The sequence below is a fragment of a genome, unplaced genomic scaffold (genome assembly GCF_019419815.1).
Source record: "Pyrus x bretschneideri cultivar Hongxiangsu unplaced genomic scaffold, Pyrus_bretschneideri_v1 Contig39, whole genome shotgun sequence".
Lineage (NCBI taxonomy): Eukaryota > Viridiplantae > Streptophyta > Magnoliopsida > Rosales > Rosaceae > Pyrus > Pyrus x bretschneideri.
Window position 1 is genome coordinate 631,655 of NW_025999712.1, and position 60,948 is coordinate 692,602.

A 60,948-nucleotide genomic window follows, 5' to 3' on the forward strand; every position below is an offset into this window, starting at 1 on the left:
CTCAGGTTGAATTTGATTGATGAATGTAAAAGGAGGGTTTAGATTTAACCATTTGATATACATGGTATATTGAATTCTCAAGGGATTCAAAGATTTTCAATTTCATTTAATCAAGTTTATTACTTCTAGCGTCTCATCATGTAGTTTATATGAAGAGTCAATTCAAAATTTCATCATCTGAATCCACCAAACCAAATGCAACGCTAGACAATTTGTTGTTCGTAAAATGATTCTGGTTCACTGGGGTGCTTTTATGGATCATAAAATTGAGAAAGCGACGCTATATAGGCAAGAGAGTAATCACAATTTTCTTATCGATGTTGGTCTTGACACCTTGCTTCGGTTTTTTGCATTTGAATTTTGAATTGTCTAGCAAGAAAAGATGCTTTTTACTACCTTCAGGGATAAGCTTTGTATGTTAATAGTGGCATTCTTTTAACTTTGCAGAATTGAAGAGGTCCCTCTATTGCTTATTCTCTCAATATGGAAGGATTTTGGATGTTGTTGCCTTGAAGACACCCAGGCTTCGGGGGCAAGCATGGGTTGCATTTCTAGAAGTGGCTTCTGCTAGTAATGCTGTGCGGCAGATGCAAAACTTTCCGTTTTATGATAAACCCATGGTGAGTCTAAAATTGAATGAGCCCAGTTGTTAGCGTATTTAATACATGTTGGACATGCTTGTTACTAATCCAAATTCTATAACCATATTAAGCTTTCCTGCCTATGCATTATTCTTCCTTTTTTTCTCAATTTTTAGTTCTATATGTATGCGTGTTTATCGTTGAGGATGATTTGGTTTTAATTGTGAGCTTGAAGACCATATCCGGCATTGCATACACTGAAAGATGAAGTTATTGGTACCTCGAAGTTTACTTTGAAAGAAAAGAATCTATTTATGGAACAACGATGCGTTCACCGTAAATGTTAATATGCACTCTGTTTTTTAGTTGCTTTGTTTTTCTCAAATGATGGCATTTGATTTAACTATTGGGATATTCACATCCACTAAATTTTCTTATTAAAAAATGTAAATGTGAGCACAATTTATTTGGTGCAGCGGATTCAATATGCCAAAACAAAGTCAGATTGCATTGCTGAAGCAGAAGGAACCTTAGCTCCAAAAGAAAAGAAAAGGAAGCAGGAAGACAAAGGTGACTGAAACTTTCTTTGAATTATGAATATGCTTAAAATTAGTTATGATATGCATGAACCACCGTTATAGCATAAGAATGTAAAGATTACAATGAATGAAAGGACTGGCTTTATATGTTCCCAAGGATCTTAAGAACACATTGTTCCCAATTGAACCATCAGGGCATAGGAACACATTGCTTCCACTTGAACCACTGGGACCTATTGGGTAAATTAAGATAATATATTATTGACGTGGTTTTAATATAGTAAGGTCTCTTTAGGTTGGATATACATACAAGGTGGCTGATACAGTATCAAAATTTTCAGTTTCTATAGACAAAAATGTTTGCTCAAATTAGATTGTTTAATATCATGTGAGTTACGTTTTGAAACAAATCTGTTGATTCAGCTGAAAGAAAGCGGCGAGGTGATGAAGGGCAACAACCTGCTACTGAAACTGGTGCAGCTGCTGAAAATGGAGGCAGAACGGTAAGTGTTTTCGATATGATCACTGCTAAGCAATGCTATTTGATCTACTTCTTTGTCAACCGCCTCCCACGCTCTGAATGGTGGATTTATTTTAATTCTCTGTGCATTGTCAACAGGCCCCATCCCGCCATGGTAACTCAAATGCACAGGAAGCAGCAGCTCCGAACAATATTCTGTTCATTGAGAATTTGCCCCACGAAACCACTAGCGATATGCTCGAACTGCTCTTCAAACAGTTTGCAGGGTTTAGGGAAGTCAGGATGATTGATGCAAAGCCAGGCATCGCCTTTGTAGAGTATGAAGATGACATTCAGTCATCGATCGCCATGCAGGCCCTTCAAGGCTTCAAAGTCACCCCTCAAAACGCCGTTGCCATCACTTTTGCCAAGAAGTAACCGAAAATTACAGTTCCTATTCTCTGTAGTCGAGTGTTGTTTCGTTGCGGATATGTAATAGTTGAACAGTTGTTAATCTTACTGTGCTCATGCTGATCCTCAAGAAACTAAATGCAGAAGCAATTTATCATATGTTTGGATTCATATGTAATCGGAGTATTGAACCTAAATACATGAGAACTGGGTTTTGTTGATATTCTCCATTGAAAAGCACTACTCTTAAAGCTGCGAAGCATCATATTCCATCAGTTCAACAGCTCAGAACCATCTGATTTTGCTAACGCGCTGGCAAATTTTTACTTGAAAAATGTTAAGGAGATTAAATTTAGTCTTCCTAGTATTAATTTCTTTTTGGTCGTGACCCCAATGTGCTCGTGTATGCACGGGCCGTTTTTGACCCTTGATCGAGCGTGAATCATATACAGATCAACGGTGCCGTGCTACTGATCATAGTTCCGCCTGAGAACCATCAGATTCCACTTTCACGCTTCCTTTTTGGACTGTTGGTTGGTTGCACGTCACTCATAGGATCGTGAAATGAAATGCGTAACCTTGACATCTACGTTACAATCTCTATGATATTCTTTTTTATTTGTAAGTAAAAATTCTTTGTTTAACTCATTAATATGAATTTGTTAATTAATTATGATGGACTTATTCGTTCTACGTGTCGTAGCTCAAATTTTCCTATGAGAATAGAATATTGCCGTACCATGTGCGCCCTTCCCAGGATAGATTTTCCAAAAGAGATTTTTTTAGTGTGGTCGTCACACGAAATGATACATCATGTATTTTTATATAAATAGTGGGATATATGTTTTAAAATGTTAATAATTTAAAAATTAAAATTTTCTATTACTTATATAAAAACACATGATGTATCATCCGTGTTCCGGTCATAACTAAACATTTCTCCTCCCGCAGACGTTTACTTCCCCTAGCAAGAGAGAATAGAGTCGATGGTCAACAAGGATATTATCGTAATTTGACATCCGGATATCCTTCCCCCTCCCCCATATCCACCGTTTTCCGTTAATTTAGTTTGTCGCCTTCAAACTCTTATCGACTCAGGCGTGCACTCACTCCCATGAAAAAGCTCAGCCCCATCGCCGCCATGAACAACCCATTCGATTTCTTCACCGACGAGATCATCCACGCCGTCCTCGACCACCTAGACGACGACCCATTTACTAGAAAGTCCTTCTCTCTCGTCTGCAAGTCCTTCTACCTCCTCGAGCGCCTCCACCGCAAATCCCTCAAGCCCCTCCGCTCCGAGCTCCTCCACAGAGTCCTCCCCCGCTACCCTTCGATTTCCCACCTCGATCTCTCCTGCTGTCCACGCGTCAACGACCCCTTACTCGCCTCACTCTCTGCTTCCTGGAAGTCCACTCTCCGTTCGATCAATCTCTCACGCTCCAGACACTTCACAGCCACTGGGCTGCGTAGGTTGACGGAGAACTGTTCTTTTTTGGTGGAAATTGACTTGTCGAACGGCACTGAGTTGACTGACGCGGCGGCTGAGGCTGTGGCGGAGGCCAAGAACTTGGAGAGGTTGATGCTGGCAAGGTGTAAGTTGATTACGGATATCGGGATTGGTTGTGTGGCTGTTGGGTGTAGAAAGCTGAGATTGCTCTGCTTGAGATGGTGCATACGTGTCACTGATCTGGGCGTTGGATTTATCGCTATGAAATGCAAGGAGCTTCGGAGCTTGGATCTCTCTTGCTTGCCGGTATTCCTTTGCCTCTGGCCCTCTGTTTTTTCACTCTTCAGCTATTTGCATTTGATGGTGTTTTTTTATACAAGCAATATCCTACTTTCAAACTAATGTAAGTGCGGGGAAGGGTATTTGAGCTCGGGTGCATAAGTGTAGCTCGGATACGAAACATTTACCCCGATCTACAAACTACAATATGATTATAATTGTAGGTCTCATGACGTATTTTTCGCGTGCCTAGAGTAAATTTATCTGTTTCTTAAATGATTTATCATTGTGCATATGATACTTCGAAGGGGTAAGTTTTCGGTGGTGGATCATTAGTTGAAAGGATGCTTGCTTGATCTTGATTTGTTCGCCTACGGAGACATATTTGGGCGATGTAATTATGTAATCATGAACAAAACTAGGTACAAGTGAATTAAGATGGAGGAATGCACGCCCCAGTTGATCCAGTTTTATATTGGTAGTTAATGTTTTTCGCTTCTCTTGGTACAAGCCATTTCGGATGTTTTTATGAACACAAGAAAAACATGTATGCTTTTTTACTGCAGATCACAGAAAAATGTCTTCCACCGATCCTGCAACTACAACATCTTGAAGATTTGGTTCTTGAAGGATGCCTTGGAATTGATGACGAAGGCCTTGCAACACTTAACCATAGCTGCAAGTCCCTCAAGGTATTCATTTGCTTGTGATGCTTTACATAAGTTTACATAAGTTTAAGACACCGCTATTTAGTGATATATTATGTATTTATATAACATAAGGGAATCATAAATTTCCGCCATGCCCACTTTTCTAAAACTTGACGGTGAATGTCTACCTCATGAGCTTTTTCCACTTTAACAAAATTCAATTAAAAATCATAAGAGCAGCATTCATTTTTCCCCACTCATTTCAGCTGTATGTGTGTTAATGTTTTCACTAATTTTCTCTTCTGCAGATGCTTAATTTGTCGAAATGTCAGAATATCAGTCACGTGGGTTTGTCTTCTCTGACAAATGGTGCTGAACACCTGAAGCAGCTTGTCTTAGCATATGGTCCTGCGGTGAGTCTGAAACAGTGAAACCCTCTATGGTAATCACCTTAGTCACAATTTCTTTGCTTGAATCTGTTCTGACATTTTTTAAAATTTTGGTTTAGGTCACCACTGACTTGGGAAAATGCCTACTTAATTATTCGAGATTGAAATCAATTAGACTAGATGGCTGTTTGGTCACATGTTCTGCCACAAAAGCCATTGGAAGTTGGTGTGCCTCACTGACTGAGCTGAGCTTAAGTAAGTGCTCGGGAGTGACGGATGAGTGTGTCTCATTCCTTGTGCAATCCCATAGAGAGTTACTGAAATTAGACATCACTTGCTGCCGCAAAATAACTTATGCCTCTATAGAGTGCATAACAAGATCATGCACCTCCCTCACTTCCCTCAGGATGGAATCGTGTAGCCTTGTTTCTGAAGACGCTTTTCTCTTGATAGGACAGCGTTGCCAATTCTTGGAGGAATTGGATGTCACAGACAACGAAATCAACAATGAAGGTTTATTTCAAATCTAACATATCCTTCGAGTGATTTAACTACTTTTCGTGTGTAATTTCTATCTCTTCATAATTGACGACTTTTGATTTGTTTAGGCTTAAAGTATATCTCAAGATGTTCCAAACTTCGTAGTCTAAAGCTGGGGATCTGCTTGAACATTACTGATGATGGACTTTCACATGTTGGAAGTGGATGTCCAAAGCTTAAAGAGCTCGATTTGTACAGGTTAGTGACTTTAGCCATTAGTAGGTATTCCCTTCAGTCCTAAATCTGAAACGACTGACAGCTACATGATGGGGTGTTCTATCATTTGATGAATTGAATGATCAAATAGGTTCGGTTTGAACCTTCTTTTAAGACAGGATCTGTGTATCACCTTATTGGTTAAATTGCATTTGTTTCGTAGTTTCTACTAACTTTTCGATCTGCTGTCAAGTTTCTAAAACAAAAACGTTTGTTGGTGTTATCTCTCAAAATAATGTAGGCTCTGATATCCTGATTTGGCATGTCATGTTAATAGCTCTCAAATACCAATGCCATGTCGAAATTTATGCATTTTTCATAAGCTTTTTCCTCTGCTAGTAATTTTATTGGGATTTTTTCCTCTCTTTTTTCCCTTTAGGTCCACGGGAATAACTGATGCCGGCATTGCAAAAATGGCCTGTGGTTGTCCTGCAATGGAGATGATTAACATTGCATATAACGATAAAATTACAGATTCTTCATTAATATCGTTGTCACAGTGTTTGAGGTTAAGGATACTTGAAATTCGAGGATGTCCTCGTGTCTCGACAGTGGGTCTTTCAACTATTGCAAGGGCATGCAGGGAACTTGAAGTTCTAGACATAAAAAAGTGCGTCGACATCAATGATAACGCAATGTTTGCGCTTGGTCAATTTTGCCAAAACCTCAGACAGGTAGTTTTCCTTTCCACTGTGTCTGGAACATTAAAGTCGATGCAAAATTAAGACCATGGGTTCATTTCTTCATGTTGCAGATAAACTTGTCATATTGTTCAGTCACCGATGCTGGACTCTTATCTCTTGCGAACACCAACCGCCTACAGAACATTACTATTTTACACTTGGCGGGATTGACTCAGAACGGCCTTGCTGCTGCCCTATTGGCTTGTGGAGGCCTAACAAAAGTAAAGCTCCACACGTCCTTCAAACCATTGCTTCCTAAATATATTTTTGAGCACATGGAAGGCCGCGGTTGTGCGTTTCACTGGAGGGACAAGGCATTCCAGGTACTTTTAATTCTTTCGGTTCTGATGCAGCTCCATCATGTTAAGCAAATAAATTGAGTTAATTTCATGAATTTTAGTCGTCAAGAAACAAAACTTGCCCTTCGACATATAGCGTTTTGTGGGTAAGGACGACAACATAAGAACAACTGACGCCAATGATCAGAATTGTAGAAACTTTTGTTCTTTAACAAGTTCTTCCCTTATGTCAAATTCCTGACATCCCTCACTTCTTTGCTACTAATACCATACTGAATCACTGATGAGGGTCAAATGAGTGTTTTTATGTCTTGTTTTCAGGTGGAAATAGATCCAAATGGATGGCAACTGCATGTTGGAAAGACCCCCTGAAGCGACGTAGATTGAAAAACAGACATGCATATGAAGTGCTTGTAACCCTTTAAGATGTTTTTGATACTTCGGCCATAAAGCAAAAGCTTATGTTATCGATACATCGAAGAAAGGAATCAATAAGCGAGGCGATCACTTTTAGACGGTTAAGCAGTATTTTTCTACATCTGCAAAGCGGAAAGTCTTCCGGTCTTTATACCTTATAAGTTTATAACTCTTAACTAACATTTGAATTAGAGTCGGACACAAAAATTATTATTTCATTATCATTGATAACATTTAAATACTTTTATACTTTTGTACCAAACTTCATCAATTCATTTTGGTTTTTTTATTTAAGTTTCCAATAATTTAAATACTAACCTTTCTGCACGCACCTTAAAAAAGGTGCTCAGGTGCGATAAATTTGAGAGAAGGATCCTGGCGAGTTCATCATGCTTTCATCTTTGTGTATCACTGCGACTTCGACTATGTTACGATGTTGATCGTACACATTCCACACAACAAGATACACAAAGAGTAATGCTAGGGAGACCAATGTTTAAACCATTTGTAAACTATATGATGTGATACTAATAAAAAATAAGCACATTAGTCAATAATTAAGTAATAATCTAATTAAGTAATAATCTAATTATCAACAACCGATATATGATTTACAAAATATAATTTAAAGAGGAAATTGTAGCAATGATCCTTTAATTTTAACCCAATTAGATTAATGATCCCTCAACTAAAAATTTGTGACCATTGATCCTTTAACTCGTCAAAACTTGCAGTTATGATATTTTTTATCAACTCCGATAGAACTTTCGTCAACATGAGTCGCATGCCACAGACGTGAGGCTGAATCAAGGAGCAAATATGGAAACCAAATGAGAAAATTGTAATAATGGTCCATAAACTTAAACTCAATTGGAAAATTAGTACCCCTCAATTTTAACCCAAATGGGGCAATGATCCTTCAACTTTAGCTTAATTGTAGCAATGTTTATTTCAACACGAAGTTGACAAAAAAGATCATAGCTGCATGTTAATGAGTTAAGAGATCCTGTAGACATCAAAATTTCGGTGAAATGAATGTTGACCAATAATTAAAATTTCAACGCTCATGTATCACATAAATTTTACATGTAGCGTGTGACTCAACGAAAAATCGAAATAAATTGGAAAAGTCATCAAATAGAACACGTGTCAATACCTGGCAGAAATGATTTATTTCATCTGATTATTTAAATCCAAAAATCAAGTTTTGGAATTCTATAAATAGGAGGCCAAAGGCATTCATTTGAAAAAAAAAAGGAAGAAAGGAGGAAGAGGAGAAAGAAGGAAGGAAGGAAGAAAGGAAGGGAAATTGATATCACACCAAAACCTTCAAGTTTCGGAACTCTAAAGCTCTCAAGCAAATCCCGAAGGATCAAGAAAGCACTCTTCGTTCTTCGTAAAATCCACCTTCAAGATCAAGCCCCGACGACCCTTGAAGAACTTCCACCAACTCAAGATCAAGCCCCGACGGTCCTTGAGGAAAGTGTTCATCGTTCATCATCCATCAACCTTCAAGATCAAGCCCCGACGGCCCTTGAAGAACTTCCACCAACTCAAGATCAAGCCCCGACGGCCCTTGAGGAAAGTGTTCATCGTTCATCATCCATCAACCTTCAAGATCAAGCCCCGACGGCCCTTGAAGAACTTCCACCAACTCAAGATCAAGCCCCGACGGCCCTTGAAGAAAGTGTTCATCGTTCATCATCCGTTCATCCTAAGATCAAGCCCCAACGGCCCTTTGGATCAACAACCTCAACAAATCCACACATCCAATCGTTCTTCAAGATCAAGCCCAAAAGCCCTTGAAGATCCGTTCATCCACCAACCTTCAAGATCAAGCCCCAACGGCCCCTTGAAGAACTTCCACCAACTCAAGATCAAGCCCCGACGGCCCCTTGAGGAAAGTGTTCATCGTTCATCATCCGTTCATCCTAAGATCAAGCCCCAACGGCCCTTTGGATCAACAACCTCAACAAACTCATTCTTCAAGATCAAGCCCAACGCCCCTTGAAGATCCATTCATCAACTGTTCATCCTTAGATCAAGCCCCGACGGCCCCTTGGATCAACAACTCATCCACAAACCCACACCTTACGAAGATAGAATCAGAGGACCAAATTACAAGGAGATTGTAACCCCAAAATCATTAATACAAAAAATATATTTTGTACACGTATTCTTGTCGCTTGTTTCAGGAATTATTCGTGTTTACAAATTTGGCACGCCCAATGGGACTATCTCTACCTCTCATCCCTATCCTCAAATCATCAAAAACGCAAATGGCATCAAGAAAGGATCAAGCTGTTCCTGCAATCAAAGCAAAGAACAAGAACATCGTCGCCGCAAGTGGTGATATTTCGGGCATCATAACCCGAAGTAAGGCAAGAGATCTTTTTGCCACAGCTTCCGCCCCTGCATTAACTCTGTCAAAGGAACAAGAGCACCTGAGGTACGAGCCTGTGATCACCCTAGCCTCGCTAAGGGCATCAAAAGGGGAGAGCCCAAGGAAATACTCAGAGTCCCTACTCTCCGACGCTGATTCGAGCGGCAGTACAACCATGCAAGTCATGACCACGGGAGCAACTTCAATCGAGGAGCAGCTATCTCAGATGAATGAAGCAATCGCAAAGCTCACACGAACTGTGGAAGAGAAAGACTTGCAGATTGCTGCACTTGTCAACCAACTAGATGCGCTGCTCGACGTGAAAGTCGACCCAATTGTTGGCCTATTAAAGAAAGAAGGCGACGAAGAGGAGGAGCCACCAGTGGAGAAAGTCGAAGAGAAGCCGAAGCTAGACCAAGCCACGACATCCATGGGATCTCTCTCTATCCAGCAGCTACAGGAGATGATCGCAAGCACTATCAAGACACAGTACGAAGGAAGCTCGCATGACTCCGTACTGTACTCAAAGCCTTACTCCAAGAAGATTGATGCTTTGAAGATGCCAAGGGGTTATCAGCCCCCAAAATTCATGCAGTTCGATGGAAAAGGCAACCCGAAGCAACATGTCGCCCATTTCATTGAAACTTGCAACAATGCTGGGACAGAGGGAGACTACCTCGTCAAACAGTTCGTGCGTTCGCTGAAAAGTAACGCTTTTGACTGGTACACTGACCTCGAACCTGAGTCTATCAACAGTTGGGACCAGCTAGAAAGGGAATTCCTCAACCGTTTCTACAGCACTCGTCGTACTGTAAGCATGCTAGAGTTGACCAGTACGAAACAGTGGAGAGATGAACCTGTCGTCAACTACATAAATAGATGGCGTTCTTTAAGTCTGGATTGCAAAGATCGGCTTTCTGAAACCTCTGCCATTGAGATGTGCGTTCAAGGCATGCAGTGGGGACTACACTACATCCTTCAAGGCATCAAACCACGAACATTCGAGGAGCTAGCCACCCGCGCCCATGATATGGAGTTAAGCATCACCCGTCATGGGAAGAAAGAACAGATCGCCGACTACAAGAATGACAAAGTTTTGGGGCCAAAGGTGGATAAGGCTACGTGGAAACCCACCAAGGAAGCAATGACGGTCAACACAACTCCAGTTAAAATCCCTACACGAAGCAAGGCGATTCAAACCGAAGCTTTTCGTGATCAAGAGACACGTAGACGCACTTTGAAGGAGCTTGAGGAGAAAACTTATCCATTCCCCGACTCTGACGTGGTTGCCATGTTGAAAGACTTGCTTGACAAAAAGGTGATCGACCTACCTGAGTGCAAACGGCCAGAAGAGATGAACCGTACTGACAGTCCAAGGTACTGTAAATTCCACCGCTTCATTAGTCATCCGACGGAAAAGTGCTTTGTGCTAAAAGATCTCATCATGAAGTTGGCTCAGAAAGGGATCATCGAGCTAGATCTTAATGATGTGGTGAAGTCAAACTATACCACCGTCACTTCTGGCTCTTTGAACTCAAAATCTTCACCTCAACCGCTGGGGGCATGCTCCAAAACCATGCCAGTCAAGTCAAGTGAAGTTGAAGGATGGACTTATGTCACTCCAAAGAAAATACACAAGAAACATAGGTCTCCTCCACAAGTTCGCCAATCGGAAAGGGGGCAAAGCAGCTACTGTCAACCTTCAGAGCTACATGAAAGTATTGAGGATGATGAAGTTATGACACAAAGATCGTCCGTTGCCATCACAATGCGCGATTTCTTCCCCAAAGACTTCTTCAATCACTCAGTCAAGACTCCTTGCTATGAAGATTGCAAGGAATGCCCCTCTAAGATCGCTTGACAAATCCACAACAACAACCAAAAGCTCCTCGTTCGCACGAGCCTAAAAGGCGACAACCAAAGCTCCTTGTCCGCACGAGCATAAAAGGCGACAGCAAACGCTCCTTGCCTGCATGAGCTGAAAGTGCAAACGGCACCAAGACGCTCCTGGCCCGCAAGAGCATAAACTGTGTACGGCAAAATCATCATCAAAATCATCATCAAAACCACCACTCATTTGAACTACGTTATGACTTGATCTCTTCTTTGGAAGAGTACGTAGGCAACTTGAAACTTCAAAACTTCAAGTACAGTCACATCAAAATAAATAAATAAATGTTTCATTAAAGAAAGTCAATTTTATTACAAAAGAAAAGAAAAAAAAATACATATGTTACTATGTATTAGAAAAAAATTACATATTCTATGTATTAAAAAAAATATATATATATATATTCTCTATCAAAAATAAATAAATAAATAAATAAATAAATAAATGAATAAATAAATAATAAAATAATAAAATATAAAAAAAAAAAAAAAAAAAAAAAAGAGGTCGGCTCCAAAACTTTCCACTCCTCTTTCCAAAGCCAGCGAGCCCAGCTACAAATCCGGGCCCAGCTCTCAAAGCCCATCGTTACTCGGCTCCAAGACTCCACCAAATCGATCTCCTCTCTCTCATTCCTCTCTCTCTCTCTTCGCAGTCACCAACTCCTCTACATAGGTCTCCATCTCCGCATGATCGAAGTTCATCTCCTATTCAGCATGATTCCTCTTTGCCAATCAGGGGAACATCAAAGCTTCGAAGATCTCACTCACTGTCTACTCCCGATCTCCCTCCACCGTCGAGAACGTCTCCCGTCTGTGGCCGGGATTGCGCCGGGTCAAGCTCGTCCGCTGGCACTGCTCATCCCACTCGCCGAGTTCGCCAAACGACTCGTCGCACCTCAAGCTGCCGTGACTACACCTCCGATCTTCCCGACGAGTTGTTGGCGAGTATTTTGCACTTCCTCGGTGCCGGAGACCGGAAACGAAGCTAGCTCGTCTGCCGCCGGTGGCTGAGAGTCAACGGCCAGAGCCGGCACCGCCTCTCTTTCAGCGCCCAGGCCGGGCTTCGAATCGGTCACGAAGCTTGCTCTTCGATGCGATCGCAAATCGATCAGCCTTGACGACGACGCTTTGGTCCTGGTCTCGATTCGCTGCAGAAACCCCACGTGCCTCACTCCACCATCACCCGTGCCAGATTCGAGGAGTTGAACATGGATCTCTTCAGGAAGTGTATGGAGCCAGTCGAGAAGTGTTTGAGAGATGCCAAGATGGACAAGAGCAGCGTCCATGATGTTGTGCTTGTCGGAGGATCCTCTCTGCCTTCTTTCTGCCACCTCCGACACTACTACCACCCTCGCTCCTTTCGATCTCAAGAGTTTCATCAGACCTGAAAGTGGCCCCAGAAAACTTAGATCTTCTAACCAGCTTCAGGAGAAGAAAGATTCCCCTAAAAAAAAATAAAAATAAAAATAAAAAATGTCGTCTTCTTCGATATTTGCAGATCTGCAACAGCAGCCACCATGAAGTCCTGGGCTTCAGCAAGGCCTGAATTTTGATGAACGTTGGCCCTCTTCACGACCGGCTTGCAACTCGTGTCCTGACCTGCGACACCCCACCTCTCCGCAGCAGCAGATCGAGACCGAATTCCTGTAGCAACCACAAGCTCACTGATGCCGTTCTTCCTGAATCGAAAAAAAAAAAAAAAAAAAACTGGAAAGAAGAAGGCATAGTGACTCCAGTTAAAGATCAAGGTCACTGTGGATAACTCTGTTTTTCAATCCGAAGGTGTCGATGATTACAATGTGAAGTTTAGGGGTAAGACAGTTGTTGATTATGTTGCTGAGAAATATAAGAAAGAAGGCATAAGCTTTCTCATTGGAGATCTTGAGGCTAGTCAGGGCGCCTTCCAGTATTTTGGACGCAAAGAAGACCAGGTGCCTCTCATCATCATCCAGACTCCCGGTGGCCAAAAGTTTTTGAAACCAAATTTGCAGACAGATCACATAACATCATGGGTTAAGGAGTACAAGGATGGGAAAGTATCACCATACAAGAAGTCTGAGCCTATTCCTGAGCAAAACAATGAGCCTGTCAAAGTAGTCGTTGCTGACAGCATCCAGGACTACATCAAGTCTGAGAAAAATGTGTTGCTTGAGTTTTATGCTCCTTGGTGCGGACACTGCAAGAAGCTTGCTCCTATTTTGGATGAAGTTGCTGCCTCGTATGAAAAGGATTCCGATGTCGTTATTGCAAAATTTGATGCCACTGCAAATGATGTGCCTAGCGACTTTGATGTCAAATACTACCCAACTCTGTACTTCAAGACGGCGAGTGGAAAGGTCTTGTCGTATGACGACGAAGATAGAACTAAAGAAGCCATCATTGCTTTCATTGAAAAGCCACGAGACTTCCTGCGTTCACCACCCTGTGAATTTCCAATCAAATCCAAGAGCTCTGCTCCCCTTTTTCTGCAACAAAAGAACATGAAGTCAGTAAGAGAGGTTAAGAGAAAGTGACGGAACACGACAAGGCACTTCTTCCTCTCCATCCATGCAACTCCTCGCCTGCAAGTCCCTCAGCTTCACTCTGGCCACCTTGATCAAAATCAACGAAGAGCTTCATTGACCGCTGTCAAACGACTAGCCGGTCTTCAAACTCGACGCTTTGCACTACTTCAAGCTCTGGCTGCTTCTGCATCTCCGCCATGGCTGCTGCCTTTGAATGTGATCAACAAAATCAAAGTTTGTCAACTCACACCTAAAGATCTCATCCGTCTGCTTGCCTCTGCTGCTGCCTTTGAATGTGATTGACAAAATCAAAGTTTGTCAACTCACACCCAAAGATCTCCTCCGTCTTCTCTCGGACTCGCCTGGGTTTTCACCCACGAACTCAGCCTTGCAGATGGCCTTATAAAGAAAAATAAAAAAAAAAAAAAAAAAAAAAAAAAGAAAAAAGTAGCAATGATGATGCTGGGAAGCATCTTTCAAAAGAATAATAAAAAAATTAAAAAAATATATATATATATATATATATAATTATAAAGGCTTCAGGCGTGAAGGTAAAAGAATAAAATAAAAAAAAAGGGTGGCAATGATGATGTTGGGAAACATCTTTCAAAAAGAATAAAATAAAAAAAAAGATAGCAATGATGATGTTGGGAAGTATCTTTCACCAGCTGCCAACTGTTTAAATTAGCAGATTGAAGGGCATTCGGCTCTCACAATGCCAAAAGCTGAAACCACTCACAATGGCAAGCTACTGTTAGCAAGTCAAGAAGAAAATAAGGAGAAGGTGGTGCACGACATCACTTGCAAAAGTGTGTTAAAAAAAAAAAAAAAAAAAAAAGGAAATAACACATCTTGGTGATATATATGTTTTATTGGTATTTAGCACAATACACTGAATAAAATAAAACATGTACATTGATCTCCGAGAAATTACAAGGGCATACAAAAAAAAAAAAAAAAAAAAAAGAAAGATGGAGCTTTCACAAAGGATGTTCACGTGAAGCCCCAATACTTGGCCAAACTCCAGGAGCAGGAGGCACCGAAGATAGATCATTCGAGGCCCCAATACTTGGTGGAACGCTTGATGACGCAGGAAAAAGATGTCTCTGGAAGAAAGACGCAAGCCTTTGACGGTCACTTTGAATGCGACCTTGAGATTCTTGCATCTCATCAAGCTTCCTCTTCATGCCCGACGAATAGTTATTTGCAAGCACATGCAAACTTCTATTCTCGTACTTAAGCTGTTTAATCTCCTGCTTAAGATCTTCCACCTCTGCCATCAACGATTCCACCTGACGGGACCGAGCAAGCAGGCGTTGGCCCATGTTGGACACAGAGCCTGCACACTGAACACTAAGAGCGAGGGACTCTTGAACGGCCAACTCATCGGACCGTCCTGACAGCAGCCTACTATCTTTTGGAGTAAGGAGGTTCCTAGCTACTATTGTAGCTGTTGTGGCGTCCTGCATCACGGAGTCTTCACCTGTAAGAGGACCGTTAGAAGATAAGAAAGAAGGGCACCATACATTACCTTGAAGCGGCGCAACCGGATCACTGCTGAGACTCAATTCTAAGCTAAGGTTCGATGGGTTAGCCATTTTTCAAAGGTGTTAAAAGAGATGGGTGGATGGAGTTAAAACTCAAAAGGCCGGAGATGATTTTCAGGAATGAGCAACCTTCAAAGTATGCATATTACAGGTGATCAATACCTCTATAAAAAGGAAGAGGCGCTTGCTCAGAAATCGAAGAGGCGCTTGCTCAGAAATCAAAGAGGCGTTGGTTCAGCAATCGAAGGGCCGCTTGTTCAAAAGTGAAGAGACATCGCTCTGCAAATCTCAAAAGCTGGATTTTCCGGCATAAGTTAGGCGACGCTTTCTCGGCTTTCCAGAAAACGCGTTCAACTTTGTCAAAAGATCTCCGACAAAGTTGAAAACACGTGGAGGCTGGCGACGCTTTCGCGGCTTTTCAGAGCACGGGTGCCACTTTGTCAAAAGATCACGTGGAGGTCATCATCGCAGCTACACATCTTTAGCTGACAAGCGCAAAGTTCGGCGACGCTTTCTCTGCTTTTCAGAAAACGCGTGCCACTTTGTCAAAAGAGACGCTCGTTCAGAAATCGAAGAGGCGTCGTTCAGAAATCAAAGAGGCGTATTCAAAGATCGAAGAGTCGTCACTATTTCAAAAAGCCGGATTTGCGGGATCAAAACGTTTGTCGACAAGGGTAAAAGAACAGTACCATCACTTGCTATTGGGAAATCCCTATATATGTCGACCTTCATCTTTTATGGCAAGACAAACCTGCAAACAAGAAAAAAAAAATGCCCAACTCTTCCTCACCTCCGAGAGTACACTCCCAGCAAAGCATCTCAAAATGCTCAGTTTTCTTCCTCTCCGGGAATACCCTTGCAAACAAATGACACCAAGGCAAAAGTATCTCATATCATCAAGGGCGAAAGCAAAGGTATCTCATATCATGCTTTTCCCCTATCTTTTCCTTTGCCCTTGTTCTCACCTGCCAGGACAAGGACAGAGAAAGCAATATGTCGGAACCTCCACTCAAACTTGCGCTGCCACCAAGAAGTGATGGTCCATTCAAATGCAAGGTTTGCATTCAACTCCTGCATCAGGAACAAATAGTACAAGAGAAGATGCTAAACCTGCATAAGGAAATACCACTTCTGCAAAGGGGAGCAAGTAAGGCAAGTGAAAATGATGCATTGAAGCATGTGGAGACAAGCTACAACTACATATGCTGAGCTATCCTCTAACCCTCTTCAATACGAATTGGAGAGATTGAACAAAGAAACAGAAAAAAAGGAGTAAGCTCAGACCTTCGGGGAAGACCAAAAGAATCCTGCTGCCCAGTTCAAGAGTAGCACAAAGGAAAATCAACGATAGGGGGAGACCAAAAGAATCCTGCTGCCCAGTTCAAGAGTAGCACAAAGGAAAATCAACGATAGGAGGAGACCAAAAGAATCCTCCAGCCCAGTTCAAGATCAAGCCTCGATGGCCCTTGAAGAAATCACAAGTCCGATTCAAAATCAAGTGTTCACCACCCTTGAATCAAATTCAACTCCAGATCAAAGGAGTAAGTTCAGACCTTCGGAGGAGACCAAAAGAATCCTCCAGCTCAGTTCAAGATTAAGCCTGCGAAAAATCAACGATTGGAGGAAACCAGAAAATCTTCCAGTCTAACTTAAGATCAAGCCTCGATGGCCCTTGAAGAAATCTCCAGCTCAATTCAAGATCAAGCCTCGACGGCCCTTGGGTTGACATCTACATTAAGGGACCTCAAAACGCATCTTCTACACGTGACAAGCACATGTCTACGACGCGCCTTGAAGTGGGGGCATTTGTAGACATCAAAATTTCGGTGAAATGAATGTTGACCAATAATTAAAATTTCAACGCTCATGTATCACATAAATTTTACATGTAGCGTGTGACTCAACGAAAAATCGAAATAAATTGGAAAAGTCATCAAATAGGACACGTGTCAATACCTAGCAGAAATGATTTATTTCATCTGATTATTTAAATCCAAAAATCAAGTTTTGGAATTCTATAAATAGGAGGCCAAAGGCATTCATTTGAAAAAAAAAGGAAGAAAGGAGGAAGAGGAGAAAGAAGGAAGGAAGGAAGAAAGGAAGGGAAATTGATATCACACCAAAACCTTCAAGCTTCGGAACTCTAAAGCTCTCAAGCAAATCCCGAAGGATCAAGAAAGCACTCTTCGTTCTTCGTAAAATCCACCTTCAAGATCAAGCCCCGACGACCCTTGAAGAACTTCCACCAACTCAAGATCAAGCCCCGACGGCCCTTGAGGAAAGTGTTCATCGTTCATCATCCATCAACCTTCAAGATCAAGCCCCGACGGCCCTTGAAGAACTTCCACCAACTCAAGATCAAGCCCCGACGGCCCTTGAGGAAAGTGTTCATCGTTCATCATCCATCAACCTTCAAGATCAAGCCCCGACGGCCCTTGAAGAACTTCCACCAACTCAAGATCAAGCCCCGACGGCCCTTGAAGAAAGTGTTCATCGTTCATCATCCGTTCATCCTAAGATCAAGCCCCAACGGCCCTTTGGATCAACAACCTCAACAAATCCACACATCCAATCGTTCTTCAAGATCAAGCCCAAAAGCCCTTGAAGATCCGTTCATCCACCAACCTTCAAGATCAAGCCCCAACGGCCCCTTGAAGAACTTCCACCAACTCAAGATCAAGCCCCGACGGCCCCTTGAGGAAAGTGTTCATCGTTCATCATCCGTTCATCCTAAGATCAAGCCCCAACGGCCCTTTGGATCAACAACCTCAACAAACTCATTCTTCAAGATCAAGCCCAACGCCCCTTGAAGATCCATTCATCAACTGTTCATCCTTAGATCAAGCCCCGACGGCCCCTTGGATCAACAACTCATCCACAAACCCACACCTTACGAAGATAGAATCAGAGGACCAAATTACAAGGAGATTGTAACCCCAAAATCATTAATACAAAAAATATATTTTGTACACGTATTCTTGTCGCTTGTTTCAGGAATTATTCGTGTTTACAGATCCATGGTCACATATTTTTAATTGTGAGACTATTGCTCCAATTAGGTTAAAGTTGAGAAACCATTGCTACATTTTTCTCTGATTTAAATTGATGGTCTCTCTAACCTTTTTTTTGTTTTGAGGGAGGTCTCTCTAACATTATCCATACACAAATTATATACTCGACAGCCAAATCACTTAATACTTGCGTAATCACCAGATAAATAGTACAACGCTACACTCCATGTTACTTTGGTTATTTCGTGTGCCCTTTCAAACTAATACTAATTTGTAAGATTTCAAATCATAATTAACGTAGCATTATTTTAATTACTAGTTATAGGCTTATAGCGCCAAAACGATGCCAGGCACAGATTTATCATCCGAGAGCTTACTCTGCCAGACGCTCTGGCAAGTCCCCCGCTGTGATCTAATATCCGGCGAGGATAACCGCGTGACCGTCACGGACGTGTTGCAGTATTCCCTGACCTGGGTAATAATCTCATCCGTGACGGTCCATGCATGCACCCACGAAACCGAACGAACCTCGTCGTATCCTTCAGCCAGCACCATTGACCCAAATGCAACGATCGAGAGAGGGACAAATTTGAACGATGAGTCATACGGAGGTGCGCCGGTGAGTAGGCGGTTCAAATGCTGGTGAGTTGGGGGGCCATGGAACCACCACTCGAGATACGGTGCGAGGAGAAGGTGAACGACATCAACGTCCTTGGAGGTTAAGGCTTGGTATAAAGCCGTCACTGTCGTTTTGTTTCTGGCTTCCTCCGAATGTTCTCCCTCCAGCTGACATGGTTGAGAGTTTGCCAGGTCTGGAGCTCAAAGCAATGGCTCTCAGTAAGAGGGACGTGCTGAGTTGGGAGTGTTTCAGTTTTGTACTTTGAAGTTGGACGAGCCTTGGTGTTTATATAGCGGTACAAAGTTGGTGAGTGGGGGAGTTTGGATAGTTGCATGAAGCAGTAAGGTAGTCTGAAACGATGGAGTTTTGGTTATGCTCGTACATAGTTTTGACTACAAATGTATATAGTAACGTTACACACCAAAAATTTGAGATTAAATTTTCTACACTTATTTTGTGTATGACCTCTTTGTGGTCTCTATTAATAATCGATACATGTTAAATTTATGACAAAGATTTTAACTTACTAAGTTTTATTTCAATAATTGATGTATCATTTATTCAAGTAAATGATACATGCACGGAGTGATACACAACGTGTCACTATACAGATGGTAGAATATGTGTGTTAAAAAGTTGATAACTTAAAAAAATAAAATTTCCTACCACTTATATAAAAATACGTAATGTACCACCCATATTCCAATCACAATAAAAAATTTCTTCAAAATTAGTGGCAAATTAAGCTCTATGTATGTCATTTTCAACCACCTGGCATTTTATTTTTTATTTTTTGAATCTCATTGCACACTGGAAAACCACGTGTAGGGTACATATACAATATGGAAAAACTGTTGGCGAATTTGGGAAGAGATCTTCTTCGAATCTTTTTCACTAGGCCTATTTATTAAGCGATCCGGACCCTTAAAATTTAATTAAACGGCTAAAAACATAGGTCCCTTTTAAAAGTTATAATAATTTTAATTGTTGGATTAAATTTCAAGAGCCCGGATCACTTGATCGGTGGGTCTTGATGGAAGAGATCCAAAGAGGATCTCTTTCCGACAAATTTAGAGTTTATAGTTTTCGATGAAATGAAACAGATACACTGGAAAATTTCCCAAACAAATGGATTGCATGCTTTGTTCTCTCGTTAGAATAGTTATTTATTCTGAAGGAAAAAAAAAATTGAGGTTTCACCATAAAATCAATCGGCAATATAGGAGTAGCCCAATTATTTATAGGGAGTTTTAACGAAAAACCCGCATTACTGTTCACTTTAACGAAAAACCACATTTTTACACTAAAAAGTTAAACCTAGTAATACTCACTTTACCTTTTATTTTGTTCTTATTGTTAAAACTCAAAGTTTTCAAGTCCTTTTCATTAGTTTCCCTTTATTTATAAGCACATACAATATTCATCATTTTCCTAACGTGAGATTGATACTCTCTTAGCATATATATTCTCCATTTTATGTTTTATTTATTTATTTATTTATTTTGCTTGTTTTAGTTGTAATTATATGCATTAGAGAAATTGGAGTATGGCCCCTAAGGAAGTTCTAATAAATTATCATTAGTGGTTTATATACGTGATCAACTAACTTATTCAAGTAAATTAACATTTGGTATCGCACAAAGATTTTTCCACTTGTCTTCTTAATTGCAACTTCATTAGGTCCAAAGGCCCAGGGTCTTGATTGATATAGTAAGAACTTCATCACATGTCACTTTCCAATTTTTTACAAAAGTAATGCTAGGTAAACTAAAGTTGTAGAATAAATTTTCAAATTAAATTATGTCTCATTAATAAAAAAAAAAAAATAAGCACATTAATCAACGTTTGAGTAATAATCCAATCATCAACTTCCATGTCATTTAATTTATAAAACTTAATCTCTCTAGCATTATCCTTTTTATGAAGGAGTAATACTAGGTAGGCTAAATTTGTAAATTAAAATTGCAAACTAAATGATGTGTCACCAATAGAAATAAGCATGTTAACCAACACTTAAGTAAAAGTCGAATCATCAATTTCCATGTCATTTAGTTTAGAAAATTTTGTTTACAAAGTAGTTTCCCTAGCATTACCCCTTACAAAGACAAACTAGAACAATAATTGTTGGGTTTTTAGTCAAAATAGTTGGTTTGCCAAAAATACTTTTAAGTTCGCCACGTGGTCGTTCACATAACAATTTAATGATGATATTGATAGATTTTTTTACAGAATGACCAAAATGATTTACGGTGGACAAATGGACCACCTCTATCGATTTTCATTTTAAAGGACCAAAGTGAGGAATTATACTAATCTCAAAAATCATTTTAGCTGAAAAGTCTTAGTCGCTACTTCAATCCATTTCCTTGACGATCGACATAAGAATGTTGCATTAGCTTATATTAGAATTAATTTAGGAAACTATTATTAACACTTCAAAAATCTCACTCTACACTCCTTACAAATGTATTTTTCTTTCTAATTATAGAATGTTTGGAATGCAAAATAAGATATTGGAGTGTCAATAATAATTCTCTTAATTTAAACAATAAAATTCCCTTAATTCAAATAATAAAATTTCTAAGGTAAACACTAGATTACTCAACATTTTCATATGATCAATAATCAATTATCAACATTAAGTAATAATTTAATCATTAACAACTACATTATATGGTTTAAAAAATATAATTTACATAGATGATCTCTCATGCAGTATCTATAAAATAATAAAAATTTGATTGAGTGGATTTACCTAATTAAGCATGTCGGTCATTAGTGGTTTATATACGTGATCAACTAAATGTTAATTCGATGCATGCAAACGAATACCTCACTGAATCGCTGTCATTTTGTGCGATACCAAATTGAAGCGCCAAAACCAGTGGAGATTTATCGTTGAAGGGAGCACGGAATGATACATAACATGTCATTATACAAATGGTAGAATATGTGTGTTAAAAAGTTAATAACTTTAAAAACTAAAATTTCTCACCACGTATATAAAAACACATAATGTATCACCTATATTCCAATCACAATAAAAAACTTCTCCAAAACTAGTAGCAAATTAAGCTCTATGAATGTCATTTTCAGCCACCTGGCATTCCGTTTTTGAATCTCATTACACTGGAAAACCACGTGTTTGAACTCATGATCTTAGGGTACATATAAAATATGGAAAAATTGTTGGCGAATTTGGAAAGAGATCTTCTCCGAATCTCTTCCACCAAGACCTACGGATCAAATAATCCGAACTCTTGAAATTTGATTAAACGGCTAAAAACAGAGGTCCTTTTTAAAAGTTATAATAATTTTAACTGTTGAATTAAATTTCAAGGGCCCGGATCACTTAATCCATGGGTCTTGATGGAAGAGATCCAAAGATGATCTCTTTCCGGCGAATTTAGAGTTTATAGTTTTCGATAAAATGAAACAGACACACTGGAAAATTTCTCAAACAAATGGATTGCATGCTTTGTTCTCTCTTAGAATAGTTATTTATTCTGAAAAAAAATAAAAATAAAAAATTTGAGGTGCCACCATAAAATCAATTGGCAATATGAGAGTAGCCTAATTATTTATAAACACATCCTAACGTGAGATTAATACTCTCTTAGCATATATATTCTCCATTTTATGTTTTATTTTTTTTTATTTTTTTAATTTTTTTTTGCTTGTTTTAGTTGTAATTATATGCATTAGAGAAATTGGAGTATGGCCCCTTCAACTTTAGTTGAGTTGGAGTTTTAGTTCTTGAGCTAAAAATTTGTGAATATTGGTCTCTAAACTTGTCACAATGTGAAACAATGGCTCTTTGGGAAACTCCATTAGAACATCTGAACTTTCTTTTCCCTTTAAACCCTTTAGTTCGGATGAAAGTTCTAACGATTACAATGATCATGCATTCATACTAGTACTACCATTTTGTGGTATTCTTTTTATGAGAGGTCTCATGTTCAACTCACATTAATGTCGCTAATGTAACATATTTGCATTGAGTTCGATACCTAAAGTAACTAACCTAATATGTAATGTAGCCAAATCCTTCATTCCCTTATAGTAGGGTTACCCAGAATGTAACTTATCCAGGTCATACGCATGTAGGGTGATCCAAAATGGACCAGGATCCTCTCCTGATCTAAGGATGAGGATCCTCATGGGATGTGAACCGTTGGATTTTTATCCAACAGCTACAAATAGGGGGGTCCCTTTAAAGTTATAATAATTATAACCGTTGGATTTTTATCCAACGGTCCACATTTCTTGACCATGAGAATCCTTATCCTTAGATTAGGAGAGGATCCTGATCCATCCAAAATGTGAATGATTTTCACCTGAAAAGAAATGTGAACGATCGTACACGTGTTCCACAAATCTCCTTTTTACACTATGAACCAAGCATTGTGGAGATTAATATATATATATATATATATATTTGTAAGAATAATGTTAGGTAAATCAAGTTTTTAGTCTAACATTACCCTTATACTTCAATTATTTTTAACACTAATCATCTTGATTTCTGAGTTGGATCCACTCTGACCCCATTAACTCTCTTATTGTCCATACGACAAACACCACTATTACCATTAATCTTACTATACCTAATTATCAATCACTCGAAGTCTCGTTACTTTTTTTTATTCTCTATTTTCATCGTGCGTGGAAATAATGCTATTGAAAAATGAAAAATTGACGTATTTGTTGACACATTCTCTTACACAAATTGATCACCATACAATAGCAAAGTTATCTCTATTAAAAGAGAAATTTTTAGTTGTCACCAATTAACTACGTAACAAGCGTTTGTTGAACCATTAGTTCACTTTTTGAACATGCAGGAAGCGTTATTACACGAGTGATATTGTCAAGATTGTGCATTGGGTGCAAGAAAGTTTCTCCCGTACTAAAGTGTTGGCAATGGTGGATTGTCTTGCTAATTAGAGTCTTTCACTTCTATCCATTTCATTTTGTGTTCAATATTGTCATTCACCGCCATGGCTTAGGCATTTTTCTTCTGCTTTGGTGGGTTTATACTCCCAAACCCACATATTTGGAAGAAATGAAACCCAGCAGAACCAAAACAATTGGGCCCAAAATCCGACTATCAGGCTCATTTTTGAAACCAAACAGATTTAGGCCCAACTATCAATAAAATTACAAATTTACCCACCACCTGGTTGAGCCAATTTCTCAGTAGCTACAAAGTTCCGCCGTCTCCTCCTCCCATAAACCTCGCAAAACCTTTGAGAACAGCGAAATGTTTCTGACCATTCTCCGAAGGGCAGCCGGGTCGGGCGGCCCAAGACCCGACCCTTGGAGGGTGACGGCGACGATGAGCTACTCGACGTCCAAGGATACCATGGCCAAGAAGGCGAAGAAGACGGGCAAATCCAAAAACGACCCCTCAGCTACCGCCGGCGACGACGTATCGGAGACCGACGCGGCTCTCTCCGGTCGAAATTCCCGCGCACGCCAGCTCCAAGCGGACGAGAGGGACCCGTCGCTTGATGTGGGACCCAACGGCCGTCCTCTGTTCACTTCCACTCCGACACTCTCTCAGCTCAGCCGCAAGGACACCTGCTCCTACTACAAGCTCAAGTAAAACCCTAAACCCTGATCGAAATCCGTAACGAAACCGATGTAGTTCTGTATCTGTGTGTGTATGTATTTATTGGGATATGATATTTTTTTTATTTGAAGGATGGAGGAATTGAACAATGTTTTGCCCGAGGGGCTGCCATTGGGGATGGTGAAGGAGTTCGAGGATGCAATGCAGAGCGCGGTGCTCGTCCGCCAGAGCTTTCTCGATCTTCGTGACAATTTTCGAAGGATTGTGGACCCGCCATTGGACTCGGCTAGCAGCAAAGGTATGTGCTTTGTGTTCCATTGGTTTTCATTTGATTGATGCTTTGCTTGTTTAGAGCTGGTAAAGTTTGGGACGAATGTTGTCATTCGGCACGGTTGAAAATGATCATCGTTGGTTGTAGCACAGTATGATCAAACTCGACTTTAAAGTTCCGGTTTTGATAACCATAGATTTCCGAGGGGGTCATTATGCTAGAAAATTGTTAATCACTGGATTTGAAGACTAGGAAGCTAGAAAATTGTATAAATTCTTTTGATTTCTTAATCTCATAAGGCCTCGTTATGCTTTTTGTATATTTTTATATCCCTTTGTAGACAATCGATGCTGTAATGCATATTTAGTTTCGTGTACATGTCGAATGATGGGTCACATGTAAGATGGCCTTATCCATGTGTGCCTTTTCAGGTACAAAAGCTCAAAAGCAGATTGTCTTGGACGGTCCCGTAAGCTGTGGAAAGAGTATTACTCTTGCAATGTTAGTTCAATGGGCTCGTGAGGAAGGCTGGTTGGTTTTATACGTCCCGAGAGGCAGGGAATGGACTCATGGAGGCTTTTTCTATAAAAACCCACAAACAGGTCTTTGGGACACACCTGTTCAGGCTGAAAATATTCTGAACGTAAGATTGTGGAGCTTTTTTATTTTCTTTATTACAGCATGCTATTAACTGATACAGGATCGGTAATCTATGTAGGTTTACCTTTGAAGGAATTAATCTTTGACAATTGAAAATAGTGCATAAACTTTTTCTGTATCAGTGATCATTCCTAAAAGCAATGATTATAATGGTTTATGTTTGAAATTTTGAATTAATGTGACGTAAGTGATGGTTCTCTGTTCATTATGCAGTTCTTGGATTTCAGCTTTTGATCATCTCCATGGCTTTATGTTCATCTAATGTGTCATTTTATTCCAGGATTTCCTGAAGTTTAACGAATCCCATTTAAAACAATTGTCATGCCAAATACTCGATCCTATTCCTTTGGGAGAGGGTGCTGGTGTTGGATGGATGAGAGATGGAACTGATTCCATGGCAATGCCTGAAGGTTCAACTCTATATGACCTAGTTAACTCGGGAATCAGGCACACTCATGCAGCTGTTGGAGTAGTAGTTCGATTGAGGAAGGAATTATCTCTTGTGAAAAATATCCCCGTGCTTATTGCAATTGATCAGGTGTGACCAATCACTAGATAATTGATATTTTAATTTATTGGATGAATTTTTTTTCCAGAGCTGTGTTGTAAACTTTTGCTATATTTTTGTGCTCATTATCTGCAGTATAATAACTGGTTTACGTTCAGTGAGTATGAAGAGCCAGTAACTGTTCGTTCTACTCGACCAATACATGCTAAAGAACTCGCTACGGTAGGTCCCCTATGTATGGTTGAAATAATGTTGTGCTGGTGTATACTTGTAAATTGTAATCTTAATCTGTATGGACCATCAGAATGTCCATTCATCTATGTTTTTCTAGGTTTTGTATTACAGCTTCAAATGATCTTGTTGTCCTTCAGATGTGGTTCTTATTTGATTATTTCACTTATGCAATCAAGTTTGGGTGTACTAGTTGGTAGTAAGTTGTGGTTTGTCTGCAATATGTTGTATATCGGAAACTGATGTGCACATACATGGTAAAATTCTTCCAGGTGAAGGCTTTTAGATCTATGCGAAATGATGACATGATGGTTGGCGCGTTTTCACATTCAACGGCAGTAGGAAAGCTTCGTCAAGACTTGCCAGATGTGCCCGTAGATGCTCGCGTCAACCTATCCCGCTACACTTTAGATGAAGCAGCCGCTGTTTGTCATTACTACCTTAGGTATGCTAGTTAATACTTGCCATGCGATAGTCTTGCTGATCGCATATCTATTGCATGATTGTATGTTAGACTGCTTATATACTCCGGTTTAATTTGTTTTACCTCGGGTCATGCAAATGTCGGTCGAAATTAGTGAAAGACAAAAAAATTTAATGGTGTAAGACATGGTTTGGTGCCCCATAATGGTAATGCATTAGAGTCTTTGGGTCAGTGTTTTTTTGGATGCTTAAACTCGTCGGGGGCATCCTTTCATGTCTAAAGCTTTCGTGATGCCTTTGGCCTGCAAACATTTCACATTCTCAGCCTTCCCTACTGTTTTCTATGGCAGACAGCGGCTTATTCGCCGTGAAGCATTCACAGAGGAAAACTGGAAGAAAGTATACTACTTGTCGAACGGAAATGGAGCAGAAATGAGATGGCTACTTCCTTTGATGCGGGCAGATAGTTAGTTCCTTTGAAGCGGGGAAATGGTTGTTCCTTCGGTAAGGTGACAAGCGAAAATGATTTTTGTATCACAGCAGTTACAGAAGACACAAAACTGGCAGAGCTGCTTTTTTCGCCTCCCGGCCCCTTGGATTTTGATCTTATTCAATCATAATATGTTTTCGATCGAGTTTGTGCTCGTGATCATTGAACTTCTCGCGTGATCGGAGAAGTGTCTGAAGACGTTGTATCATATGTAGATCAGTTCACATTTTGTAGTTTCGATGTTGAACTCAACTCTATTCATTTCATTGCATTTTCAGATGTATTTTTGAGAAACTAGTAACCTTTCTCGGTGTGTAGACGGAAGACATTCCTACTCGTCTTAATAAATTGATCGGTTCACAATCAGATGACGAGTGTGTTTGCTCCAACTGGACATAAAAATACCTCTTTTGAGCAATATTGGCAATTTCAATTGGGAAAATTGCGAGTTTGGAAGTAGCTAGGGATAGCATCCAAAGTAGCTCATTAATTACTTTGAATTTGCAAACCTTTGTACACTGCTCTTACATCTTAGGTGAAGCAAGATTCGGGTCACAATTCGTAATTTTATTTTTCTTTGAACAAACAATATTATCTACACTAACGGAGAGATAATGAGTTTAGCCTTACAATAAACTAGTAATAATGCGGTTCAAATTCGCCTTTAACGAGAATCGAATCTGAGACCTCTTACTTACAAATCCATAAGCATGTGCAATCTCAAAAGCCACCTATCGGGTTAGACAAAAACCAAGATCCTGATTACACAACAAGGACGTAGCAATCAAAAATTCAGAACTCGGCTCCACCCGGCATGAAGGGCGCTCAGTACGTAGAATTCACATTCTCCGAACCAAAGTTTACAAGTCAGCAACTGATCACAATCAAAAGCCAAACACCGACACTTATACCAGCAACACATTGCAGTTAGTACAATCGAATGCTCACAACTGTACTCAAAATTCTTCGGGGCCAGTTCACATATATTTTTACTGCAGATTATTATAAATTACTTTTTAAACGTTACTTTTACAAAAAATTAATTAAAAATAGTCGTTTAGGCGGTTTGAAATATTATACACGGTTAACTAAATAAACGGTTTATGTATTTGCCACAGTTTAATTGTCTAACTGTCAAAAATACCCCTTTGATTTCATGCAACATTTTCTTTGCGCCAAGTTCGCGCTCAATTCTAGCAACTGGTTTTTTGGGGACCCAAATTCTTAAGGGTTTAGGGTTCGAAAAATAAATTACTGTTGTGAAAGAAACCTTCTTTACCGACTTGTTTTTTATTATTGAAGGGACATTCAAATCTGAGAAATCTTCCGAAAAAGAGAAGTATCATTAAACCAAGAGCTAGTCAGTAACCTTATTTATCGGCTTATTTGTTCTTCCTCTTCCTAACTTGTTGCCATTTTTTCCAGGTCACGGCTCAATGCGATATTTTACGCCCATTTCGGCTTGTGATTGGAGCTGCTACGCTACTCAACTTGAAACATGCAAGTTCACAACTCAGACAAGTAACTGGAAAATCCGAGCCAGTTTCAACCCTTTGCAAATGAAGACCACATTTCTTTGAAAGAAAAGCGAAAACATAAACTACTTGATCATTGATCTTTAACAAGTAATGCTGAAGTACACCATACCGCGCCTAACAGCTGACAACGAATTATAATCGAACTCGTGAACGGGAAAAATGGTTGCAGAGCTCATAACGTACGGACCAACCAGTCTGTTTATAAGTATCGAGGGCTTTAACTACTTCATGTCTTCGCATCTCGTTGGTTCTGCCCCTGTTGGTTTGTGTTGTAGCACTGTTGCGTTGATAATTTTGAAAATGTTGGATTCCAGTTCTTCTATAATCCGTGATCAATCAAGAAATATTACAATCAAGGCCGCTACCAAAGCATGATCCACGGGTCCAGGAAATATAGTTAGTCGAAATTTTCCTCTCTTTGGCATAAGCTGGTGCAATTTGTACATAAGACTCGTCTGCAACAAGACATAACGAAAGAATTCAGACTATATCTCATAACCAAGAAACAGCACCTTGAACAAACTTCTAAGATTCAATTATTGCACTACTAGATCGCAAAATTGCAAAGTTCAAAAACGATATAATCTAGGAACTTCCGTTGCAAATGCTATTTGCGAATCAGATAATTACACACGACCTTTCATGAACAAGTTACAACAACGCTCCTGTATGATGGTCAAGTGACAAAAGACGTTGCTCAAATCTTCATACACAGAACCACACATTTGAGATCTCAGAACTTGTTCATATCACCGTGCTATGCAAAAGCATTTAAATTCAAAAGAAAGATGCAGATCCGAGGATAGACTGCATTGATAAATCAACTTTCCAAGTACTCAACCGTAGCAATGATCCCATTACTCAACTTCCCCATTTCTATATGATGACACTACCACACCGAAATGTAGACAACAACACTCTTTCTATACGGCCAATAGCTGTGCTACTCAAAATTTAGAAACATACAAATGGAACCAGTTACAAATTCCAATAACACACAGATAGAACTGGAGGTAAAGTACATGTGAAAGGCTTGTATATAACCGTCCTGAGATTGAACTTTCATTCTACAATAAGCCCATAAACTGTATATAATCGCAGTTGAGTGCCCCCTCCCCAGGTTCCATTTTCGCTTAAAAGTTTGTAACTAGTTCCATTTGCGTATATTTCTCAATAAACTTTAAGGCAACAGTCTTCAAAAACGTATTTTTGGTTAGGACTTAGAATCACAGAAATAGAAGGTTTATCAAGTTTTGCAATCAAATTCCCTCCTCCCAATAATCATATGCAAGCAACTCATACAACTGCTTAACTTAACTGAACTTTGTCAAATAAAACAATCCCTGGTTTGCTATGGCCCTTTTGAAAATGCTTCACAAGAAACCATTTCGCTCATAAGCGCTTTTACAGGAAGCAATTTTGGCTACCCATAAGGACTTTTGGCCATTCTAAACACACAAATTTCAACACTAGCAATGAATTCAAAATCCACACAACATAAAAGAAAATCATACCTGAGCAACTATCTCATTGGCTCTGTAGATGGTGCAAGATTTCTGGAAAGGAAAGCCCTTCACTTTGAAATCGGCTGAATCTGACGAGTTCTCACCAACAAGAAACACTTCCAACTCAGTTCTGGTGAGCTTCTTTTTCGTCCTCTTCACTCTAAATTTCAAGTCTTTCTCCTCACTATCTCCCCCTTTGTATCCTTCCCAGCTTCCATGCTACAAATCCCAGAAAAAAGAATCAGAACCCAAAAGAGAAAATCAAAGAGAAGTTTTTCCGGGAAAATTTATTTTCTAGGGAAACAAATAGGGGCCGGAGCGGTGACATACATCTTTACGGCGCAAAGAAAACAGAGGATTTCCGGCGGCGTCAAGCAGCACGCGCTTGTGTGAAGAAGTCTTCAGAGATTGATGGGTGACTTTGTAAACGGTCTCGCCGGAGGAATCGAGGAAACCCAATTCGCCACGTGGAAGGCCGGGATGTTTCTTGGAGACAAAGAGATCGACCGGGATTTGTGAGCTCGTAGGATGAACAGGGACTGACGCTGGAACGATGTCAGCCATTTTACAGAAGCAAGGGATTCATTTGAAGTCAATTGATTTTTGGGAATTCTGGAAACCGGGTTGGGTTGATTTACAGAAAACTAACGAAAAAAAGTTTAAAACTTCGAGTTTTAACTAAAATAGTAAAATAAAGATTAAAATAAATAATATTAAAATTGATTTTTTTATGTAAAAATATAAATTTTTATTAAAATAAATAGTACCGAAAATTTTTCGTTTAACTCTCTTCTTTATTTGGGGTGAAGAGAGACCGGTTCTTCATCCGGCTTTTTGAACTTTTTTGAACTTTTTTGAACTTTTTTAAACACCAAAAGGTCAAAAAGCTGGTGACGCAGAAAATAACAAGTTTTAGGAATGGACAAGGATTGTCTGCTTTTCAGTGTTCTACTGTTTGTATTTGTGTGATCACGATTAAATTAGGTAAACATTTTATATTACTATTTATTTTTATTTTATTATTTTTATAAAAAAAATAATATAAAATATTAACGTGCCTTAACTGTGAGCATACAAAACAATAAACAAGAGAATAAGAGAGGACACCGAAAATAAGAAGGCAAACAATCCTTGACTTTAGGAATGACTTCCGAAACGGAAAATTTCTTGAGTACGGCCCCTCGCCTAAGTATCCGTTGAAGATGGACTTTTCTGTTTGTTTTTTGGGTGGATGAGTGACAGGTGCAAGACTTTTACTTAAGAATTTCTCCATGTAACAGGACCGCTGACATCCCGTTCTAGATGGTTTTTTATTTCGCATCCCGTTGTTGGTAAGTTTCAACGTATCAAATGGTCTTTGCAATGGTGGTTTACCATGACTTGATGTGTATAAAAAATATACAACAACCAAGCCTTAAGTCATCATGTGTCAACAGCTGATAAATCCTAAAATGTCATAGCGTTAGATTTTGTCCTAAATCTTCCGTTAGCTTTAAATACTTTATATTTTTTTCTTATAGTTTCTTTCAAAGTCTACCTGAGTCTTCATCTACTTCTTTTGCCATGAGCTTCTGTTTTGTAATCGCATATTCTAATCAAAGCATATGTAAATTTTCAATTCACGTGTCCATACTATCTTACCCGATTCTCTCATTTTATCTTCAATCATAGCTAAGTAATCATGCAAATTTCTTGATAAAATAAACTTCATTTCATCTTAACCAAAGCATTTTTAGATTTTCAACTCATATGTCCACAGATGCATAAATCGAGTATACAGTAACACTGTAAAATCTCTCGTCCATAATTTGGTCCATAAATCTCACATCCCCTCACTGGCAAAACAATGGAACGATGGACTTGCAATAACATAACAGAGGAAAGATTTCAATGGCCATACTAATAGATCCATCACTATTAGGCTGTACAAAAGGGCTTCATATTCACATCTAACCACTAATCCATCATTAACTTCCGACATTGGTTTACTTGTCCAGGAGAAATTACCGCAACGTAAAAGGATCTTGGTAACCAAATCCTCGTTCGAAGAAGAAAGTAGATACATGAATGCCAAAGTTTCACCTATAAGATCGTATTCCGGTCTTCACCTTCATCACTTGGATCAACATGGTGATCAAAGTCATGGCCGTCGTTGTTTTCATCGTATATAATCTTCAAAAAAGTCATTTTCATCTAAATCCTCAGGTTCTGATGATTTGTCGCTGGAACTTTCATTTTCTTCTGATTCATCATCGGAGTCTTTGTTCGCTGATTCCTCTTCTTCTTCTTCAGATATCTCATCCGGATAATCATTTAGCGGGTTGTTTTCAGCTGAAAATCACCAATCAGTTAGAGCAAGAATAAGAACTTCTAGAAAAAGGATAAATGAAAGATTGTTTAAGATTACCATTTGAATCATCAGATTCATATTCAGATTCATCAGGCCCATCATAGAAATCCTCATCATCAACTTGGACCCTGTACCGAAGTTATTATGATCAGTTTAGCAAGAGATTAAGGTGGAAGCTTAACAAGTATAGTACACAAGATACTTACAAGGGGAATGGGTTTGAAGTTTCTTCAATAGCCATATCACTTTCCTCCTTCACAGCATACAAGTCATACACATACTCATCTTCCGAATCTACAAACACATAAGAGAAATCATCATACCGTAACAAGAAAATAATGAGTTACGGGTCACCACTAGTATTAATATAAAGGCCGAAATCAATATTCAACTCTACAAGAAGCAATTATGAGTGCGGACTGCGGTCTATGGACCAAGGATAAAATGCTATAAAGTATCCAATTCTTCTACCTTGGGTCTGATTAATGTCACTATTAAATGGGTGGCAGCACCTACTGACACGTTGCAATCCATTTAAATGTAAAACCAACCTTGTTTGGAACTGTTAGCGTATAAATCTGATTCGATCTCAGAAGCAGCAAATGGGATGAACTCTCTCAGCAGAGGCAAGTAACTGTTCAAAAGCTTCTGGTCCTCCAAAGATATCTCACTGTATTACAAATTTACCATCATAGGGGGTGTCATTTTCAACTAGACTCAAGTACAAAAGGGCAAGAGAATTCCATGACTAAAGAAAGATAACTTACTCCTTGGGTTTTTCTGCAACGTCAACACGTATAATATCATAGAAATGACACATTTCATGCAAATTCTCATGTGATGTTTCTTTGTTTCCTCTTCTGCTCCTCCATATTTGTTCAAAACGTGCATTTTTTACTACAACCTATTAGAAAGGACTCAAAATGAGATAGTGGCCAAGAAAATATTGCAGAACAAATTTCCAAGTACACAACTTTTCATAAAAGAACACCAGATTTATTATGAGAAACACACAAAGAATACAAGAAGCATGGACAGATAAGTAGTTCATAAAACACCTAAAATATCAGAAGAAACACAAAAACTCAATGAATAAACCCAAACCAACAGACAGAACAGCATCCTAGAAAGCTGTCACCAATCAAGTAAAAACACACTAAAGGAATGTTCTTGAAATGTTTTGACAGCGAAGTCTGGAGAGAAGCAAGAATCTGACTCTATCCCAGATTCCACCCACTTCCCCTCCTTATTAGAATACTCAGTTTGACACTGGAGGATCATTTTTATATCATCATCATCAAGCATATAGCTACTTTAAACAACAAAAAACCCAAACAAAAAGAAATGAAGGAAAAAATTTGTCCACTCTGGGAAACTTAGTTTGGGATTACAAGTGTACCAATCTGGTATTACGTGATTATCTATTAATTAAAACTTGGACCATAATAAAATGGCATCAATAAGCCATATGTGGTTATTAGTTCTTATTTTCAATCTATCATAAATAATCCTTTACAAACACAATTTTTAATCTAAAAAAAAAAAAAAAAAAAAAAAAATCCAAGATTGTGGCCTATACAAATGATAAAAAACTTGACAGAAACTAGCAAAGTTTAAAGTTGCCTGATCCTAATTTGAAGCACATTAGAACTCATTGTCTTACAATGGTTATTATCACAAGAAAAAATTGAAATGAGAACAATGGACAATAAACAAAAAAAAAAAAAAGTATGAATGGGGCAACTGAATAAATAAGCTCATTATATGAAAATTGAGTGCATCGTTATCTCTCTAAGACATGAAAGAACAAATCATATTAATGGAAACACAAGGTATAACAAATCCTCTACTTGATGGACTAACAATACAATTAACTTATACCATATCACGTACCTCCTTCCTCTGTCTGGCTTTAGACAAAATCAGATCTTGTTTCTGCTATTACAATGGGAATGAAAGAATAAGTTCAAGTAATCTTAGGGACAGTACATTAGAAAGTAAAAATGTAATAAAGTGCGTAAGACCAAGAGGAGGAGACAGATAGCTTACATTCTCCTTTCTCAAAGCATATTTACGTTCTCCAATCTTAGTATTACGATCACGCACGTCACCAGTATTAGGGTCCTAAAAGAAACAGTGAGACATTTTCACCAACCTCTTAGTAGTAGATGACATGGGAATCACACACAGAATCTTGCAATGGGAATAATGAAATTGCTAATTGAGATAGAGAGAGAAAGGAGATTGTGGAGAGGAGGGGGGAAGGGGTGGAGGGGTCACAAAGCCTTAAAACTATAAGCTGAGTTACATGGCATTCCCGAACACATGCTTATGTAAATAGTTTACAAAACAAGAATAGTTATTGAACAAAATTGAGAGATAGGCAGCCATGCTCACCAGAAATGATTTCACAACATCAACACTGGTGTCAAAGCTGCTTACTGTCTCTACATGCTGTACCAAAACCTTCTTGGTTTTCAGCTCTGCTGCATTAAAAATATAAGAAATTAGCACCACGTTTTGTCAGAGTTTTAAAAATTTCCATCTTCTAATGAAATCTGCAAAAGCACACAACCCTATTCTAATTCAACAGAGACAACGAAAACTGAAAGAAAAAAAATGTAACCTTGTCAATTGCTAATCAACGGAACATAAAAAAAAAAAAAACAACTTTGATCATATTCAGCATACTCAGTAATTTGTTAATCAATAACTCCATTAACAACATATCCAACAACTCATAAAGGAATTTCTTTGTTGGGTATAACGAAGATCGCAACTATTTAGTGTACAATTTTTTAACAAAACGCTTACATCAAAGTGAACGAAAACAGTTGGATAACTTTGTGTTAGTCCAAATATTAGTAATTTTAGTAATTACAGTTCACACAAACACGCGCATATATAAAAACAACAATGCTTGACAAATACGAGCACCATTCGTTACCCTTTCCAGCTGAATCCAACATCGAAAGCTTCTCAAAATCCACCAACGGACGCTTCACCGGTCTCTCATTGATTTCCAGCCCTACATTGCACAATGTTCCGAAATTCGTCACAAATTTCCAATTTTTTCACACTTTGCAAGTTCAAGCAAGTTTATTTTCCACTTTCCTACAGTTTCATGGCAAGCAAACAAGATAAAAAGAGAAAAATGGATACAAAATAAGCGACACTCACAGAAAGCGTCGAGTGAGGACTGCAATGCCTTGCGTTTAACCCTAACGATCACCGGCTTGTCTTCCGGCGGGTTGGCCGAGGCCGAAGATCTCTCGGCGACCACCGCCATCTGGAGCTGCGATTAGAATTAGGGTTTCGGCGGGAGTTGGAGATGACGGAGTAGAGGGACAAGGCGCGTACTGGGAATTTTGTACAAGCTTTTGTATTGTGGGCATTTCTGCAATTAAGAATTTGGAAACGAAGGAAACGGTCGGGTCGGATCTTAAATGAGTCGGGTTGTTGTGTGCGTTGGCCTGGTAACAAGTTGGGCCGGACTAGTTCAAGTTTCTTTAGATTTTTTTTGGAGGAATTTTTCTAAAAAAACTTTTGATTACAATAGACAGAAGACTAGCAAGAATATGGTGCACAATTATCAATTTATTTATTTATTATTAAATTATTTTCGTCCATAAAATTAGAACTCAAAACTTGGTTGAGAAAATGAGACTGTTTTTTTTTTTTTTAATTCAATTGTTAGCCACATTTATCAAGTTAATAATTGGATTCTAGAAAAACAAGATTTAAGTGTTGTGTATTTTTTTTTTCTTTTGCATGGAGTTCTACCAAAATAAAAGTTGACTCGATATAGTGGAGTAGGTCCCGCAGGCTACCAAGTCTTTGACTAGGGAACGAGTGAATTCCCATTACCGCTGGCAGGGCAGCTAACCCGTGAGCGCAATGGGAACGGATTTTTCAAGGAAATACGATAACAGATCGTTTGCTTTTTATGATTCCAATTCAAAGTTGATAAGTTACTACCAAATCGGATTCTCACCTACTTTAAGGATCGTGGAAACTTCTGTTTTCCAAATCCCAATCCAAAGCAGCTCTTCAAGTTGTTGCCTTATTTCCATTAGCTTGAGATTCACAAATCAATGAAAAGAAAAAACTAGTTTTACAAGGAAATAGAATGACACGAGAATCTCTAAAATCTTTAGAATATATTAGAACATAAAATATATTATTATAATAACTTGTCGTACTATCAGCCATAAAATTATACATTCTATAAATTTCAACATGCTAGAGTAAGAAATATGTTAATTTCAACTACGTCAAAACACTCGAATTTTTTTTTGTCAAACGAAAAACTTACATACATGAATGATTTGCATTTTTAACCTCATAAAAATGTACCATAAAAGAAAAATCCTCAGGTAATATCACCTTTCCATTTTATTATTGATAATTTTAAATTCCTTAAGTCAAGGTTCTTCAAGTAGCACACTTGTTGTACTACATCATGCATTACTAAATCTACCACACCTCAATCTTTCAAGAAAATCATAAATACATAACTAGCATTTGGTACCATCCTGGCTGGTCCTTCTTAAGATACACACTACTACCTATGTTTGGACCTTCAATCTTTGCCATATAATATGGGGCACATCTGCTAAGATTTTTTGGGAGAGAATTGCATGCTTTGTAGAAAACAAAAGTTACAAGATCATAAATTATAGGCAAAGAAAAATGGAAGTAGATCTGTGACGCCAATTTTTTTACACATGTTTTTGTAGCGTCCATTGATAATGTATTCAACTATCCGAGCTATCTAAATTTTAAGTCTTCCATCAAAGATCATGTCTACCAAAAATCACCTAAATCTAAAACTATTAAGACATTCATTTGTAGTGAAGAAAATGGACGAATACGATTCTATAAAAAAACTATAAACTCTTAATCCAATGGTCATATTATTTCAGATTTTGGTGATTTTTTATAGACATAATCTTTGAGGAAGACCTAAAAGATAGAAAGTCCCAATTGTTGAAATACATTACGAAGTGAGTCCGATAAAAACGTGTAAATTATATATAAAAAAGTGGTGCCACGAATTTGTTCCAAAAAAAATAATACAGTCAACTTTAATTAATATATGTAGTCCCATATCTGCAATGCAGCCTATGTGGTTGCCCAATGGGCCAATGTTAAATGGACCTTCAAATTTCAAGGGACTAGAACTTCAATATGTATTGTTGTTAAATTGTTCTTTATTTTCCTTGAAAATATACTAGAGAAACCATATTATTGTATGTTTACAACATCTCTAATAACAATTTTTGGTCTGGACTGAGGCCAAGGCTAAGGAGAATCAATATAGTTAACTCCTGTTTCATTAAACAAGTGTCATTAAATAGGTATCTTGTATATAAATAGGTGTCGTTAAACAAAAGCATCACATGCGTCTCACATATAAACATATATCACGTAACAAGTGTTTTACGTATAAACAAGCGTCTCACATGTAAGTTAAAGTCAATGTCCTACTCGAGGCGAAGTTGATTTCGTCCAACTTAGGATACATTGACCCTTGCTCTTTTTTTCTTTTTTTGATTTTTTGTTTTGTTTTTTCTAGAAGTCCTTCTAGATAGGGAGTGCTAGAGCATTCTTGTTGGCATTGTTGAGAGCCTCAAATTCCTTGTTTTAGAGGTCCATCGATGGATGGGACCTGGGGATCGTTTTCAGGAGAATGTGTTGTGGTGGTTAAGATGCATGTTGTTGCCTTCAAATCCTCTCACAAACGTTTCAAGAGGTCCACTATGCAGATAGGTTGAATTTTCAGAATTTCTTGAAACCAAAAGGGCTTTCTCTTCCCTATTAGAATTTAAAGCGTAAATAAATAAAATACCAAATTATATATATATTTTGTATGGATTTAAAGGAGTGTATATTTGATTAATGTGTAACAAATCGATCTAGTCTTATAGCAACATTCTACTCTAAATTAATTACATAGATTATGAAAAGAACCAGATAAGGAAGGGACGAATTTTCGAACTTGATGTTCCTTCAGATTCTTCTTCTACGTAAATCATGGTCTGCAAACGACGAGGAAATTTAACGTCTGTCAATTAGTGGTCCTTGAGCTTAGTGTACCTGTTGGCTATCCCACATTTATCAAGTTAATAATTGGACCCTAGAAAAACAAAATTTAAGCGTTGTGTATTTTTTTTTATTTTGCATGGAATTCTATCAAAATAAAAGTTGACTCAATCTAGTGGAGTAGGTCTCGCAGGCTACTGAGTCTTTGACTAGGGAATGAGAGAATTCCCATTACCGTTGGCAGGCCAGCTGGCCCGTGAACGTAATGGGAACAAGCTTTTTCAAGGAAATAGGATAATAGATCGACTGTTTTTTATGATTCCAATTCAATGTTGGTAAGCTGCTATTAAACCGGATTCTCACCTGCTTTAAGGATCGTGGAAACTTCTCTTTTCCAAATCCCAATCCAAAGCAGCTTTTCAAGTTGTTGCCTTATTTCCATTGGCTTGAGATTCACAAATCAATGAAAAGAAAAAACTAGTTTTACAAGGAAATAGAATGACACGAGAATCTCTTAAATCTTTAGAATACATTAGAAAGTAAAATATATTATTATAATAACTTGTCGTACAATCAGCCATAAAATTATACACTCCCTTAATTTCAACATGCTAGAGTAAGAAATATGTTAATTTCAACTACGTCAAAACACTTGAATATGTATATAATTTTTTTTTTGGTCAAACGAAAAACTTACATATACGAATCATTTGCACTTTTAACCTCTTAAAAATGTACCATAAAAGAAAAATCCTCAGGTAATATCACCTTTCCATTTTATTATTGATAATTTTAAATTCCTTAAGTCTAGGTTCTTCAAGTAGCACACTTGTTGTCCTACATCATGCCTTACTGAATCTACCACATCTCAATCTTTCAAGAAAAGCATAAATACATAACTAGCATTTGGTACAATCCTGGCTGGTCCTTCTTAAGATACACACTACTACCTATGTTTGGACCTTCAATCTTTGCCATATAATATGGGGCACATCTGCTAAGAATTTTTGGGAAATAATTGCATGCTTTGTAGAAAACAAAAGCTACAAGATCATAAATTATAGGCAAAGAAAAATGGAAGCAGATATGTGACGCCAATTTTTTTACACAATTTTTTACACACGTTTTTGTAGCGTGCATTGATAATGTATTCAACTATCCGAGTTATCTATCTTTTAAGTCTTCCATCAAAGATCATGTCTACCAAAAATCACCTAAATCTAAAACTATTAAGACATTCATTCGTAGTGAAGAAAATGTACGAATATGGTTCTATAAAGCGTCGAGTGAGGACTGCAATGCCTTGCGTTTAACCCTAACGATCACCGGCTTGTTTTACGTATAAACAAGTGTCTCACATGTCAGTTAAAGTCAATATCCCACTTGAGACGAAGTCCATTTCGTCCAACTTAGGATACATTGACCCTTGCTTTCTTATTTTTTTTTTTTCTAGAAGTCCTCCTAGATAGGGAGTGCTAGAGCATTCTTGTTGGCATTGTTAAAAGCCTCAAATTCCTTGTTTTAGAGGTCCATCGATGGATGGGACCTGGGGATCGTTTTCAGGAGAGTGTGTTGTGGTGGTTAAGATGCATGTTGTTGCTTTCAAATCCTCTCAGAAACGTTTCAACAGGTCCACTATGCAGACAGGTTGAATTTTCAGAATTTCTTCAAACCAAAGGGGCTTTCTCTTCCCCATTAGAATTTAAAGCGTAAATAAATAAAATACCAAATTATATATATTTTTTGTATGGATTTAAAGGAGTGTATATTTGATTAATGTGTACCAAATCGATCTAGTCTACATAATTAAACGATAAGGATTATTTTATAAGCAACATTCTACTCTAAATTAATTACATATATTATGGAAAGAATCGGGTGAGGGAGGGACGGATTTTCGAACTTGGTGGTCCTTCAGCTTCTTCTTCTACATAAATCATGGTCTGTAAACGACTAGGAAATTTAACGTCTGTCAATTAGTGGTCCTTGAGCTTAGTGTACCTATTGACTATCCCACATCGTGAGGAAAAGAAGAAATAAAGAGTTTAAATATGCTTACCCTATTCTAATTAACATAGGTGACTTTTGTGATAAAAATTGCATATCTAATAAACTGAGCAGATGATAATTTTAAAATTGAAGATAACATTGGTATCGTTGGAACAAGACCCTTGACCCTTGACCTGAAAAATTCAAGAGTACTTATGTCTGTAAGTTATGGCTTGACAGAGGGTGGTTAGTCTTATATTAATGAATATGTTAATATGCATGACTTTTGTGGTCTGCAGTGATCGATGGTTTGATCACTAACTACTAGATGTAGTTGGGTAGTGGAACTAGCACTACGGCCAAGATATAAATGAGGTCCAACCTCCTCCGCCTAAATAATAAGGAAAATCAAAGCACTTAATGAGCATGAAGAATGTTCTTATATGTACATGGCAAAACTTCAACTCTACGCCGAACTCGTCTCATTTCTCTTATATAAAATGATAGGCCATACACGAATTTACACAAGTCTATAATATACTGATTTCACGCAATGTCAGAAACTTGACATTAGAATACAAAAAATAGTTGGTGTTTAGTATTATTATTGTCTAGAGTCAGAGGCAACTGTACATTGGAACAACGGTAGTTCCAGAACGGTTTAGGAAATATATATATATATATATACACACACACATATGAAGGTCTTCTTAGGATCATTCGAATGTCTGGTATAAGTCTTTTTTGTGCCTACCAAGTGTTTGATCTTAGACATATCTCGACTGGTTTTGTCAACAACACTCGATAAATTATCTCGATATCACTCATCAGATTGCTTTAACATTATATCATATATGTTGTTATGAGTGCAACATGGTTTGGTTAAGGTCAAAATAATCAAGTTTTTTGGAGCACGTGGGCTTCGTGATGATTGGGGTTTCCCAATTGATGTTCATTTTCCTTTGCGGCAAGTTTGGTTTAGTGAAAGGGAGTTTGATTTATTAGCAAAGTTAGTCATGATCATTTGCCGATCCTAGTTGAGAAAACCCAATCAGCTCCATTGAAGAGGGACACCCACTTTCATTGGGTTTGGCTTAAGGTCAATGTTATGGCATTGCGTGTGGGCCTAATCAATTGAGCACCAGTATAATATGGCAGTGGCAGAGTCCCTAATCTAAAGCTTAACTATTAGTTTGGAATTAAAGTTTTGCTTGAATTCGTCCAATATATGCAAAAAGCAAAAGAATACGGAGAAATTATTACTGTTCTTCTTAGGTGGTTATCATGATTGTACTAAAATTAAGCCGTCCTTGTTATGTTAGAAATCATACATAACTGGTGCATGTTTCTCGATAACTGTTAATATTAGTGAGAAACACTTCAAGAATCAAATTATAAATTAAAACAAACCGGCCCTTACATATCAACTGTGAATGTCAAGGGCAGTAAAATTGTGTTCATTGGTATTTTTTTTCAAAACCGTGCTTTAAAAGTTTCTGACTGTGAAATGTGAGTTTATTTGTGAAAACCCCTAGACATAAACTAAGGCTATGTGTATTAGCCATAACGTAGGTTGTCACGTCTCAAAGAAAGAGTTCATCTTGAGCACAATGTCCTGGTAGCCAGGGAAGTATAAGCCATGCCAGTATCAAAAGACAACTAGCAAGGAGGTCCAAAGGTAATTATGATTAATTAGCATCCACTTTATCAAACCCTTAATAAGAGGAAAAACTTCTTAACACATGATTGGATAATTTTCAGAAGCATGACATATATGACAACCCTCACTCAAAAATTTTAATTTTTGATTAATTTGTCTATCAAGACTATTTATTATTTATTATCCTTAAAATAAAATTAAACAAAAGGCCAAAGAAGTAATTCAGTTTTTTTTTTTTAAAAAAAGAAAAAATAGGAATTAGTTGTAAGACCCATTTCATATCGAACTTCAACAATTCGAACCGCTTTATTTTGTAAGTCTCGATTCATAGATCATTCTTACAAAAATTTAATTTAATCTGAAACTATTTGCCTATTTATTGATCACAATAAAATTTCAATGTTTCTTATAACACAATGTTCGTCAATTTTTTTAAACTCAATTAGATGCCTCAAATATTTTTTATTAAGCTAATATTTTGTTAGGATGGTATACGAGGTGCAACTTAAAAAAAGATAATTTAAGTTTAATGTGGTGTGAGCTCATAACTAATCATATTTAAGAAAAAATGAGAATCTCTTCCGTTATAATGCTTGTCTAAAAGGTCTCTAAATATATATAGCCGTCACTACATGCCATTCTTTTTACCATGTTCACATTCTCCTCCTATTCTACATACAGTAAATTAACTAGATTATGACATACACACGGGCAATTCCCGTTCTTTAGATATATATGAAATCTTTTAGCTAACTGGCCTACATGCTCTCATGGATGATGTCACGCGATTAATTTGTAACATACATTAACATGGGCCTTTCCCTATCTCTTGTCTTTAAGAAGATGCATGGCCCCTTGTCTTTTCATGGTATGAGAAGCACGAAATCTAGGATATAGAATTTGATGGCATGGTCATAACCTTACCATCTTGTCTATATCACATAATGTGTATGTAGTTGCACCCACCAACTTGCACACGGCTCATTCCAAAGCTATACTGTACGAGATTTTTTTTTGGGTGAGATCTTAACGCAGCTATGTGTTGTAGTTATCTTCTCAAGGTTTTAAACCTACATACTTATGTTATAACTGAAGATTATATACATGTGGTTGTATAACGGTCATACTTAAAAATCTTTAATAAACACTATCTTAAAATATTAATTGTACTAGTGTTGGCATGAGTCAACAATTTATATTTAAAGTATAATTGTAACTTTTGTATTGTTAGAGATTTCTTTCTTGATTAATCATACAGTTACCTCATGAGGAATTAGCCGCACTCACAAATGATATAAATACTACGATTGTTTTAGCTTTGCTCACTTCAGTATAGCATATTTCTATGGGGCCTTACAAAAAAAAGAATTAGGGATTCCATGTACGTAGACAATTCTACTTGTATATATCAAGCCTCATGGAGAGGATAATACACAACAATTCAAACCGTAAAATTCTCCTACTATTTTGTTTCTACAATTTTATCTACTATTTCAACTTGAACGGATTAACCAATTACAAAACTCTCTCTATATATATGCATCATGATTGGTGCTTTGACCTCGAGAGCGAGTCGCTCCCTCAAATGAAGGTGTGCTAAGAGCCTAAGATGACTTTTGTCAACCGACAGAGTAATTGGACTATCATATGCTTTGTTGGGGCTTCTTTGTTCATTTGGCCTACTAGCAGTCTTTATTAAGTTAATCTTTTCCACATTTTCTTCTATCAATGAAGCTTATGTTTGACAAAAAAATAAAAAGAAAACTAATGAAAAATATTTGAAAATTTTGAGTTTTAATAATAAAGACAAAATAAAGGATAAAGTGAATAGTATCAGGATTGATTTTTTTTAGTGTAACAATATAATTTTTCCTTAAAGTGAATAATACCGCAAAATTTTCGTTAAAACTCCGAGAAATAAAATCTTCTTTATAGCAATTTCACGAGCTCTTTTACATCTCATTGCTTAATTATTAACACCATAATTCATTGTTTATCTGTTTCTAGCTATCACACTCAAATAAAAACCATTGATTGTGAATGTGGTGGTCATTAGAGAACCACATGGCATAAGCACAACCATTATACCTAGCTACTCTGCATCAAGAAAACTTGAAAAGCAAATCAACCTCTGATTATTTTACTCTTTCCCTTTTAGTCGGTTGCAAATAGCCAAAATCAATGTGACTTTTACAAGTGATAGAAAAGAGCCATCAATCCAATATACTAGTCACTTTACCTAACTATTTTAACATTAGTTTGAAAAAAAAAAAAAAAACCCTATTCCAAATAAGGATGATTCAAAAGTCTATACCGAAATTCAGTTAAGATGAAAGAATCAATCGATTATATCCAAAATTTATGGGGAACTCACTTATTTATTCATTCTTTGAATCTTAGTAAACAAATGATATAAAATCAATACAAATAATATTCATTCCTTAGAAGTAAACGTGCCCTCAGTTTTGTTTGAAAGAAAGTTACCCTTTATTCTTGTTTATTTTTATGAAGTTATAGGGTCATATGGTTTTTAACCAAAATTATACCTTTTTAAATCAACGATGGCAGAGGACTCAAATGTAGAGCCTCATTTAACATTGAGAAGAAGCATTAGTTAAAGTATAAGATGACTAGATTAAGGACACTTTTGGTTAGAAATGTGTGTTGGGCGGTGCACTCAGGTTAGGGATAACCTGGATTTTATAGCCCTCGTTTTGAAGCTTTGTTTGGATAAGAAGCAATGAGAAGTCAAGGTCACAAAATGGGGAGGAAAACTTACTTCACGAGTAATACGAAATTTAGTTAAAGGATGATATTAGAGAAACTAAATTTTGTAATTAAATGATATAGTTGTTGATGATTGGATTATTGCTCAAATGTTGATTAACGTTTTTATTTCCTATTAGTGACACATAATTTGATATGTAAATTTGATTTAAAAATTTAATCTTTATTTTATTATCCTTAGATAAAATGTTAGAGAGAGGGGGAAACAAGCGTGTAGAAGTCTCTTATACCTCTCTCCGTTCTTTCATATTTTCTGTTTCTACATGACTTTGAAAGAAAATAATTGGGAAAAGACTAGACCAAGAAGAGAGGAAAGATATATTTATAAAGTAAATACAAAACCTACCATTTTTTTTTCATTTTAGTTTTTCCATTACTAATGGGTTGATGAAATAATGAAAAATAAAATAAAATAAACGTTCAATTTCCCTTCCTAACAAAAACAAATTTTAGAAGAAACCCTATATAGATGGTTACACACTCACCCTTCCTAACCCCAGTTAGCAGTCAATTTTGTAACTCAGAAAACGAATGGACATATAAACTCCTATGGTCCTCCTCAATTTGCCAGCATTTCTGACAGTTGCTTGCTCTTTTCACACTAAACCCCTCTCCTCGTCCTACCACCTCTCCAAAGCCTAACATATAGGTACACGACGCTTTATAAACCAATATTCTGCACCTGCAAATCACCAGTAAACAAACAGAAATCCTAATTGCATCAAAACCCACCTCATATTTCGTCATGTCATCATCATCTTCTTCTTCTTCTTCTTCTTCTTCTTCTTGTTCTTCTTCTTCTTCTGCTCTCCAATGGCTAAGCCTTGTGGGAATCATATGGCTTCAGTCCATCAATGGAACGAACACCAACTTCCCAGCTTACTCCTCCCAGCTCAAAAACGTCCTCTCCATGTCCCAACTACAGCTCAATAACCTCGCCTTCGCCTCAGATGCCGGAAAACTCCTCGGATGGTTTTCCGGCATTGCTGCCATCCACTTACCCCTGTGGATAGTCCTCATGATCGGTTCGCTACTGGGGTTTATCGGGTATGGCGTCCAGTTCCTCTTCATCACAAACCAAATCCCATCGCCATCCTATTGGCAGATTTTCCTGTTAACTGTTATGGCTGGAAATAGCATTTGCTGGATCAACACTGTGTGCTATGTTGTCAGCATTAGAAACTTCCCATGTCATCAACAAATTGCCGTGGGGATAACAACAAGTTACCAAGGATTGAGCGCCAAGATTTATACAGATATTGTTGGCGCTGCATTTTCGTCTTCGCCTCACAGAAGAGCCAAGGCCTACTTACTTCTCAACTCTCTCTTGCCACTTGTTGTGTGTGTTATCGTCGCGCCATTGGTTAGAGACATTGATCTGATGGGAAGGCAAAGTAACATGGAAGCCGGGTTTGTTTTTATGTTCGTCATAACAATTGCTACAGGAATCTACGCGGTGATTAGCAGTTTAGGGTCGATTTCTAGCGGGTTCTCTCCTTTGCATAATGTAATAGGAACCGGATTGTTCCTATTAGTCCCATTAGTAATCCCGGTTGTGGATAAAATGAGAGAAGTATTTTCAAAAAAATGGAACATAAAAAGAGAGAGAAGAGTGTATAATTTTACCATAGATGAGAAGAACAACGAAACGGGGAGCTTAGAGAATGTGGGAGTGAAAGAGGGAGAAGAATTAGATGCTAGACAAGTTCTTGAAGTTGGTTGTAGGGAGGAGATTGGAGTGAAGTTGATGGTGACAAGGATTGATTTTTGGTTATATTTCTTTGTTTATTTGTTCAGTGCAACACTTGGGTTGGTGTTCTTGAACAACTTGGGACAGATTTCAGAGTCCCGGGGATCGTCTAGGACTTCTTCTTTGGTCTCTTTATCCTCTTCATTTGGGTTTTTTGGCCGTCTCATGCCTTCTCTTTTGGACTACTTCTTCTCAAGGTATTCCCTCCCTCTCTCATTTATTTTTACTTTAATAATTTTAATAATGTTTTTTAATTTATCAAGCGATATATTTGTTAGATGCTAGAACCCACGATGTTGTGTAAGAGCAACACTCTTCATCACCATTGTGGTAGATGACCACTGGCATAATTTCAATATTTGTTGAAGGACATCAATTATGCTCTATATATTAAGACTATCTTTAACCCTTGGAGAAAAAGCTTAAAAATTTAAGTTAGAAAATTTTAAGTCATAACCCAGAAACTGCTTTTTTTCTTTAACTCTTGTGGCTTAAAATTTTAGTTCGAAAATATTAAATAATGATTTTAGCCTAACTTTTTTTTTCGGTAACATTTTTTGAAAATAAAATTTATATAGATTATCCTAATTTATTTTGATGAACATTTTAATCTAAAAATATTTAAATTCTGATAAGTAATTAAAAATCATACAATTACGTATAGTTATAAAACTTTAATTTAAATTTGATTTAAATTATTTTAGACATTAGATTTAATTTTGGACAGTCAAATTTTTTTTTTTTTACCATTAGATTTGATCTCATTTGATCATAACCGTTAGATTATAAGTAAAAAAACAAAAAAAAAATGTTTGAAATATAACAGTTTGGTGGGTTCAAAATAATTTAAATCAGATTTAAATCCTCAGAAGAATCTAGCCCAAAGATATATTTTTTTCTTGAACTTATTTTAGCCCAATGGTTGGAGAAGGAGTGGGGGGAGGGTTTAAAGCTTATATTTTAATCTTTATCTCATGGGTTGGAAATAGTCTAAATGTAATTCATGTTCACTTGTTCATAATTCACATATTTGACATGTTATATTGTCCCACGTAACAGTGGTTGAGATTCAGACTGTGTGACAAGCGAATAATTTGATAAATTGAAAAGACATTTGATATATGTGGGTGATGTAATTTTTTTTTTTTATCGTTCCATTTTTGCAGGAGTAAGTATATGATTTCAAGGCCAGCATTAGTAGTTGCATTAATGACACCAATAGCAGGAGCCTTCTTCTTGCTTCTCAACCCAGCCAACCTCTCACTTTTCATCAGCACAGCAATTATAGGAGTCTGTACTGGAGCTATTACTTCAATCGCAGTGTCCATAACCACAGAGCTGTTTGGGACCAAGAGTTTCTCAGTGAACCACAATGTGGTGGTGGCCAACATATCAATCGGGTCTTTTGTGTTTGGATACTTGTCTGCTATTCTTTACCGCAAAGAAGGAAATCATGACGGTGACGGGAAGTGCATGGGAATGGCTTGCTACAAAAGCACTTTTATTATATGGGGCTGCCTTTGTTTTCTGGGAACTGGCTTAGCTTTAATGCTCTATGCACGAACACGAAAGTTCTACTCCCAAAGATCATTAAATATGTGATTTTTAGGGTTTTAATGCTTTGGCATTTTTCTTTTTCTTAAGAAAACTTATTGGTAAAAAGAAAAGAAAAGAAAAGTACAGATACTAATACAGTGCAGAAACCGGTTAGATGTTGATCTAACTTTGTAAGCTGTAGATTAATGACAAACCAGTATTGTAACTATTGTTACACAAATATTATTATTTTCTGCTTATATTTTGACAAGTATATATTGTTGTTGATGAACTCCTAAGAGTACTGCATGTACTTAAAGAATTCATACTGCATAGCCAAAAATAATTGACGATATTTGTTGAGAATACGAATATCATTTCGGAAAAAAAATTTAACTTTTGGTTTCTCTGACAGTTGAAATAATTTTGAACTTTTTTTTCTTTTATTATCAATTGATTTTATGATATTAGTTAATTTGACGATGGATACTCGTATTTTAATACATGATAGACTTAATGGTTAGGTAAAAAAAAATTTCCTTTATCTAGTTATTATGGTTTTGCAGCATTATTGGAATAATTTGCACGGTTGCAGTTGTAAAATCGTGCACGGCATTAACTGCACTTTTGACCCTAACAATGTCATGATTAAAAGGCCCCATGTCTGCTATCTCAAACATTAGAGAAATTTTTTATTGTGTTCGAAACACATATGGTTTATCATATGTTTGTAGAAGTGGTGAAAAGTTTTATTTTTAAGTTGTTAATTTTTAACACAAGTATCTCACTACTGGTGTAATTTGGTGTCTCACTCCATATTCCGAACACACTGAAAAATCTCTCTCAAAATTATGCCTTCTTTATGTTTTCATTTTAATTTTTGTCATGTGTTCCTCAATTTAACTCCTTATTTAACCTTTTTAAAGGTTTTATAAATAAAATAAAAATAAAAACTACAAATTAAAGAAAACAAGCATCGAACAGCCTCCAAACTCCAACGCCAAACTATGCTGACAACCACCCACCCAACCACACCATCTCGTCGGTGACGCTGCCCTTATGGCCAAAAAATCCATCTTACTTTTCTCTCTATTTCTCTCGTCGTCCTTTCTCCCTCTTCGTCTCTCTTTGAACATGCAAAATAGATTGTGATCGAACCAGCCTGTCATAGAATAAAGATTTTCTGTGAATTTCGGAATTTAGAGATGATGAAGAGATCTGATCGATAGAATCGAGATACGAATCGACATGTCAACGACAAACGCCAAGACATGAATTGACGTGAAGAAACAATCGAACATCCAAGAGACTGATGCGGCTTTGCCGGCGATGGAAAAATAGAGAAAGAAGAAAAAGAAAAAAAATTTGCCGTTGGTGATGAAGGGAGTTGCGGCCGACAAAGACGGTTGGGGTGAGTGGTTGTCGTAGCTGGTTTGGGGATTCAACCGACAAGACAATAGGGTTATGGACATTGCCTACTATAAATATTAGATGGCAAAGAACAAAAAGTGGAAAGAATTACCACAAAAACAAGAGTGAATTTCCTTTATGAAAATACCACAAATATTGCATGTACACGATACATGCTTCAAGACTCAGAAAGAGAGATGCATGCGCGGACCTACTTTTTTCCTTCTCTTTTGTATTCCGTGCGCGTTAAGGCAGTAGTCATAACGTAACGGAGAATAGGGCACGTGGTCTCTTGGCTCTTGAGTACTATCTGATGACAATTTACATGACACAAATTCGTGTTAATGAACTAAGGATAGAACATTACTTGGCTGTTGCAAATTTAGCAGCAATATTTCTGCTTCTACCCAACCACATAGATGGACATGTGCGCAATTTGTGTTAAATTTCAATTATTTAGACACATGGTCATCTGTAGTTAAGTAGAAACAGGTGTTGTTGATGAATTTGCAGCAACCAAGTAATGTCCTTAAGGATATGTAGACAAAAATTTTGATATTTTAACATGGGACGCTAGTGTGGTGCGGTCGGTATGGTATGAGTTAATGGACATGCATGAGAGGATCCAACAATTTCTGTACAATGGTCTAACGATATTGTTGCTTATGTATTGACTACATCATCAGTTGGTAATTTCTTGTTTCCATGAATTTTTGAGGTTCGCAATTTCCCAACACCTTCCATTTTCTTACTTTCTTGTGGCTGATCGGCTGACCTAATGATAACGCCATCTGACCTACAGTAACTCCTGAGAGTCTTACACAGACACGAGGAGCAACAAACGGCCAAGGTGTCTGTAGACAACCTAACCTAATTGTACTTCTATCCACACTAATACACTGCGTTTACATTTCACAGTGGCAACATGAGCTTACCTGAATCCGTTCCGTTGAAACAAAACATGTAAGATAGAAATGAAGCAATACATTGCAAGATATATATTTGAACTCAACCTTATTAAAGAGTGTCTAAACGACATATCATTCAGATACTGAGAGTGTGTCAGCTTTCATATTTTTCATCGTGTTAGCTCTTCAAAAATTAAGTATAGGGTTCTTTTTCGTTAACTACAAAAAGGAAGGATAAAATAAATCGATCTTCGAATGTCAAAAACAAGTCAGAGTGACACCCTAAAAGCCTTTTTATTGTTAGCGGTATAAATAGTTGACTAAGATTGCAAATAATAGCTGATTATAATTGCTGGATTAAAGAGTTAGATTCACACTACCCAAAAAACCTTAGATGGAGGATTTTGGGAGAAGGATTGAATTGAAAAAGGACAAAAAAAAATAAGTGATGAAGAACTCAAATCCAAGAGAAAGACTTAGTCACGACAAAGAGGACTATTATTCACCACAATAAATTAAAAAAAAAAAAAATTGACAATGAGCGTTGTGGGGGCGAAGAGAAAAGGAGGGGAAATAGCATAAGTGCTACTCCTTCCTCCTTCCCTTACGATGACGTTTTCTTTAGATTTTCACAACATAAGGTTCAAAATTAAAATGTAAGCACTACAATTGCTCTTTGGTTAACATATGGTTTTTCATTAGTTGCTGTATCAACACCATATAGCTATATAATTAAACAACACGCGGAATGTAAGTAGAAGACCCGAATTACTCTAATTAAAGCATGTATTAAGCTCATGAGTTTTTTCCCTCACTTTTATGGAAACTATCTCAAAGATATACAAAAAGTAAGGTATGGTACACCATCAATCAACATCCCAAATATAACTACTACCAACTTCCTCTTGTATATAGTAGTGAGACTTTTCTCTATGAATTCTATTACAATCACTCCTTATAATTGTGAGGTAACAGAAAATTCATAAAGAGTTTCACTTTTGAGAGAATCCCCTCAGAATTTCTCCAATCTAAAAAGAAAAATGATACAACCACTCGGTGCCATCTTCCATCCAAATTTAAAGGTTCAACAATCTATAACCCTGATTTCTTTGAGTATTGTAATTTCATACCGCTTGTTTATTCTCCAAAGGAACATTAACAAACTATGTCGAGCTATGAGATACTCTCTCTGTCTCTCAGATAGTAAACAACGAATAATGGACTCAAAATATTCTAGCTCAAGAGGCTAAAATATTTTCATCAAGAAAGAGGACCGGATCTCGTTTGGCAACGAATGAACTCAAATTCTTATTGCAAAGCGTCTATCTTTGTGCCGAAGGATTGTCGGCGTTGATTGCTCAGTATGAAAACCAAGGTACCATCAAGGGTGTCAAAATCTGTGTTGCAGCTCCATCGGTAAACCATTTTATTGGATGTGTCATTATTAAAAGTAGGGTGGATAACAACTCAGCTGCTGTTGGTGTTTAGCTGTTGCTTTCGGTCCTCCATCATCTATTGTTTTTATCCATTACTTTCGGCCCTTCTTCACTGTAAAGCTAAAGTTAGATAATAGATTAAGATTAGTGGGATTGGAGGTCATCATTATGTTGGCTTAGCTGCCATGGTCCTCCTTTCTTCTTCACGTTTTTCTTCTCCCATATATGTTGCATCGTGTAATGGTTTCAGATATGAAAAATACATCAAACATTCAACATGGTATTAGAGCGGGCATCATCCTGAGCCAGTTCTGTATATCGAACCTGCTGTGTTTATTTTTCAAAAACAATGGCAGATGGAAGTATCATTGCTTCTTCATCTGGAAGCGCTTCTGAAATGGATATCAATCCAAACCAACGACTCAGTTCAGTATTATTGAATGAGTTTAATTATTTGCCATGGGCAAGGGCTGTTAGTCTTGCTCTCGGTGGAAGATCCAAACTCAGTTTCATCAATGGCAGTCAACCTGCACCAGATGCTTCTTCTCCAGAATATGGAGGGTGGCTATGTAAAGATCAACTGGTCATGTCATGGTTGTTAAATTCTATGGAAAGGAATATTGCTGAAATCTTCAGCTATTCCGAGTCGTCTCTCATCCTTTGGACCACCGTGAAGGAGATGTATGGAAATCAAAACAATGCAGCTCGCATCTTTCAACTCAAGAAGGATATCTCCAACATACAGCAAGAAGGTAAAAGCTTTGTTCAACATCTTGGTTCTTTGAGAAGCATGTGGAATGAGTTAGATGTGTACAGACCTCACACAACTGATCTCTCTATGCTCCTTAAAAGAACTGAAGAAGATAAAAATTTTCAATTATTGTCTAGCTTGAGCTCAGAATATGAGGATTTGAGAAGTCACATTCTCATGAACTCGGAGCTACCATCCTTCACTAGTATCTGTGCAACTATCCAACGTGAGGAAGTAAGGAGAAAAGTCATGAACAATGGTATAAAAACCAACGTGACAGAAGCTAGGGCTTACCTGACAAATGAAAAAAGATATAAAGGAAAAAACCCTCATTTAAAGTGCCTACATTGTGACAACATCGGGCATGTGAGAGACAAGTGCTGGATCCTACATCCAAAACTCAAACCTGACTTCATGAAGGATAAATCCGCACCAAAGACAAGTCGAGCACACCCTCGTGCCAACACTGCAACATCTTCATCTATCAACAATGTTGATACCTATCAACAGTTCACTGCAAATCCTGCCATCCTTTTAAATGAGTTCGCAGCGTATCTCCAACAAAAGAAGGGAAAAGAGGATGGATCGGTTGATCATGAAGATGGAAGTACTACTGCATTGATGGGCAAATTTGCAGGTTTTTTAGCTGATGCTGATTATGTACCTCAGACAGACTTGAAAGGTATCGTAACTGCTTTCCAAACTGCTCTTAAAATAAATGAGTTACATGATTTTTGGGTTGTAGATTCTGGTGCCACAGACCATATGACTAATCAAATGTCAAAGTTACATAGATTTGAGAAACTACATAATCCTTCACATGTATCTGTTGCTAATGGTGAAGGTGCTAGGATTGTAGGAAAGGGAAAAATCCACCTGATATCTGATCAAATAGAGTCTATGGCCCTATATGTCCCATCATTTCCATTTCAACTTCTCTCAGTGGGAAGAATCACAAATTCCTTAAATTGTTTGGCCATTTTTTCACCAAAAACTGTCATTTTTCAGGATTGTATAACCAAGAGGACGATTGGTGAGGGGTTTTACCTTGATGGTCTCTATTACATATCAAAAAGCTCTTCCTGTGGGTTCCATGCCAAGTCAAAGTCCATCCATACCTCCATTCAAGCTTCCACCTTGTGGTACCAACGACTAGCTCATCCATCTCAACCTATCTTATCCACCTTATTTCCTGACTTAGGCAAAGAATCAACCCACTGTGAAACTTGTCATTTGTCAAAGGCAACAAGACTACCTCTAGGGTCTTCGATGTCTAGAGTTTCTCATCTTTTTGAGCTTGTACACTCTGATATATGGGGACCAACAAATGAATCTTTTGATGGTTATAAATATTTCATAACTTTTGTTGATGATTATTCAAGAGCCACCTGGTTATATTTGTTAAAATCAAAAAGTGAGGTGATGGAAGTGTTTAAGGACTTTCACAACCTTGTCAAAAATCATTTTTCTTCTCAAATCAAAACCCTAAGGTCTGATAATGGCACAAAATACATGTCCCAAGTCATGACTCAATATTTGAGCAACAATGGCATCATACATCAAACTAGCTGTGTTGGCACACCCCAACAAAATGGTGTTGCCGAGAGAAAAAACCGAGATCTCCTTGAAAAAACTAGGGCATTGATGTTACAAATGAATGTACCAAAACGTTTTTGGTCTCAAAGCGTCATGACAGCAGCTTACCTGATCAACAGATTACCTAGTAGGGTTTTGGGGTTCAAATCCCCAATGGAGATAGTCAAGAACAGAAAGGTGGACTTGTCTCACCTTAAAGTCTTTGGATGCATCTGTTTTGTTCATGTTCAGTCATTACATCGAGACAAACTTGATCCTAGGGCAACTAAATGCATTTTCCTTGGCTACTCGTCCACACAAAAAGGGTATAAGTGTTATAATCCACAACTTAAGAGATTAATTGTTTCAAAGGATGTTCAATTTCATGAAACTAACTCTTATTACAGTAAGTATTTGGATAGTACAAGTCAGGGGGAGATTATCTTGGACATGTTTCCACTGCCAAGGACTGAGATACTCAACAATGCGGGTGATCAAACTCACACAATGGATCTTGTGGCTCTAAATCAACCGGATTCATATGACGACAGCAACATGCCTGTAGAAGATGAAACTCTACGTAGTATTGGTCCTGAAGAACCTTCAGAAGAGTCTCTTCCTACCATACCTCGACGAAATCCAACTCGTGAGAGGCACCCACCAGCAAGACTGCAAGACTTTGTTACGTACAAACTCAAGCACCCCTTATCCAACTACTGTTCTTATCAAAAGTTGTCACCTAATTACACAGCCTATTTGAGTAATATATCTGCGCATGAAGAGCCTCAATCATTTCAAGAAGCTAACCAATCCCAAGTGTGGCAGCAAGTAATGCAGGATGAACTGCATGCACTCGATCAACATAAAACCTGGAGCATTGTGCCACTGCCCAAAGGAAAGAAGATAGTAGGCTGCAGGTGGATATACAAGATTAAATTCAACTCGGATGGGTCTATTGAAAGACACAAGGCACGATTAGTGGCCCGTGGCTTCACTCAAACATTTGATGTGGATTACAAGGAAACCTTTGCCCCCGTTGCAAAGATGAACACAGTGCGCGTACTCTTGTCTGTGGCTGTCAACAAAGGATGGCCTATGTATCAAATGGATGTAAAAAACGCCTTCTTACATGGTGAGCTTGAAGAAGACGTCTACATGAGATTACCACCGGGTCACTCTCAAAGTCATAAACAGGATGTTGTGTGTAAACTGCACAAATCAATTTATGGTCTTAAACAATCACCGAGAGCCTGGTATGCTAAGCTCAGTTCAGTCCTTATCAGTGTTGGTTTTGGAAGAAGCAATGCGGACTCCTCTTTATTTGTACGCTCAGGCACCGCTGGTACATTGGTTGTTCTTGTGTATGTTGATGACTTGATCATCACCGGAGATAACCCTGAAGAAATCAAAGAACTCAAGCACTCCCTTCAGCAACGCTTTGCAATAAAAGATCTTGGTGTTCTGAGATACTTCCTTGGCATCGAAATGGCTACATCTCACAAGGGCTTCTTCCTTAACCAGCGCAAATATGTTCTGGATCTCCTTAAGGAAGCAAACATGAGTGATGCTAAACCGGTCCCTACACCTCTTGACATTAAACTTAAGGTCAGCTTAGAGGGTCAATCTCTTCCAAACATAAGTTATTATCAGCGGTTGGTTGGTAAGTTGATATACCTGACCATCACAAGGCCCGACATTACCTATGCTGTCAGTATTGTTAGCCAATTTATGCACTCTCCCACGATGGAGCACTTTAACCTAGTCAAAAAGATACTTCGGTATCTAAAAGGTTCTGTGGGACGTGGTATAATCATGAAGAAAAATGCAAGCACTCAGATTACAGGTTATTGTGATGCAGATTGGGTTGGCAATTCCATTGATCGTAAGTCTACAACGGGATTTTGCACGTTTGTGGGAGACAACCTTGTCTCATGGAAAAGCAAAAAACAAACTGTCGTTGCAAGATCCAGTGCTGAGGCAGAATATCGGGCAATGACATCTACTGCGTGTGAACTAATCTGGCTCAAAGGTTTACTGTGTGACTTAGGTGTTTTCAATCATCAATCCATGTCCCTTTTCTGTGACAATCAGGCTGCAATGCACATTGCTTCCAACCCAGTTTTTCATGAGAGAACCAAGCACATTGAAGTCGATTGTCACTATGTTCGTACACAAGTTCAATCTTAGGTTATCCAAACGCATTTTGTAAGGAGCTCGGATCAACTTGCGGACCTATTCACAAAATCATTGGCCTCTTATCAGTTTCAGCTTCTTCTTGGCAAGCTTGGATCTATCAACCTTTTGGATCCAGCTTGAGGGGGAGTATTGGATGTGTCATTATTAAAAGTAGGGTGGATAACAACTCAGCTGTTGTTGGTGTTTAGCTGTTGCTTTCGGTCCTCCATCATCTATTGTTTTTATCCATTACTTTCGGCCCTTCTTCACTGTAAAGCTAAAGTTAGATAATAGATTAAGATTAGTGGGATTGGAGGTCATCATTATGTTGGCTTAGCTGCCATGGTCCTCCTTTCTTCTTCACGTTTTTCTTCTCCCATATATGTTGCATCGTGTAATGGTTTCAGATATGAAAAATACATCAAACATTCAACACATTTACTCTTTGCCGAGATAGTCTTCTATTCTGCCGTGCTATTGAGACAGGGTGCTACCATGTCATGAAAATTCTCGAGTTGTATGAGAATGCATCAGGGAAAAGAACAATCTGGAGAAAAACGAAATTTGCTTTAGCAAAAAATGTCAAAAGACAAGTGCAAACAAAACTTGCTACTATGGGGTCAAGCGGGTGGAACGCCATGAAAAATATTTGGGAATGCCAACACTAATTGGAAGAAACAAAAGCTAATGTTTTGGGTATTTGAAGGACCGACTATGGAAAAGACTTGGAAAGAAAAAATTACTAAGTGCAGCAGGAAAAGAGATATTGGCCAAGACGATGGCCCAGGCAGTCCCAAACTATACAATGAGCTGTTTCCTTCTCCCTAAGCTTTTTTGTGAAGATTTAAACAGAATGATAACGTCCTTTTGGTGGAATGGAGATGAAGGGGAAAGGAATATGAATTGGTGCTTGTGGGAGAAATTGTGCATACCAAAGGCGGAAAGAGGACTTGGGTTTCGAAATCTATATGCATTCAATCTTGGAATGCTAGCAAAGAAAGGGTGGAGATTGATTTGTGCTCGTTGGTTGCAACAATAATATGTAAAACCATTTGTGAATGACAATGAATTATGCCGAGAATCTTTGAGAGAGTAGTTGACTTGGTAATCAAGTTAATGAAATCTTTTATCATTCTTGGAGCCTTAAAGGAATAAACATATTGGAGTCCTAATTACTTGCAATCAATTTATGGCCCTTTTATTAAGAGAATACAAGGTATAAGAGTCATGATGGGACTCTAATTGATTAGAAAAGATTAGGGTGGATATCCTTTCCGTTAATAGGGTGGAATTGGTTGAAACCCTAGCTATATAACCAAGAGGCAGTCCCTGCTTCCATACCGTTGAAATCTCACAATACTACAAACCTATTTCGCTAGTAGAATTCATAAAGAGGTATTGGAAGTAGAAGACTACTTCTGTTATTCATTCAATGGCGACTCCATCAGGTAAGTCATCCTTGCGACTAATGTGATGCTATGATTTGGTTGTTACTGATCTGTTTTTTCATGTTGGTAATCCTAACACTGCGTTGGTGATATTGTTAGCTTAATTCTTATGTAATTCTTACATGTGGTATCAGAGCCATCCAACGTGGCTAGGGTTCTTTATTTTTACTAAAGGAACTGAGGTATATATATTTGATTCTGGTTAAATTAATGCTTCCGCTATACTCTGACCAATTCATCTGCAATTTCTTTTAAAATCAATTGCATGATGAATAATTACATGGTATTCTTCGAGTTGTGTTTGTTACATTTATGCAAAGAAGTACATCCATTCAGAGTAGTGAAAACACTTGAATGATCCTGGTTAAATGCTTCCGCAATCCTGAATTAGTTTGTTGTAAACTTGCTGCATATTTCGCACGCATCAAAACTGAAATGCTTGCAGAATGGCATCAAGTAGAAGGAGTACCAGACTTCAACAAATGAAGTAAAACTTTAGGAATCAGTATCATTTATCTATCACTAAACGACTTGACAGATAAATTGATGATTGATTTTATTTTGGATGAACCATGTGAGTGTTTGCTCAATGGTTCTTGGTTAGAGGTTCAACTGATTAACATAAGCTTGAGATGCAAATATTTTTCCGGCGGCTTTTGGCTCTATTCGGCATTTTTCATTACAAATTCTCTCCGGAAAGGTATGAAATTGTTCTTCGCAATTTAATCTCCATCTCATTTGGTTGAATTGAAATTAAGCTTTTGGTTCCAACTAAATCGATTAAGTTAAGAGTTCATGCTTCTGCTTATGTTTTAAATTTTTAAATTTAAATTTGGTAAGTTCTCTATTACAATCTTGTGATATTATTTTGAGTTGATGGAAATTAACCTTATGGATACTAGTTTCCTGGTTGAGCCATGGTATATGATTTCATACTTTAAAATTTGGATTTGGATACCATGGCACAAATGTGTCGTATGTAGGCACACAAGTTCATATCTTAGTTGAATGTATGAACTAATTTTACAGAAATTTAGAAGGTTTAGAAAACTTTTCAAGTCCCAAATCTCTCGATCTTGAGAAGCTTGAGTTATATGTATCTTGTTCACATGTTTTTTGGGATTTTCATATTCATGAATCTTTTACCCTTGTATTGAGGAGAAGAATTGCACGGGTAGTGTTGAGATTTTTTGCCTATATAAACTTATATTTTAACTACATTGGCTTATTTATTGCATGATTTAACATTGTAGTCCGGTCCATAATTTTTGGAATGATGAATTAAAGGATGGTAGTGTGGCTTTTGCATTGAAATTCCATATGGTTAACAAATTTGGATATTTTGCTGATGTAGAATTTAAGCGAAGTTGTCTAAATGACTAAATCTTTTTCTTTTATGGTGAAAAGGGATGCCTTGCTTGTTGTAATCATCAAAAGAATGAAATTTTTGTTACCTATTTGCATTTTGTGTAGCAAACATATAGTGAGTGGTCATTGTTTAGCCAAATTCGCATCAATGCATATTTATCTGACAGCTCTAGAACAATAATTTGATAAATTTTCCTAACTCGAATTTTGATGAAATTATGTCATGTCATGTTATATAATGAATTCTATACATGCAAAAATTTTCACGTCTTTTGGACAAGAAATGGATTTATGGTAAAATTTGAAGTGTGATACCATGTTGCTGGAATTCTGCAGACTTCTGTAGAATAGTGTGTTTGTAATATTATTTTAATATATTTATGTAATTGATAAATTCATGAAATTTTAGTATGATATACATTGAGATATTTATTTCAAATCTGGAAATTTTCACGGGCATTGGTTTGAAAATAAATCATTAGTGAATTTTTAATCTCGAGACTGTACTGCAGCACATTCCATTTTGATTTTATTCTTAGCCCACTTTTAAGATTGCAAAAATTATGGAACTTTTGGTGACAATAAATGTATATGTCTAATTCATTTCTGGAGATTCTCATGCATATTGGAGACAAATTGAATTTTTGGTGAATTATTTAGTCTCCGGTACGTACTGCAGAATTTTTGGCGTTTCTGCAGCACATCCCATTTCTAATTTTCTTTTAGTACACTTTTAATCTCTCAAAAATTATGAAATTTTGGGAATTAACAGATTTGTATGTTTACCTTATGTCTGAAAATTTTCATGCATATCGGATGAACAATGAATATTTGGTGAATTTGTAATCTCAGGTCTGTACTGAACATTTTCTGCATTTGCTGCACCTCTCTTTTCGAATTCATATTTTGGCTCGTTTAAAAGTTTTAAAAATCATGAAATTTTGCGAAATAGTAGCCATATATGTCTGGTGCATACCTAAAAATTTTCATGGCAATCTAACAAGAATTGATTTTGAGTGAATTTGCAAACTAAAGTAGTATTGCTAAGTTTTTTTGAATTTCGAAAACTACATATGTTCTGAAATATTGTTTTCAATGATTTGTGCACATCTAATGGTATCAACTATTTGACATGTTTAATTGATCCTATTTGTTCTTATCTTGTGCAAATTCCCAATACTAATGATTTCTATTAAGCAACATTGATTAAATTTGGTTGAAAATAATGTATTGGTTTGTTTTGTGCAAACCAATATTTTGTTTGGTATCAATTATGATTATGATGATCATTGTCTTTTGAGACAAAAATTGAAAAGTGATATCAGTTTACTAATTGATCATTTTGGTCTCTATCGAATAACTGAATAATCATGCTTCCTCTTTCGAGAACTCTATTGTTCAATGTTAATAACGACATACTCTTGTGTCTGATTTAATCTTTTGAGAATCATTGAATATCCAACAAAACGGTTATTTAATACTGTTCGAAAAGATTATTTTGAAAAATCAGAATTCTAATTTATAAGGTGAATACTTTTGTCCCAATGGGAATTTCAGGAAATCACTCACCAATTATAAATTAGTATTATAGCAAATCATAAAGTACTTCTAACATATTTTCATCTGGCCAAAGCTGTTGAAGCTATATGTATTTTGTGTATTTTATGTTTTGGCTAGCTACGCAGGTATTT

The 60,948-nt window shown here is 37.6% G+C and overlaps 8 protein-coding genes across 10 annotated transcripts in view; 6 read left to right on the forward strand and 2 right to left on the reverse strand.

The window, feature by feature from the left end:
• The window catches only part of LOC103958935 (U2 small nuclear ribonucleoprotein B''), a 2,699-nt gene extending 485 nt beyond the window's left edge, over positions 1 to 2,214 (forward strand). The window contains exons 2-5 of the mRNA XM_009371254.3: positions 448 to 620; positions 1,058 to 1,151; positions 1,544 to 1,623; positions 1,740 to 2,214. Of these exons, the coding sequence (XP_009369529.2) occupies positions 448 to 620; positions 1,058 to 1,151; positions 1,544 to 1,623; positions 1,740 to 2,018 (626 nt within the window). The 3' untranslated portion in view covers positions 2,019 to 2,214. The remainder of the gene's footprint in view (positions 1 to 447; positions 621 to 1,057; positions 1,152 to 1,543; positions 1,624 to 1,739) is intronic.
• An 858-nt stretch (positions 2,215 to 3,072) lies between these two features.
• On the forward strand, positions 3,073 to 7,208 carry LOC103958936 (F-box/LRR-repeat protein 3). Its single transcript, XM_009371255.3, has 8 exons — positions 3,073 to 3,747; positions 4,287 to 4,412; positions 4,679 to 4,783; positions 4,879 to 5,272; positions 5,368 to 5,497; positions 5,895 to 6,189; positions 6,270 to 6,521; positions 6,819 to 7,208. Exons 1-8 carry the CDS (start codon positions 3,106 to 3,108, stop codon positions 6,867 to 6,869), a joined length of 1,995 nt encoding a protein of 664 aa, XP_009369530.2. The 5' UTR covers positions 3,073 to 3,105; the 3' UTR covers positions 6,870 to 7,208.
• A 5,263-nt stretch (positions 7,209 to 12,471) lies between these two features.
• On the forward strand, positions 12,472 to 13,700 carry LOC125468503 (protein disulfide-isomerase-like). The gene is made up of 2 exons (XM_048564325.1): positions 12,472 to 12,577; positions 12,970 to 13,700. The coding sequence occupies exons 1-2, from the start codon at positions 12,472 to 12,474 to the stop codon at positions 13,698 to 13,700; spliced, it is 837 nt and encodes a 278-aa protein (XP_048420282.1).
• A 10,389-nt stretch (positions 13,701 to 24,089) lies between these two features.
• LOC103958939 (28S ribosomal protein S29, mitochondrial-like) lies at positions 24,090 to 27,392 on the forward strand. Its single transcript, XM_048564345.1, has 7 exons — positions 24,090 to 24,472; positions 24,575 to 24,741; positions 25,146 to 25,357; positions 25,655 to 25,912; positions 26,018 to 26,104; positions 26,386 to 26,558; positions 26,887 to 27,392. The coding sequence occupies exons 1-7, from the start codon at positions 24,132 to 24,134 to the stop codon at positions 27,005 to 27,007; spliced, it is 1,359 nt and encodes a 452-aa protein (XP_048420302.1). The 5' UTR covers positions 24,090 to 24,131; the 3' UTR covers positions 27,008 to 27,392.
• A 1,216-nt stretch (positions 27,393 to 28,608) lies between these two features.
• On the reverse strand, positions 28,609 to 30,695 carry LOC103958938 (protein LURP-one-related 7). Its single transcript, XM_018650299.2, has 3 exons — positions 30,400 to 30,695; positions 30,079 to 30,288; positions 28,609 to 29,019 (listed from the first exon to the last, which is right to left on the reverse strand). The coding sequence occupies exons 1-3, from the start codon at positions 30,631 to 30,633 to the stop codon at positions 28,897 to 28,899; spliced, it is 567 nt and encodes a 188-aa protein (XP_018505815.2). The 5' UTR covers positions 30,634 to 30,695; the 3' UTR covers positions 28,609 to 28,896.
• A 1,223-nt stretch (positions 30,696 to 31,918) lies between these two features.
• On the reverse strand, positions 31,919 to 35,801 carry LOC103958937 (RNA-directed DNA methylation 4). Of its 3 annotated transcripts, none has more exons than XM_048564758.1 (10): positions 35,600 to 35,801; positions 35,367 to 35,447; positions 34,817 to 34,902; positions 34,469 to 34,543; positions 34,313 to 34,357; positions 33,187 to 33,323; positions 32,971 to 33,089; positions 32,626 to 32,713; positions 32,477 to 32,547; positions 31,919 to 32,400 (listed from the first exon to the last, which is right to left on the reverse strand). In XM_048564758.1, the coding sequence occupies exons 1-10, from the start codon at positions 35,706 to 35,708 to the stop codon at positions 32,228 to 32,230; spliced, it is 984 nt and encodes a 327-aa protein (XP_048420715.1). In that variant the 5' UTR covers positions 35,709 to 35,801; the 3' UTR covers positions 31,919 to 32,227. The 3 variants fall into 3 exon arrangements, with proteins under 3 accessions (XP_048420715.1, XP_048420714.1, XP_048420713.1); XM_048564757.1 differs by having other exon boundaries at positions 34,313 to 34,354; positions 34,817 to 34,905; positions 35,600 to 35,800; XM_048564756.1 differs by having other exon boundaries at positions 34,817 to 34,905; positions 35,600 to 35,800.
• A 9,591-nt stretch (positions 35,802 to 45,392) lies between these two features.
• Positions 45,393 to 48,446, forward strand: LOC103958942 (protein NUCLEAR FUSION DEFECTIVE 4). The gene is made up of 2 exons (XM_009371262.3): positions 45,393 to 46,847; positions 47,817 to 48,446. Exons 1-2 carry the CDS (start codon positions 45,646 to 45,648, stop codon positions 48,250 to 48,252), a joined length of 1,638 nt encoding a protein of 545 aa, XP_009369537.2. The 5' UTR covers positions 45,393 to 45,645; the 3' UTR covers positions 48,253 to 48,446.
• Positions 48,447 to 52,788: 4,342 nt separating this feature from the next.
• On the forward strand, positions 52,789 to 53,841 carry LOC125468637. Its single transcript, XM_048564800.1, has 2 exons — positions 52,789 to 53,373; positions 53,700 to 53,841. Exons 1-2 carry the CDS (start codon positions 52,869 to 52,871, stop codon positions 53,726 to 53,728), a joined length of 534 nt encoding a protein of 177 aa, XP_048420757.1. The 5' UTR covers positions 52,789 to 52,868; the 3' UTR covers positions 53,729 to 53,841.
• Positions 53,842 to 60,948: the final 7,107 nt, after the last annotated feature.

Bases quoted from the DNA above. Each gene is read 5' to 3' on its own strand.
- LOC103958936 (XM_009371255.3), top strand. From the start codon at position 3,106: ATGAAAAAGCTCAGCCCCATCGCCGCCATGAACAACCCATTCGATTTC. The intron at 5,498-5,894 runs GTTAGTGACTTT...TTTTCCCTTTAG, and splicing joins AAAGAGCTCGATTTGTACAG to GTCCACGGGAATAACTGATG. The intron at 6,522-6,818 runs GTACTTTTAATT...TCTTGTTTTCAG, and splicing joins GGAGGGACAAGGCATTCCAG to GTGGAAATAGATCCAAATGG.
- LOC125468503 (XM_048564325.1), top strand. From the start codon at position 12,472: ATGATGTTGTGCTTGTCGGAGGATCCTCTCTGCCTTCTTTCTGCCACC. The intron at 12,578-12,969 runs GTGGCCCCAGAA...TTCAATCCGAAG, and splicing joins GAGTTTCATCAGACCTGAAA to GTGTCGATGATTACAATGTG.
- LOC103958939 (XM_048564345.1), top strand. From the start codon at position 24,132: ATGTTTCTGACCATTCTCCGAAGGGCAGCCGGGTCGGGCGGCCCAAGA. The intron at 24,473-24,574 runs GTAAAACCCTAA...TTTTATTTGAAG, and splicing joins TGCTCCTACTACAAGCTCAA to GATGGAGGAATTGAACAATG. The intron at 25,358-25,654 runs GTAAGATTGTGG...ATTTTATTCCAG, and splicing joins AGGCTGAAAATATTCTGAAC to GATTTCCTGAAGTTTAACGA.
- LOC103958938 (XM_018650299.2), bottom strand. From the start codon at position 30,633: ATGGCTGACATCGTTCCAGCGTCAGTCCCTGTTCATCCTACGAGCTCA. The intron at 30,289-30,399 runs GTATGTCACCGC...TGGGATTTGTAG, and splicing joins TTTCTTTGCGCCGTAAAGAT to CATGGAAGCTGGGAAGGATA. The intron at 29,020-30,078 runs GTATGATTTTCT...GTCTTGTTGCAG, and splicing joins CCAATGAGATAGTTGCTCAG to ACGAGTCTTATGTACAAATT.
- LOC103958937 (XM_048564756.1), bottom strand. From the start codon at position 35,708: ATGGCGGTGGTCGCCGAGAGATCTTCGGCCTCGGCCAACCCGCCGGAA. The intron at 33,324-34,312 runs GTACGTGATATG...CCTTTCTAATAG, and splicing joins AAGCCAGACAGAGGAAGGAG to GTTGTAGTAAAAAATGCACG. The intron at 32,548-32,625 runs GTAAGTATCTTG...ACTTCGGTACAG, and splicing joins ACTTCAAACCCATTCCCCTT to GGTCCAAGTTGATGATGAGG.
- LOC103958942 (XM_009371262.3), top strand. From the start codon at position 45,646: ATGTCATCATCATCTTCTTCTTCTTCTTCTTCTTCTTCTTCTTGTTCT. The intron at 46,848-47,816 runs GTATTCCCTCCC...CCATTTTTGCAG, and splicing joins TTGGACTACTTCTTCTCAAG to GAGTAAGTATATGATTTCAA.
- LOC125468637 (XM_048564800.1), top strand. From the start codon at position 52,869: ATGAACTCGGAGCTACCATCCTTCACTAGTATCTGTGCAACTATCCAA. The intron at 53,374-53,699 runs GTATCGTAACTG...GTCATTTTTCAG, and splicing joins ACCTCAGACAGACTTGAAAG to GATTGTATAACCAAGAGGAC.